This window comes from Rhododendron vialii, chromosome 4a, assembly GCF_030253575.1.
Source record: "Rhododendron vialii isolate Sample 1 chromosome 4a, ASM3025357v1".
NCBI lineage: Eukaryota > Viridiplantae > Streptophyta > Magnoliopsida > Ericales > Ericaceae > Rhododendron > Rhododendron vialii.
Window position 1 is genome coordinate 30,297,239 of NC_080560.1, and position 72,089 is coordinate 30,369,327.

A 72,089-nucleotide genomic window follows, 5' to 3' on the forward strand; every position below is an offset into this window, starting at 1 on the left:
CAATGAGTTCCAGCATCCAAAAAATGAGTTCCAGCATCCAATAGTTGTATGTGTGCCAGTTACGTGGTAAATAAAATGGGTTTAGAAAATGTGGTATCTGTAGCATTATTGTTCATGAAGTATTCGACCTCAGTATAACAAGAAACAAGAAAGATAATTGGTTTTATACCAAGTCTAAGCCATCAACAAGATAAGTAATAGCTGGAAAAGAATATTGGACAGACCATACAAAAGATCAGAAAGCATTTTGCTTATAGGTTTAACAGAAAAGGTACCATCAATCTGACATGGAACCAAGGAATTTGGTAATTCCACGCTGTTAACATCATAAGCAACATCCAAAAATGAAGCCAAATATGACCATTCTTTTGCATTACAGTGACTGAGCAAAACATTTACTTCAGGGCACAAGCTGTATGGGAACCAAGACTGCAACACCATATACACGAGGCATTGTTGCAGAAGTGTACACAAGTCATCTATTGGCTCACGATTTAGTATACAAAGCACAGTGCTGGAAACATCATGAAACAATGGCACTGTTGAATCCCATATTGACTGCTAAAAAAACAAACAAAGCACCTACGGATTACGGCCATTTCCGTGCCATGACTGGACTTTGGGAATACCCACAATCAATTTTTCCACTGAGATCATCTTTGGCCCTGGACAAAACCCTCTAATTCTCTCTGCCCAAACGTCCTTCCAAGAGAAGTCGCATCCTTAGATCTCACAGCAAAGTAAAATATCAGCCAAGCCACCATGAAGTAAACCTCGACTATTGATTGGCACGCCGTTGCAAACAACATCCCAAAATACCGAGCCAATGTCCATCTGGTAAATGACCCACAAAGCATAAACTCCAAACATTTCATAACACCAGCTTGCTTAAACATTGTTGATAACAAATAAAACCCTTCCTTCATAATCTCTCTCCCACTCCTCCTCGAGTCCACAATAGCAACCCAAGAATCCACAGCAAAAAAAAATTCCACAACCATGTCTGATAAAATCCATGCAAACAAAAACCCTGCAGTCTCCTTCTCAAATCCCCTAACCCATTGATTCGTAAGCGAGAAAGGCATCAACTTCAACCTCAGAAAGATCTTGAAAAAGGAATACTGGTCGTCGACTTCACCAAAGAACCATAGACCAAGAAGCTGCGAAAGCGCGTCCCTTACTGCCCATCTCATTAGAACAAACCCAGAAGCCCTCTTGAGACCCAAAATCGAGCCACCCCATACTGTCCCGAACCACGAACGGCGTCTCCCCAAGAAATGATTCACAACCACAACAAAAACGATTCCAAGAACCCAAGAGTAGGTAATGAGAAACCCTAAAAGTACATATCCATATGCAGTAGACAACAAACATATAAGCAAAACCAAAGGCCGTAGCTCCAAACCCTTGGTCAAGAAATGCAAATCCAAAACCCTAGAGTTCTCCACTTTACCCAACCCACCATTCTCACCGTCATCATCAACCGATTGCACCGAACTGTTTACGAGTTTCAAAGAGAAGCCCGACTTGACAATCTCACGAGCCCTAATTCCGTTATCAGAAACCCTTATTTCGTCATCAGAACTCCCAATTCCACTGGCAGCAATCTTAATTTCGTCATCAGAATCCCCAATTCCACTATCAGAAACCCCAATTATGTTATCAGAAACCCTTATTTCATCATCAGAACTCCCGATTATCTCATCACCAGAACCCCGAATTCCACTACCAGAAGCCCTAAGTCCGTTACCAGCACCCCCAATTCCACTATCAGAAACGCTAATTCCACCACGAGGAACATAGTAATTGGATGAAAACCCTAACCTGGACTCGAAATTACCGAGGATAACGAAGGTGCCATTGAGGGCCGGCTTGGCGCGGGGCCCGAACAGGGAGGAGTGCCCCCCGCGCCGGCTCTCCGCGTCCTCGTCGCCCGAGAAGAAGTCGTCGTCGAGCGTCCCCACCCGGGTGAGGTGGAGGAACGGGCGCCGGCGGCGTCGCGGGGTCGGGGCGGAGGAGTGAGGGTTTGTCATCGTCGCGGCGGAGGCGGTGTCGAGGCGGGAGAGGAGGGGGCGGAGGGAGGGGTCGTTGTCGATGAAGGTGGTGAGGAGGTGGGTGCCGGTCTCGACGTTGGAGCGGAAGGTGAGGAGGAGGAGGGAGAGGGTGAAGAATGTGATGGGGTGGGAGAGGAAGACTGAGGCCGCGTGGGTGAGGATTTGTGCGGTGGTTTGGGAGTTGAGGCCGGAGGAGGCCGACGGCGGAGGCGGAGGCGGAGGCGGTTGCGCGTGGTGGTGGTTGTTCATGGTCGTTGTTCAATTGGGACTTTGAGAATTGATGCGATCGATGGATTCGATTTCGTTCCCTCTCTGCTTGCGAGAGCAAAAATCCGGTAGTGGGCATCTGGTGAAATTTTGTAATTTTGGGGGATGTAAAGTGCTTTGGCTTTAACAATTTGGATTTTTTTTTTTTTTTTGAGACGAGCAAATAATTTATGAAAAATTAAAAATTTCAAACAAATTCAAGTAAAGAAAAAAATTTAATCCGAACGAATTGTTAAGCCAAACTACCGCTAATTCGATAAAATAATTTCCCTTTAGCCAGTATTTTCCCTTTTTTATTTTCTTTACTTTATTCATTTTCTCGTATGCTCGAGAATTCTAAATATTATGCTCAACTCAAGGTTCTCAATACTGTGCCGGATAACAGACTTATTTTTCTTATTTTTACAGTGCGTATGGCTACCAACCCACCAATGAAATACGAGATATCATTCTAATTTACCACTATTAGTAGTTTTTTAGGTAAATTAATTTGGGAAGAAAATAATATTTACCCGTTCTGATAAAAACTAAACCTTCAAAATTTATACTCCATAAATAAATGTTCAACCAATTAAACACCAAACGACCAGTTCGCAATCTTCGGATAATTCTCTTTACTTATGCAAATTTTGGATATAAGTATATAACTAGTTAATTACATTAATGTTCCTTGAATTATGAATACATCATTCCCCTCAAAATGTTGTAGGCATTTAAGCATACAACTTACTAAATTACAATGATATCCTCCAACTTTAGCACAGGAAAACAGTTTTTTTTGGTAAACAAAGCACAGGAAATAGTTGAATACAATTAAAAATGATAATCTAATGTGTTTTAACAGATTCGCTTTTCTTTTTTTATTTCTTTTTTTGGGTTTTTATATGCTATCCTTGTTCTCTTTTGTTTTGATAAATAAAGGAAGAAAAATGCCAAAAAAACAATTTCATTGTAGTGTTGAGATTTAAAAAACTTAGATCTATGTGAATACTGTTTGAAAATATAAAATTGTAAAAGTGTTTGAAAACCGTGCATTGGAGTATACAAAAGTGTTTGAAAATATAAAAAAAAATATTGAAGTATGTATTTTTTTTTTTTTTTATCTTAGCTTTAGGTTGTCAATAAGGGTGCTGCTATTCGCAGCCCTCTATTTACTCCCATAGCCCGTTAAAAATTTCCAATTATACTCGACAATTAGTTACCGAAATTGAGATATATTTTCAGCGTCCAATTACCGAAATATAATATTTTTTTCAACAGATGTTTACCGAAAATGCATGTTCGGCAGTTGTTTACCGAAAGTTGAACATATTTTCGACATGTAATTACCGAAATATAATCTTGTTTTCAACAGCAATTTACCGAAATGTTATTTATGATTTTCAACAATCATTTACCGAAATTTAGTGGGCTACGGGAGTAAATAGAGGGCTGCGAATAGCGGCGCCCGTCAATAAAGAGACCCACAGAGGAAAATAAACTTTTGGATATAATTACACTCATGTTTCTTGAATTAGTAAACTTTTGGATATATATACAACTAAAATTACAACGATACCCTTCACCTTGTTTTTCCCAATCCTTCAACTTTATAGTGATTACACTTAAATACCAATCAATAATGCCATACATTGTTAAATGTAAACCAGAAGTGTGACTATTGTATTGGGGCTCACATGGGTTCCATTTAGGTTAAATTGGTCAAAATCAATTTCAGATTTGGGGTTTTTATGTTTTTATCACCAGTAGCGGTTGGAGGATGGGAAACCAAAGAAGACAAGTCCTAACACATGCTTTCGAAAGCTGTTTTATTTTTTTATTTTTGTGGCTTTCTTCTTTTGTAGAGATGCGTCAACCACATCATGTGTAATTGTCTCTTATCCATTCATAACTAATGTTCTATTCAACAAAAGAAAATAAAACGTAAATTTATGGCTCATTTCTATATCTTAATTATCTGCTTGTTTTCTTAAAATAAGTAGTGAGACAAAATACATTTTCCTAAAAAAAAGATGTGTAATAATAATAATAATAAAGTACATTAAGCAAATAAACAAAGATTACTTATATTACTTGTGGCATTCACAATCCTAATTTTCACGCCGAATTACTATCTTCTCATGTGAGAGCGTTAATGTTATACAAATCATTTATCTTGTAAGTCTAAATTATATTTATTACCGATGTAAAACACAAATTCGAATTTGTGTTTCGTATTATGTACTCCAAATATAGTTCTTTCTGTACAACTGCAAGTTCCTCCAAATTTGGGTATCATATTCAAACGACAAGCCGCAAAAAGTCTATAAGCAGTCACCAGAAAATTGTCTAACAGTTAGAGTTTTCCCATTCTATTAGCTCAGCCATCATGATCACCATGCACAACAACACAAGAAATAAGAAACAGAGAGAAAGGACTCAAATCTATTGTTGGAAAAGTGATTGGATTGGGGGGCTTTTGGCTTGCTCAAGCCAATAACTTCCCCATATTCATGGCGGAAGTTTTCTCCTATTCATAGTGGGGGGTGGGGGGTTTTCCCCTATCCATTTGGGAGTTTTTCCCATATTCATTGAGGCTATTCAATCTGCTATCCACTCTACGTATTGAAGGCTAGGCAGCATTACAAGGGTTAAGTTCTGCCAATATAAGCAGCATCTCATTACATAGTTATGCGCCCAATTCACGAAGTTCGCAAGTATACTAATTTAGAGTAAGAGAGAGACATACGTTGAGTTAGTTCGCCAAGACGTTCTTCGGTGGTGTTCCAACATTTGTGGTTCGAGCCGGATCAATCCTGAGTAACCTCAACACCCTTCGGTAGGCGGTGAATCTATTTTAAGGACACTATGTGAAACATGGGTTTCAGTTCACAACAACACTTTTTGTATTTGGTTTGCAGTGTCCCTAACTGTTTTCCATTTCAAGTAATTCTGTTTCTGTTTATGTAATAGAATTCGTATTCTGGATTCCGATTGTAAACATATTGGATAACATCTATCACCATGCATACAATAATCTAAAGTATAGTACTAATTCACTGTGCGACAACTAGTTTCTAATGCAAATTAAATATGCGCAATCCAAAATAGAGGACGGGCGATCAAAATCTCACACTAACAGTCGGGGCAAAGGCTTGAATACCCTAGTCACAACCATCATTGGAAAAACACAATCCCTCATCAAACAATTGGGTTCTGAGGACTATTTCCGCGCATTAATAGTAACCAGCGAGGAGGCTGCAAAAGCAGGAACATGGAAGTAGCAGGGATGGCTTTCTCTACAATCCACTCGTAGAACACAGAGCTTAGCAACTGGGAGAACGACAAAGACAAGCCTAGTGAAAATCAGGCTTGTCTGGGTATGTGCACCCAGACCTTTGGATGACAACATTGGCTGCATAACAACCTGCTCTCACGCAGTCCTCAATGGATTTCTCTTGAACCAACTGAGAAAGAAATCCTCCAACAAATGCATCACCTACAATATAGAATTAAGCATATCTAACTGTGAAATAGCAAATAAAATGACAAGAAAGTGGTTCGTTTGTTTGGTTCGGTTAAAAAAAATACAATACACTGTACACTGTACACAGACAAAATAGTACCTAAGACTAGTGAGAAAATCATGAGATGATACTAAAAGGAATTCAAGCGTTAGTGTGGATGCTACTATATACTGTACACAGACAAAATAGTACCTAAGAGTAGTGAGAAAATCATAAGATGATACTAAAAGGAATTTAATCGTTAGTGTGGATGCTGGATGCTAAGAACTAGTTGTTTAAGCAACAATTAGACGAAAATAGTTACCAGAGTAAAAAAATAAGTGGAAAGGATAATGTCTACGACATTAATTCCTAATTAGAGTTCTAAGCAAAAAGGTGTTCACAGCCAATGTTTTTCTTTTGCTGTATATACACAAAAAGACGGAAGTAATTTGAAATTCTTTTCAAAATTATGTATGTAAAGTTGTAAACTGTATGTTCTACACTCCATAGGACTTCTTTCCATTTATTTGAACCTTCTTGGTGAATTTCACATGTATGTACATGCATGGATAGAATGCTTGTTTCTTATAGGCTTATAGCATTTGACCCCATAAAAACAACCAGAAAGCACATACCTGCTCCATTGGTGTCAACAAGTTTCTCTTTAGGTAACAATATCACAGGGAACAGTTTGATCTTCCCATCATCAGCAACAACAACTGGATCTGCACCCTGAGTAATCACAGTAATTCTCTTGTGTGTTCCAGATGCCTTTGGCCATTGGGAGATTTTTGACGCGATCTCTTCGACATTCTCTGTCTGCCAATAGATGATAACCCTATCAACTAACCTTTTTAATAGTAATTTGTGACACAAGTTGGAGCCTGATCTTTTTCACCCTCCCCAAAAGATGGTGACCAATACCCTCACTCATATTACTCTACGTATCAATGAGATAAGAGTATTGTTCATCCACTTTTGACGATGTCAAAAAAAAATATATATCATTCTCCATATTTTGCCAAAACAAACATTACCTCCCAGCCATGTACTCTAGAGAATGTTCTTGCTTCTGTCTCGTTTCAGAAAACAAAGTCCATATACCTACAATGAGATAAGGCATGGCAAGAATCAATATTTGGCCTTTCCAATTGAATTCAAAAGTAAAGGGTATTAGACTCACGGTAACGCTTCCACTTGCGCATCCTTGAAGAACTCACAAATAAATGGAGCAGAAAGGTTCATCATGAAAACCTGCAGATGGAAGAAATTATTGCCAATGTATCATGCAGAACCAGAACCTATTGCAAATAAATATAACACTAGAATATATAATGTCTGCTTTAGACCTTATTGTTTGCAGCAGCATGTTCAGCAACAAGTTGAATAGATTCTGGGGAAACAGTGAGAAAAAACCCCGCAATGTAATAGTATTTGGCCTTCTCAACTGTCCAATACCATCAAGTTAGCATAAAAGTATATGCAAGCAAAGTTACATTCAACAAATGGTAGAGCAGACGTAATACCCAATGCCCAATTTTCTGGTCTCTTCAAATGTTCAGATTTGTAGCAATTTGCAGCGGACAAGCTAGCAACAAGTGATCTGCATCAATATAAATAAAATGCCTGTTCGAATAGCAATTGGCTACATAAAGATTCAGGAAACCTGTTCCTGAATTTACAAAAGGCCAAGTACATATAGCTCATTGGCCATTTGCAGATGATAACCCTCATGAAGAGAACCAGAAAGTTTACCTTATTGGGCATCATATCCCTAAAATAAACTTGTGAGGTTAAGGTGTAATCCATTATCCTGTTTGACACTACTGTGAATATAGACAATTGAATTCAGCTTATTTTGAGCTTTGTGAGCATGCATGTCCACTTTTTAGCTTGACTCTTTCAATTGTCTATATTCATAGTAGTGTCAAACATTATAAAAGTTCATGTTCAATCAAGTCAGAGCCTCAGACTGCAAAATCTTAGTGATATCAATATGACTGACATTGACAAATCTAGGCACACAAAGCAGCAGCCCTTGTAATAGTAAAGGATGAGCAAGACATAAAGCAGCAGCCCTTGTAATAGTAAAGGATGAGCAAGACATATCAGATTCCCTGAGTGCAGCTACGACGGTAAAAGGTCGTGTAAAAATATCACAAGGTGTTCCAGAATATGGGCAATTCTGATAACCACCCTAGGGCGGTGGATAAGGTGGGCGTAAAGGCAAAAAACTAGAATCCCAATGCACATCTCATGAGCCCTAATCTTATATATTTCTACACACACGTAACCATAACTTGAGACTATTAGCGCCGCATGGGCCATCGATAGAACAATCCCAAAGCATTAAAGGACTAAGGGTGTGTTCCACTAACTAAAATAAGTACTTATTTTGTACTTATTTTTTGAATTAAAGGTGATGTATTCTGAGAGAATGACCTGTCTCGTAAGGCAAGCAATAAGTATTTAAAAAATAAGAACCTTAGCGGAATGGGGGCTAAGTTCATTAGGCAGCCTAGCAAGAGCAGAACTATGTATGGACTCACAACCTAAGGCCGACCCTGAGATTTCGGGGGCCCAAGCAAGATTACAAAATGGGGCCCTGTAGGTTTTCTTTTAAAACATACAAAACATTAAAACTAAATGTAGCCTATATGAGCCTTTGGTTTTGAGTTCAACCCTCACCATAAAAGCTTGATCTGGACTCTTTCTCAGACAAAAAAAATACTCTGACTTAAAAACGAGGGCAGCATGGTTGGAACTCAGGACGCGAGGGTAGAAGCGCACCAACTTTACCGCTGAAGCATGTTGCGAATCCAACAGAAAACCTCATATATGTGGTATTTATGATTGTTGAACAATTTCGGGGGCCTTAAGCCCAGGGACTGCCCTGTTGCAACCCTCAGATATGGTGTGGATATCATGATTGTTCAGACTAACATTAAGGATTGTAAGAACAGAATGACTAAGCAAGGAATTCACATATTTACAGAAAGGTTACTCTGTTAGCAAGTTCATAATTATGGCTCAAATAGTTGAAATAGGATCATGCATTTTTTGAGAAGAAAAACTAACTACACTATCGAGTTTCAAACAGATTCCAATCAACCAACTTTTTCTTCACAATAGTTCATAACCCAGAATTTATTAACTTATCAACCAGTTGAACTTTGAAATTTCAGCACCAGTAAGCGAATAAGTGCAAAGGCAGAAACTGCAACACAATGCACATCAAAGACGTGGTTACATGTAGACCTTATAGGTTAAGGACATCATATGTCTGATCCACGACACAACTCAATAGAACAGGTGAAAGAATCACTATTTTTTACTGGTATACAAAGTAGAAGAGACGCACCAATACTATGGTAGCCAGTAAAAGGAATTTCGGAGCAAGCTAAAAAAGAAAATGTAATACTGACCTTTCCCCACCCACTACGCAGACAGCACAGGTTCCTGTTGGTGCAGACTCATCCTCACAATAGTGAACCTGGGGGACACCACATCACAGGTAAAATACAATATTTCCAAAATGTGGACTCAAGAACTAGAAAGCCAAAAACTAAACAAAAAATGGGAAGAAACTAAGAAAATGGTGAGGATGACGACGATAATAAATTTATAATGAGGGAGGAGGAAGTGAAATAAAAAAGAACTTACATTCACACCAGCAAGTTTTGAGCGTTTCTTCATCTCCTCCCCAAACTTGTCCTTTCCAATGCAACCAATGTAGCTGGTTGCACCAGGAATTTGAAGCATCCACTGCAAATGGAAAGTCAATCGGGCATTCTGTGATACTATATTACTGGATTGTTGTCGCTATTACATAACTCAAACATACCTGAGCAACTCTAATTGAATTTTGAGTCGCACCTGTACATGATAATATTTGCTGCTAAGTAATGATTACAAAAGTCATTGTAGAAGCAACTTTTCAAGAACCTAAGAACCTCATATGGGCAGAAACCACCTTACCTCCAGCAATATACTCCACATTGTATTTGGATGCCATCTCATCATACCTAAGAAAGAACCAGTATACAATTGGCTTAATAATCACTGTGGAAGTATAATGCAAATGAAGGACCAAAGCAGACGGAGAGACTTGAACCCAAGACCATGTTAAGTTACCAATTGTACCAATAATGCATCAGTTTTTCTAACTTTTGTTTTTGGGATGATAAGAACAGCCGATTATTAAGATCTTTGACATGTGAATTTCGAGAATGGTTTTGTACATTCAAGCGATACTAAAAGGTCTAACAGCTTAAAACATTGGTTAAAAGACATTCAATTGCGAAAAATATTTCGATAATAGTTTTGTACATTCTTCTTTTAGCCCTGCATTTACTCCTTTTCGAAACTTGTTGACAGTGGGCTATCAATTAAGAATATCATACTACTCTATACTATGTGCGTTGGAGTTTGTCCACATCGGTTAATTATCTCCTCCAAAAATAGTATATGAGCCTAGGCGGCCTCTCCACTCATTGCCTACTAGTCTTGAGTTGGTGCTTTAACATGGCATCAGAGCTAGGGTTTCGGAGAGTTCGTTCCCCCTTGTTTGTGTCATAAGTGCACCGTTGTTTGTTTTGATCCATGTGTATGGATTGTTTGTTTAACTCTCCACGTGCGAGTTGAGGATCATATGTGCGGGGGAGTGTTGGAGTTTGTCCCACATTGGTTATTATCTCCTCCAAAACTAGTATATAAGCTTGGGCGGCCTCTCCACTCATTGCCAATTCGCATTGAGTTGGATGTGTTAACAATGTGGATTAAGTTAACTACCAGGAGCATGAATGAATTTTAACACAACAAAGACATTCCACTACGAAAACATATAAGTTCATGATATTGCTCGTCTTCACCACTTAACACATACTCCCTCTGTCCCAATTTGTTGTCTCAGTTTTGTCTTTACTATGTCCCAAAATGTTTGTCCATGACTCCATTATAAGTTGACTAGCAAAAGTTTCCTTAATGCCGTTTCACTTTTCACATAATGTATATTGGGCAAAGTGCACTCTCACAAAAAAGTCAAATAAGTGATGTGTATTTTTGGAAACTCAAAAATACGCGTTTTCTTACTAAGTTGAAATTCCTAGATTGGACAAACAAGTTGGGACGAAGGGAATATATTATATTGCAATTGTTAATGCGTGCAAAGCAAAATCAATATCCCTTCCTTGGATCCCCAACAGGCATACCAAGACAAAATTTAAATCGATGGGAAAGATATGAGCCTACAGCTTCATCTGACCAAATCATCGACAGCTAAGATGCTTGTCATGTTTATGGCAGGGTATGTGGGCAGTAAAACATACCTATTAGGTTTACCAAGTATGCGTAATAAGCTTAGCTTGCGCTGAAGATACAACGAAGTTGTTATACTAAACCTAGGCATCAATCTTTGTAGATTCTGTTCAAAAAAATAAAATTTACTTACATAGGTACGTGCTTTTCCTCTGCAAGTATGGCATTATTCAACTTGAGGTCATACCTGTTATGCCAAAACGAAGCAGTTTATGTGAGACTTTCTGGAACACAATGGCAATATATTATGGAACTTCTAATTTCAAAATTTAGAAGTTTGAATTTCACCACTTTAAGCAAGAACTGCACATGACATGAAAGCAGGTGAGGAAGGAAAAGCAAATTGGAAGTAAGATCTTTTACAACATGGATCCAAATCTTTAAAAATTGAAGGGCGGAAAGACAGGTAGGAAATACAAGGAAAACATACATATCAGATGAGAGATATCAACCCCTAATTTCACATGCTAGCCGAAGTCACGCAGATACATAGAACTCTATGGTATTTGTGGAATGCAATCTAGAAGCAATTACACATTTAAACTGTAAAATAGGACTTTAAAAGTAGAAACCAAAATCTACGACAAATACTCAACTGAAGTAGATTTCATTCTGAGGTAGCTCTTATGTCTCTGCCATGAGCTTGTAGTTGAGTTGAGAGATAGATTCACAGTTCCAAGTATGAGAAATGGACAAAAAAAGTAAACCAAAAGCATGGATTCAATTAATCCAAGATCGGCAGATGGAGTCAAATTCCATATGACCGAAAGAATTAAAGTGATTTGTAGTCTTCAACACTCTCTGTTGTGATGTAGATGAAGCCCTACAAAATCGGCGTTACGTACTTGTGTCAGCTGTAAAGTAGCCCCGTCGACGGGTGCCGAGTCCCACGACGGTCAATAGAGTGGTGTGATAGAAAATATGGAGGCATATCGGCGTTCCGTAGTGGTATCAGCCATTACATACGGTGGTAAGGGGCCATTACGGCCATCATCGACAAAAAAACCAAAGAATCAGTTACTGGGCCGGCCCTGAAAATTTAGAAGCTTAAACCAACTTTTAAAATTGAGGCCTTAGATTTTCAATTAAAAAAAAAATCAATCTAGGTGGTTAATATAAGGTGAAAATATTAAACATGGTATTTTGTTTGGTGTAATTTAAAAATATTTTATACTATTAGAAAAAAAAATCAAACGTAACGAAATACCATTCATACACTGCATTTTTCTAACTAATCATGTTATTAACTTTAACCATAAGAATGCAAAAGGTGTAAGAGCTGTATATTATTTATTCCTAAATCTAAAGAAAAAAAAAGGGGGAAAAACATTTGTCAAAAGAAACCTCCCTAGGAGTTAAACCAGGGATCTCCCATCCCAATTTCACGTACCTCACACAGACCACTTGTGCTAGAATTGACATTGTGTTCAGTGGCGTAGCCAGGAATTAACGATAGTGGTGACACTTTTTAAATACACTTCAAAAAAAATCATAATTAGCAACACCAAAATAATAAAAGAATGCTTGTGCTAAAAATAATTTTTAAAAAAAAGCTAACACATTTACTTAGGAAGGTAGTAATTTCATAAACTATCAAAACAAATCAATTGTTTGAATTGTCTCAACGAACCAAGTCTAATAGCAGTTAGATACACAATAACTAAAATGTTAATATTCAGCAATCTTGATCCAATCAGGAAAAATGTGCTTTTCTTTTCAAATTTTATGCTTAAACCTTTAATTTCGTCACGCGTTGTGAGTTCTATCGACAAAGACAAGATTCTTTCAAAATTGTGAATAATTAAGAAGCATAATCCATATAACCCATGGTTTAGCCACTTACAAATTTGGACATTATGTACTGAGGAGTTTCAAATGGTGAGTGGTGACTCTCTTTTTATTCGTTAAACATCTCACTTCGCAAGTGTAGTGGAATTGTTGTAATATTGGAAACAAAAAGTTGAGAATGAAATATATACAAAATGTATTAAAGTGATTAAACAAAGAACAATTTAAGAAGCCAATTACAGGAAAAAATACAAAATCTGGAAAGGAAAAAAAAAAAAAAAAGAGAGTATCCAGTGGTGGCGCGTGCCCCCACTCGTCCTCAAGTGGCTCCGCCACTGATTGTGTTGAAATATGGAACATTTATATAAATATAATATATTTGATTTTTTTTTAAATGAGGCCCTCGTTTTTTCTAAAATTTCAGAGGTCTAAAGCGTTGGCACCTCGAGCTTTAGCCCATGGTCGGCCCTGATCAATTATGTTTGAAGAGAAATAAAAAATAAGGCAACACAAGTCATTTACACGACATAAAAAAACAAAATAGAAAATATATTGGACTAGGTACAGAGATAAAGAGTAGTCACCAAATACCATTTCAAACCCCAACAAATGTGATTGTAAAGCAAAACCATAGAAATCTACCATTTTTCCAAAGTCAGACAAAAATTGCGAAAACTCACATCCCTAATCAACCCTGCAACTACTTTATGACTGTTATGCGCGAGAAATGCGTCATCCCAACTATGGTTACGCCGACGACCACTACCATTTTTCAGAACCTTGGTTCAAAGTAAGAGAAAATGGGTAAGTATAAATGAATAAAGACATTAAAAAAAGGGAGCATACGATAAAAATACAAGTGAGAACAACCAGAAAAATGAGAGGCCAATATTATAACGTGACATGAATAAAGGCAAAAAAAGAGTATGGTTATTGAAAAAAAAAGTGTTAAAATCATCTCAAGTAAGCTATAAAAATAGAGTCACTTAGTATAAGATCAGCAGACATAGCTCAAATGTGTACATGTGACTGAAAGAATTCAAGTGATTTGCAGTTTTCAAAACCCATAGGAGCAGGGCAACGCTAGGTAGATGAGCACATGATCAATTGACTAGTTTCTAAAGCTAACTAGATTTACAAAATTAATACGTTAATTACACTTCTTTTATTAGATTTTTCATGTGACCTCATTTTGCTGAATAATTAAGTACCTTAAAATAGTATATTTAGGTCAATGCAGTCCTCCTGCAAATCTTTTTAGTTTTTGTACTTCTGAGTCAACTTGATAAACAAACAAAACGGCTTGGAAAAACAAACACTTTATCACGTTTGGTTTAATCCAGTTTCTCTACCCAGTGCAGCCCATGTAATAAAAGTCGTCCAAAAGTGTTTTTAATTATCAAAATGTACTTGCAGCTGTAAGAGACATACGTATATAATAGAGTATTTGACAAAGAAAAATATTGTCGAGATAGGTAGCCAAGATGTGCTTACTGCAGTCCAAAACACGGACGGCAGAGTTACCCTGTCCTTAATTTTATCCCTACGTTGATAAGGACCGTTTGGTTTTATTCAAATAACCCGCCGTTCAAAACCCCTGAATGGAGCGACAACTTTTATATCTCTAGTCTAACAATTTCAGCCAGAGAACTTTCGACAAACAAATGATACGTGTATCGACTGGAGATTAGAGGGATCAAATGTACTAACAGATACAATGGATCAGAGATCGAGAAATTATCACACATTATGAAGATGAGAGAGAGAGAGAGAGAGAGAGAGAGAGAGAGAGAGAGAAAGTGAGAACTTGTCCAAGAAGTTGTGGTCGATGACAGAAGAGATGTCCAAGAGTGGATTGCCCATCCCCAATAGAATTCCTTCGTAATCCATTGATGTTTCTGATCGATGAGGTTTGAGATCAGATATAGCTAAAATGCGACGAATGCAGCTGCGTATTATTGATTGAAGTCAGATATAACTAAAATGCGACGAATACAGCTGCGTATTATCTACCTATCTATCTATATATAAATGTACAGAAAATGACCAAAACAGTGAAGTAGTAGTATTTGATTCTGATCTCGAGTGGCGAAATTATCAAGAAATGATTACAGTTTGTACTTTGTGGTGTTGTTATTTGTCTCTGTCCCACCAACCTCAATTTGGAAAAGTGTGATTGTGACCCATTATCCACGGGGGGAATTGCATTTCAATGGCAGGAGGGCCAAAAAAAACCTCATAACTCATGAACCACTTTTTTGAAAATTCATCTAGATATGAATAGGAAAAAAGTAATTTTCAATACATGAAAAGGGCCACGTAAAATTACTATTTCACCCCTCATGGCCACACTTCCTCCGTCGCCGTCCCCTACAGCCCTCCGTCCACCATCTCAGTTGTTTCTCCCCGGAACAAAACTCCCCTACCACCTGAAAACCCAGCCCACACACGCCGCCCTAATCGACAGCCCTACGCTAAAACACCATTGCCGCTCCTAACCCCACTGCCGAAACACCTCCAGCTGAAACAAACTCCTAAATCCACCTCACAACCCCCCGAAAATAACCTCAAAACAAACACCTCAAATAAAAAAAAAAAACCCCAACAACGACCTCAAAATCTAAAACCCCCAACAACCTCCTGAAACACCTCCGACCAAAAAGCCCCTAAGATCGGACTCCCAAACTCTTGCCGCCACAGATTCAACCCTAAACAGTCCGATACTCCGTCGCACACCAAAACATACGCCCCAGACCTGCACTTTTCTTTCGCCGCACCTAATCACCAGCGCCTATGGCTCCCTTTCGTCTAAGTTGCCCCGTGTATGAATCTAAGTTGTCCCCTAAGTTACCCCGTATATGAACCTAAATTGCCCTTTAAGTTCAAAACAAGAGAGGTATTTTTGTTTTCAACACCATGCCTTGAGAATTATTGTTTTCCTTCCTATGAAGGGGCAATTCTGAAAACTTACTCCATGACTTGAGAATAATTTGCCCCAAGGACCACCGAACACCAATTTCCCCTTGTCCACAGGCTGCCTTCTTGTAGTTGTCCTAGTTTAATCTTATTTCAATATTTTTTTTAACTTTTTATAACATTTTGTTTAGTTTTTCGTTCTTCGCGACATGACAAATCAAAAAGGTATAAAATTATAGACTGATGTTAAAAAAAATTCAAATAATAGGGCACTTTAGAAAACAAGATAGTTGTTTTACATTTTTTCGTTTTTAGTGATTATTTTTTGGCTTTCCGTAATAATTTTGTACTTTTTAGACTTCTCTCGTAGAGACGGATGAGTAATCCAAAAAATATGACGCGAATCTAACAAAAATTCAAAAACAAACAAACAAAACGAAAATGAAAAATAAATTTACAAGAATGGGACCTTCAATGCCCGTTGGGACTCAAGGTTGAGTAAAACTTTGGTGTGGGGTCCACTTCCAAGTAAGTAAAACTCACACCAATATGTGGTCTAGATAAGATCTTGCTCAACATTACTCCAAGGGCATTGAATAATTTCTCCCCATTATCGGGCTTTTTTTCAATGGTCATAGATGTCTAGATCAATATACGCGTACTTCGACTATTTTGGTTCCCGGTCCAGTCAAAAGCAAATTATCCATGCCGAGACCCGAGACAAGGAGATTTATAAGAGATTTTTCTCTTGCGACCTGGTCCCAAGAGATTGACAAGTTTCAAACTCAAAATGTTCAGATTTACAACTTATCCCCCCTCTTTGCCCCCCTGCATTAAGTTAATTAACTCGTTCGGCAGTTTCGCTCTAGTTTTCTCTCTTTTATTTACACGTCATACCATGTTTTTGCGTCTCATGAGTATCAAAATGTCATTGACCATTTTATTGTGTAAAGATTACCAGTACGGCTGTTCAAAAAATCCGGTGAACTGTGAAACCAATTTGGACTGAACTAATCCGTACTTTTTGAATTTTGTCCGTGGTGTTAAACTTAATTCTAAGTGTAACATTCTTCTCTTTTAGTGTGGGATATATGCTTGAGCTTTATTTTTGCTAAAATCCTTAGACAAAACCGCAACTGATCCGCAAGTCACGGATTAGATTGGAACCAAACCGTAGGACTTTTGGTCCAAACACGAATTTCATTTTGTAAAAACCGCGACTAACAGTTCGGCCCTTGGATTCCTAGGAATCTGAACCGAACCAGACTGCAAGCAACCCTAATTACCAGTATACTACAAGCTTGTAAAAGATAATAATACTCCACCGTCTCAATTTGTTTATCCAACCTCGAAAATTCAACTTTCTTAGAGAGCACAAGAATTACACCTACAAAAGTACAACTTTTCACATTAACCCTTCAACTTTTAAAAAAAAGTTACTCCCTCCGTCCATTTTTAAGTGTCCTGCTTCGTAACTCCAACTTATTAAAAAGACATCATCATTACACATTTTACATCAACTTTTTCCTCCATTTTCCCTACTTACCCATCATCATTACACTTTTACTCACTAACTTTTCAAAATAAAATCTACTTTTAGGAACAAAATAGACAATACACCAACTTTTACCCCCTTGACTTTACAAAATGGACACTTATTACGGGACAGCCCAAAATGGAATACTGGACACAAAAAAAGGGACGGAGGGAGTACTTTATTCCACTAAAGAATAGGCAAAAGGGAAAAATTGATTCAATCAGAAGTCAAATGGACAAACATTTTAGGACACTTAAAAGTAAAAAATGCTACTCACACAACAATTCAAACACAACTCCAAACACAAGTACAAAACCTCTCACATATGCATGGGCCTCACACACTACTATGTGTGGGTTCCACATGTATGTGAGATGTGTTTAGTGTTGTGTGTGCAATATTGTTGCTTAAAAGTCTAAAAGTGGACAAACAAATCGGAATGGAAGGAGTACAACCATATGCATGCTTCTTTTTCGTAAAGGAAAAGACACATCAATTTCTCTCCCGCGCAATATTTTACTGACCTACAAGTTGACAGAAAGAGAGAACGCATGGATGTGTAAGATCCAACAAATTTAAAAAGTAATTTTGCTAGTACCACATCCACACTCACATGATTGGTTAGTCCCGCATATACTATTGTGAGCGGGACCTACCACTTATGTGAGAGTGGGTGTGATACTAAAATTATTGATTTTAAAGAATAAGATGGTATGGCATCCTCAATCCTCATGAATAAGTAGACCCATATATGCATTGAAGAGATCCTGTATATTTATCGGGAGAGGCGAATTATTGATTTGCGGTATCCAGAATGGCGTGTTGCTGACATATTTAATGTATCGAAATCCACAACAGAAGCACCACAATTAAGAACCCTAGACTCGCACCACATCAGAGAAGTTGCAAGGCATGAGCAAGTGTTGTCCACACGACTTGAACCTGCAACCTCTTGTAACCAAATCCTGTGAGATTGAACCAATTGTCAGCTACCACCCCCGGTGGTAAAGAATGTTGTATTCGGCAAAGATGAAATTTAGGCTCCAATGACTCCATAACTTAATTCCGCAAGCTACAAGCTATAAGATTCCTGGAAATGTTTTTGAACTGCATCTCCATTAAACCCCTTTCCAATGGAGGATGGGCTCTTGAAGCAGAGATATGAAGCCATCCAAGGCATAGAACCAATGCCTTTCTTAGAATGAACTAAAAGCATAAAAGATACACAAAAACAAGAGAGAAAAATGCCTCAAGGTGAAGTTATCTTATTCCCTCGCAATACCAACAGAAATATCTATAACACATTTTCAAAAAGAATATCACCCAGCAAACAATTTGCCGTCGAGCCACAGCTCAAATGTTCAGACGTACTCTTCAGAGATGATCAATGATTGCCTTTGTGAAATCAGTAGTTGATGAAGAGCCTCCAAGGTCAGCAGTTCGATACTTCCCTTCAGCAATTGTGTTAAGGATAGCATTCTGGATCTGATCAGCTTTATCATGCAACTCCAGATGGCGAAGCATTGTGACAGCACTCAACATCAAAGCCGTTGGGTTTGCCAAATTCTGTGTGAGATTAATCCAGGACAAAATTTGCTAATTACCAACACGCAGATTTTTAGGAGATGAAACTTGCAGTAAATGGAATGAAAGTTGAATGATTCAAATGGAAAATACTATGTAACAAGTAGCACAACAAGAAACATGAGCAAGAACTGCAACAGAATAAAATAGTCAAACAAACTCTTTTGGCTCAGCAAACTTCAACGCCGAGAACCAAGATGGCAAGATCAACAATGTCACTTATCTTGAGAACCAAAATGGCATTGCCAAATCTATAATTTACCACGCTGAAGTACCAAAATGCAAAATCTTCGCAATGTGGCTCGAACGTTGTACTACTTTGGCACAACTAAATCAATGGTAAACAATGGGAACATGACAATCTAAACAAAATTTTGGCAAGAAGTAGGGTGAACTCTAGCAAAGAATTGGCAAGGGCAAGTGGTTACCCCTATGAAGCACTTGTACAGATACTAGACATTATGGGTATGTAAACAACGGCAAAACCCAAAAAAGAGTAGAGAAAAGGTACGTGTATGGATGGGATAAGTCTATAGAAATTGTAATTTAATGATTTAAAGGCATTTCTTACGTTTCATAATTGTACATAAATAAAAGAAATATTTAAATGACATGGGTAAGAATCAAGCATAAATCGGAGTTCAACACCAAACTCAACAACAACAACAACAACAACAACAACAGAACTCATGTAGTCCCCAATCAATTGAGATATGAGCGGGCGAGAGGATTGGAGACAGACCTAACCTTTGGAAATATGCACAAAGTGGCAGCTCTCAGAATACCACTGAAACAGGGGCCCCCTATACCGGTTTTGCTGCAGAACCATGCCCCCAAATCAAAGCCAAATGGCATCAAAGAGGGCAAGCCTAGAGACCCAATTCAGTTTATGTGCACATTACCATGCTTCCTTTATTGATAGTCCAAGGCATCAATATGCACAAAAAGGAGTTTAACACCAAACTCAATGGACAATAAATGTCATTACACTAACCTACCGATAGAATGAAATATATTCTAGATGGGGTACAATTTAGGTTTATATTGAGGTGCTTCTGTGAAGCGCTATTAGACTTGTCTCACATCGCTCATCTAAGCCACCCAAGCTTGGTTAATAAATTCTAAAGACTACTCCACCTATTATCAATTGGTTTTAGGTTGGAACCCTCCAAGAAATCTAATATGATATCAGAGCTAGATCTTGGGTGGCCTCACCTCTCGTGGGAAAGTCTATGTCATCTCTGTCGCCCCAGTCAGTCAGTCAGCTCCTAGTCTGTCACCTCCACGTGCATCCGGGTTGCACGTGAGGGGGAGTATTAGACTTGTCCCACATCGCTCATCTAAGCCATTCAAGCTTGGTTAATAAATCCTAGAGGCTACTCCACCTATTGTCAATTGGTTTTAGGTTGGAACCCTCCAAGAAATCTAACAGAAGTGCAACCCCATGGGTACCAAAGTAATATGAAGCACATAAGTGTGAGGGCGACCGCCCTTCAACAAGAAGCTTTTCGAGTTGAGTTCTCCCAAGACCATGTATCATGGTATCAGAGCTAGGTACCCTGGTACCTAGATGGGTAGGGTGCATCTCTCTGAACGCGGCACGTGCTACTGAGTGAGCACGGTGCGCATGAGGGAGGGTGTGAAGCGAAGTCCCACATTGCCTAGGTACCAAAGCAGTATGAAGTATATAAGTGTGAGGACACCCTCACTTCAACAGCTAGCTTTTGGGGTTGAGTCCTACCAAAGATCGTGTAATAGCTTCTGGGTGCAGCAAAACCGAAGACAAAAAAATTCCGTATGTTCTTTGCATACCTAGCATATATAGATTCATAGAAATGTTGTGCAAAGTACTGGTACAGCATAGTTTTAAAAGTTCACATGTTTTATAGACTTCCCCTGAACAACGGAGATGCTCTAAGGCAATATGCACATCTCTTCAAAGTAGGGATGGAAGTTTTAACCGAAAAACCAAGCCAACCAACCAAACCGAACCATTTTTTACTAGTTCAGTCGGTTTTATAGATGTCACGGTTCGGTTCGGTTTTAAAAATATGAAAATTTTGATTATCGGTTCGGTATCGGTCTTCTAGCAAAAAGGAACAAACTCCACCGAACCAAACCAGTTCTGATATGTAGGTTAGATCCCAACCATTTGTCCATTATCCTAGATTCTAATCGCTACCGTCCAATGACTGAACCCTAAAAGCAAAACGCAAATTACCCACTTCGTCTTCTTGTCTCACGTTGTCTGCTCTCCCTCCCTCCTTCCCTTCATCCATGGCGATGGTTGGGGAGTTTCTACAGCAGTCTAATTCACAGAGATCAATCCGCGTCCATCTCAGTCTCTTAGCTCACTCTAAGAAGAAAAATCGCAATTGATTTTAGGTCTCAATAGGTTTGAATTCACCATCTTCTCAAAATCAGGGCTTTCTGAATATGATCCCAATCTTTTTTTCAGAGATTTTTTGTGGTTTGAATCTACTTGGTTTTTGTTTGATTTATGTTAACTACGATTGATATTGGGAAAGAAGAAGAAGCAACGATTTTTTCCTCCTTAATTTGTTACAAAATCGATTTTTAAAAAAAAAACCAATTACACCGACTGAACCGAACCGGTCCAAATGTTAACCGAACCGAACAGTTTCTTCTAACAGTCGGTCGGTGTCGGTTTGTGAGATTCAAAAACCAACTTGATCGGTTTGGTTTGAAAAGTTTGAGAAAAACCAACTGAACCGAACCGATTTCATTCGTACTTCAAAGTATCTCTCTCATCAAAAATGAAAACCTGCGACATGACCTAATCAATATGTTATCCTGTCCTTGGTCCACAATAAAGAAAACACTCATACCTAGTCCATTTTATAATAAAAGAATCTATTCTAATATATAAAGGGAGAGCCCCCTTTGGTGTAACCTAAATACTGAAGCTGTGACACAAAGTCATTTCCTTTATTACCCCAAAACAAAACAAAAAAACGTTTTAACTTCTATTTCTGTTTTTGAAGAAATAACTGTGAGTGCAAGAAAGTAAAATTGCCCATTACCCAACTGCCATACCCCACGTTTTCCCTCTCTTCTCTGTACATGCTGAGATCAGTCACACACAGTTGCTGTCACTCTCCTCCCACCGTGACATCTCTTCCCCCGTCCACCATTAATGGCTTACCCTTTCCACCATAAAACCAACGGTCCTATTCTCTCCTGACTCTCATTTACTCCTCTTTTTGAAGGTACTTTCACTGTTATTTTCTTCTTACTTTGTTTGGTTGAACTTTAGGTAATATAAAAGTTGTTCCCTAATATTTGATTAGTTGATATTTCTTGTTTATTTTTCATCTCGCGTGATAGAAGCATGTTTCAAATTAGGATTTCTTTTGTTTCTAGCTTAATAATGAGTGAGTAGTCGTATAGGTAGGGTCGTGGGGTGATTAGCACATCATGGCTAGATCGGACGCATTCTGCTCATATTTCGAAACAATAATGAAAAAACAATTTTAGGTTAATAAAGTACGTTTGTTAGACGAACCCGGGCATCGTTGGAGCCCATGTGAACGTGAGAATGGGGGTCCAAAACTCATTCCCCACTGCGCATGGGTAAACAGCGACCATAACGGTTTGCATCTTTCGAGGTATCTTCTTCTATCTAAAGTCGAACGTTTTCAAGAACAACGAACGGAGCAGACAAGTCCGGACTGGTTGCGAGTGCTATGAACCCTACGACCGTACCTTCTTTTTTTATTATTTGAAAAACCAAACAATTTCTAGTTTTAGTTAATCTCAGCATCAAGCTACAAGGGGTGGCTACCTAAAAACCTGTTTAAATTTTAACAACCCGAGTTTTTAAGTCAGCACACACCATCATTTCTGTGGATTCGACTCCGGTCTTACCTGATATTGTGCTATGTCGGTCTCCGCCCTACGCTTGGGGCAACCAATTAATTTAGGACTAAGAAATCATTAAGCATTTTTGGCGCCGTTGCCGGGGACGGTAACGTGTGTTAAGAATTCGGGTCGTTATTTTTGTTTTCTTTTTAGTTTTGGTTTTTGTTTTGAGTCATCATAGGTAAAAGTAAGCAATCCTCCATTGTAGGAAAGAAATCACCTCTGAAGTCCAAGTACTACCGGGATAACACCAAGCATCTAGTCCCCATAGATAGAGAGTCGATCCCCGTAGTTGAGGAAGTGTAAGCCAGTATTGAGTCTTTTAATATCGACGATCTTTTTGTCGAATTAGTAATTGAACCGCTAGTCATGGCAGAGCAGAAGTCGATGCGTGAGCACATGCATTCTGAAAAGACCACTCCTCTCAGACCAATCGTTCTACCAACGGAGACGGTGGAGGCACGCAATGCCTTCACCATCAAACCTGGTATCCACAATGCCCTTCCCTTTTCTACGGGAGGGAGAATGAGGATCCATACGACCACGTCTGCTATTTTGAAGGGTTGGTGTGCACCCTTGCCACCACTGCTCAGTGGGAGAATGCTTGCCTCAAGCTTTTCCCATCCTCACTTACAGATAGTGTGGATAAGTGGTTGCGTGTACAGAAGGCGCAGTCTCTCATGACGTGGGTTGCTGTCCGAGATCTCTTTTATAAGAGATATTTCTCAGAGAATAAATCAAAGCACCTGACTCACCAAATATAGTCTTTTAAGTAGAAGGAGGGCGAGTTGTTCTTATGGTGTTGGGAGCGTTTCAAGGACTTGCTGTTGTCCTTGCCGCACCATGGGTTTGCGAGTATCTAGAACTACTTATGCCCGTCATCTCACTGTGACTTCATATTCTTTGCTTGAGATATCATTGAGCTGTCTTATAGGTTTTCGGATTTCATGTGGAAAGGATTCACGGTGTTTTGTGGGTGATCACTGCTGAAACCCTCACGAGACTTCACTCGTCCTATTGGGGCCACGAGACTTCACTCGTCCAATAGGGGCCGCCTGGGGGTTTAAAAGAACTATCGGTTTTAATTTGTTTTTTTAGTTGCATTTTGTTTTCTTTGCTTGGGACTAGCAAAATGTAAGTTGGGGGATATGATAGGCACATAAATGCTCACATAAGCGCCCTTTAATTTATCTTTGTTGAGTCCCATTTATATTATTATTCGGAGCTTAATGCTTAATTTGTGTATTGTAGGTATTTGGAGGATTCGGTACAACAAGCGCGAAATTAAAATATTATACGGTGTTGGAAGCTGATCCATTTAAAGGTCATATGGCGTTTAGCACTGAACTAATTAGTCCACAGGCATTACTGGAAAATGATTTGCAATTTTATTGCGTGGGCCCAATGCTTATTGACTAAAAGGTGGGTCGTAGAGTAAAAGAGTGATTATGGGCTAAAGTGGAGAATTAAAACTTGCCTTGTGGGCCCAAGTTTTACACGGCAATAGTGTAACTATTATAAAGGAGCCGAGGGCTTTACTAGGAAGGAGGAGGACTACGGACGGGGCTGCCGAAAAGCGGAGACCGAGAGCTGCAGAGAAAAAACAAGAGCGGCACATATCGTCAGTACACATTCCGAATATTACTTTGCAGTTTTAAACTTACATAGTTTTCTTGAGAGCTCTTTGTCTTCAAGTTTTGTTCACTTACTCGCACTCCGGTAACTTGTTTTTAATTTTTGGAGTGGATTTCAGAAAGAAAGAGTCCCTTCCTCACTCATAGGTATAGTCAAAGAAGTCTAAACAGAAATTCAGTCTCGGACTAGCTAGGGAAAAGAAGAAACTTAAAATCCTTATTACAAGCACAGTAAGGAAGGAAGGAAAGAACCATTTCGAAAGAAGGAAAGACATTCTATCCTACATGCAACGGGATACATAAAAACTACAACAACAAAGGAAAGATACAGAGACCTCACCTACTCAACACTTGCCTAACCCAGTCTAACCTGTAGGAAATACAAGAAAGATTCGAGGAATTACTAAACAAAAAGTGCAGGTAAAGAAGAAGTTCATGTGCTGTTCAGCTACAATGGAGAAGTCATCCTCCTAATGATCCATTACTCAATGATTTGGAGAAAAAGAGTCTTGTTGAGTATGATACTCTTTGCAAAGGGGAAGAGAGCTTACTAAAACAGAAAGAAAGAGTCCAATGGCTTTCTGAAGGTATCTTTAAATCTGCCAATGCTAGGTTCAACCAGAATAAAATTGTGTCTATTCAGAGAGAGGATGCTACTGAGCTTCGAGATTACAATCTTATCAAGAATGAAATTTTCCACTACTATGAGGGGTTACTTGGCTCTCCATGGCTTACAAGTTACCCGAGGAGAGATGTTCTCTCTTGTTTTATAATACGATATCTGAGGAGCAGGCTCTCACCATGGTTAAGCCAGTTACAGATGAAGAAATTAATAATACCCTTTTCAGCATGAACCCTAACAAGGCACCGGGCCCTGATGGGATCACCTTCAGAAAGCCATTGGACTCTTTCTTTTAGTAAGCTCTCTTCCCCTTTGCAAAGAGTTTCATACTCAACATGACTCTTTTTCTCCAAATCATGGAGTAATGGATCATTAGGATGACTTCTCAATTGTAGCTAAACAGCACATGAACTTATTCCTTACCTACACTTTTTGTTTAGTAATTCCTCAAATCTTTCTTGTATTTCCTACAGGTTAGACTGGGTTAGGCAAGTGTTGAGTAGGTGAGGTCTCTGTATCTTTCCTTTGTTGTTGTAGTTTTTATGTATCCCGTTGCATGTAGGATAGAATGTCTTTCCTTCTTTCGAAATGGTTCTTTCCTTCCTTCCTTACTGTGCTTGTAATAAGGATTTTAAGTTTCTTCTTTTCCCTATCTAGTCTGAGACTGAGTTTTTGTTTAGACTTCTTTGACTATACCTATGAGTGAGGGAGGGACTCTTTAAAGCAAGAAAACGGATAGGCGTTCCGTTCTCCTAGGAGCTCTGAGAAAGGTAGCTATCTCAGTAGAATCTATTGTATGACGAGCGTAGGAGAGTGAGCAAAGAGTAGCTCGTATTCTTTTGACAAACAGCCTTATTAGCATATTCCTTCTGATGCTACGAGGTTCTTGTGTATTCTGAGCCCTAGGATAGAGCAAGACTCCCATATAAGAACAACCGGAAACCAGGCTCGAGGGAACCAAGAAAGAAAGCAAGGGCGAAGCGGGAGAAAGAAGAGAAAGAAAAGATGGTGGGGAGTCGGATGGCTAATCGAGGACGAAGAATGAGCACTCTCCTGAAAGGAACCGAAAGTCCAGGGCACTCTCCTTCCAGAGTAAGGAGAGGGCTCCAAGAGATGGATTAAGGGATGGCTTAGTAGCTGTAGTTGGATCGGATGATCGAGATGGAGAATAGGCCCTAGAATGAGGTTGTTCAAAGCCTGAGGGATTTGATTCAATGAGATGGCCGGAACTCTAGCTTCGAATGATGGGGAATCAACAGCTTCGAAGCAGGGGACTGGATCTTGACCTGGAAGAGATGCTACTAGGTAAACTCGATCAATTGGTGCTGGTTCACTAGCATCATTAACTGAGACTATAATGCGTTCGGATGCAACCAAAGCAATAGCCACTCAAACTGATGGGTAAGCTGTTTACTCGGATAAGGAGTGAATAAACTGGATCCACTTCCAAATCAACCCTGGCTACTCACGATCGACCTGGAAAGAATGCTGCGATTGATACATTGACTGGTTTCAAGATAAACAACAAAATCCGCTACTCTTAGTTAACTGCATCTTGAACTGCCTCTCTAGCTATTAGTGGTGTTGTTATTGTTGGGTGGTTAACTGGTTCTTCAATTGGAGAAAGATAATCTGTATCTGGAACTCCATCTACTACTGGGTCTCGATCAACCCTTGCCTTTGCTGGTGGTTATGGATCCACTGAATCAACGGGTAGAACTTTGACCAGATCAATATCTATTTGACTTGTATAGGTATCTACTAATACTGATAGGTGTATACTTGAGTGACTAAAGTGAAATGATTAGGCATTTGTCAGTAATTTGGCTTATGCTCGTGCTCGGCCTACTGAAGAAGACAGAGTCCGGGGGCCGGCCTGGTGTGGTTTTACCTCCTAACTACGGATGAGTAGCTGCCCTTTGTTCAATTTCACACCCTTGTGTGTGAGATCGATATATATATATATCTTATTGGGATCATGTTCGTAGAGTGAAGGGCTTATACAAAAGATTATGGTAGTCGTTATGAAGCATTAGCAGCAGATTCCCTCTAGAGCAGGTAAATAGCTAGAGTAGGAGCTAACCAATTTCATCATTTCGAAAGATAGTTGCCATATCTAGTACTAGTCAGGGTTGAATAAGCGCTAAGAGCATAGCTAGAGGCGCCCCCATAGTCACATTTCATCCAATTGACCAGGCCCAGCAACGGAGCAAGCATAGGCTAAGGTGGTAGCATCTCACCTGCTAAGCCGTTGAACCATCCGATAGCTATTCTAGCAAGCTACCTCACCTACTAGCTAATGGAACAAATAAAAAACAAATGTGCAAGCAATCTCACCTACCTCTACTTATTGATTCTACTGAACCAAGAAAGGTAATCCATATCCGCTGCCTGAAGTCACTCCTCAAGAGGTTTCTCATCCATAGCAGCAGGAATGGACCTAAAAGTCCAGTCATATGAGTAGGAGGATCTATCGGCACCCATACCACTCCATCGATTGGTTGAGTACACCGCTACCCCGCTCCCAACTCTCAGGACTATAAAGAGAAATCTCTACCAGGAGAGAGCGAAAGACCACTTACTAACAGTTAGGGAAGGAGACCAAGCTACTCAACCAGGGGGGAAGAGCTATTCTTGTACATATGCTCATCTGGATACCGAGCTACTAGACTAGACGAGTAATTGTTGCATTTATTGTTGCCTTTAGTTTAGGCAGGAATAGCGAACTAGTATCTTACACAATTAGTAGGACACGCTACCATTTCCTCACTATGCAAAGTCTCGGAACCCTTTACTTCAAATCATAATGTGACCTATAGCTTCAGGTTCCACACGACCCTTAGGACAAAAAATAGGATCAAGAATAGGATCATAAGACGAAGGCAAGCCAGAGAGAAACCGAGCCACATGCATAGACTTACACTGACGCTGCATAACCAGAACATCGGCACATTCTTGATACACCTAGATCACTTCTTCTCTCTTCATCTGTACCCAGAGTCTTTTGGGGTGAAGCTGTCCTTACAGCAGTTTATCTGCTTCATCTCCTGCCCACTCCTGTGCTCAATTGGGATTCTCCATTTTCTCGGCTGTTTGGTCGTATCCCTTGCTACAATGACCTTTGTGTTTTTGGTTGTGCATGTTATCCTCACTTAGGTGCTTATGTTACTAACAAATTATTGCCAAGAACAATGGAATGTGTGTTTCTAGGGTACAGGTTGCAGCACAAGGGCTATAGGTGTTTGGATCCTGTCACTGGCCGGGTATATGTCTCTCGGCATGTGCGCTTTGATGAGACCACATATCCGTATGCCTTGCGCCATTATGCCTCCAACTCTCCAGCCGATTCAGACATTGCCATTGTGCCAGTTCTGCCACCTGCAGCTACATGTCCACATTCTACAAGACCATGTTCTCGGCAGACCTCATTCACTTTACCTACTGCTTCAGGCTCTATCTCCGAGTACCCATTTACTCTATACTGATCTACTTCCATTTCCACTTTCAGTAAGTGAGCCCGGGATTTTCTCTTTGTTTGTTTGTTTGCTCCTCTTTTCCCGAGTTCCCACAGTATACACCAAAGGGAGGGGACCACACATCTTCTTCAAGGTAATTTCCCTGAACTCTCACATTTTCTTCTTTCTTTTTGTGTTTGCACTTTTTTCATTTCCACAGAATAAGAAAACTTCATAGTGTAAAAAGAAAAAAAAAAAACCCCACATGTTTTTCTTATTTCTTTGTTTTTTTTACACTTACTACCTTCAATTTGTTCAGAAACGTTTTCCATTTCCAACTATTATTGCCTTTAGTAGAGGCCGGGGCACACGATTGCGTGTGCCCCGGCCTCGATCAAGGTACAAAAGGTTAAACTTTGACAACCTAAGGCACTCGCAAAAAGGCAGGGATAGGCACCTTTAGCCCACCTTATTGTGTAGAGACATTCCCACAACTTGAACTCCTTCCCAAGCGCAAGCAAAGATAACACTTGACATCATCCAATTGACAACATGCTCTACTAGAAACTAATCAAAATGCACATTCTAACTCGTGGGCCAAAGGCCCAAAGAGGAGCAATAAATTGTAACCTCTCCCAGAAAAAATCTTGGGCAAGCTTTCTAGTACTTCCCTCAAACTAAACCCCACATACCCACTGTAATTGCCAATGGATAGTTTTAATGCTTGTATGTCCATTATTTTCCCACACAATGTTCTAAAAGGAGGTCAACTAATCCCCGCCTAGTTGGTCGTCCAACGCCTAGATTAGGTCGCCAAATAGTCAGCGCCTAGTCCCCGCCTAGGCACTAGGCGCCCTTTTCCGCTCAACTAGCGCCTAGCGATTTTTAGAACATTGTTCCCACATAACCGACCATATCAATGTCATGGCACGGCAGGATGAACTGCAAATCATAAATGATAGTAAGACCTGAGACAAGGAATATGAGCCAGTCAACTTTAACCTAATCTAAGCCATGCCCACACATGCAATTCTTAACTGCACTTCACATATATCTGACAACAAGGCGGGAGAATGTAATCTTCAGTTAAATGCAGAACCAAGCACTTAAATAACACATATTGGTTGCATAATCAGCTACTGAAAAAGGCAGTGCAATTACATAGCTGTGATCACCAACCTTTCCGGCAATATCAGGTGCTGATCCATGTACAGCCTCGGCAAGAGCAATGCCGCCTTCACCAATATTGCAGCTGTGCACAGGCAAAAGCATAAGAACTTGTGCAAGTTTCAAATTCACTTATATAATGACTTGCAGAGAACAAAGCATATACCTTGGTGTTAAGCCCAAGCCCCCAATCAATCCAGCACAAAGGTCACTGATAATATCACCATAAAGATTGGGCATCACTAGAACATCAAAAAGTGCTGGATTCTTCACAAGCTGTAATATTAAAAGAAAGGCAAGTATTAGTGTAACTCCCTAACTTCTCTGTCAAGTATGAAGATTCCAATCCACAAACATTGGATAGGCATGCTTTTGTTTTGAAAACAAAATTGTTGTATGGCTTCTCAATGGCATTTGATATCACAATGCATTGTGCTTACACAATACTTAATATAGGCCATACAGTAGCTTGATGGAACAGATACCAACACCACTATGGGATATCATAGAATTATTAACAAATAGACATGCTTGCACAATCCCATTCAAAGAGAGAATTGTTTATACCATCATACAACAGTTGTCGATGACAACTTCCTCATATTTTATCTCAGGGTACTTCTCTGCAACCTCACGACAACACTGTAAAACCGAATAAAGTCACTATTGCACCATGAACAAACCAATAAAGTCAATTTTTGAAGTTTAAGCATTTCCAATAGTCAGACCTTCAGAAAAAGACCGTCAGTTTTCTGCATGATGTTGGCTTTGTGTATTGCTGATACTCTATCTCTCCCATGGCTCTTGGCATAATGAAAGGCATATTCAGCCACCCTGAGACTTGCTTGACGAGTAATAATCTTAAGACTTTCAACAACACCCCTCACCACCTGACACCAGATGGTGGAACTCCGTCACACCAACAGGCAATGGAAATATCTTGAATGTAGTACAATAAACTCACCTGATGTTCCAGGCCACTATACTCCCCCTCTGTGTTTTCACGGATGGTAATGAGGTCTACATCATCATAACGAGTCTTGTATCCCGGGAGACTGTAGCAAGGTCTAACGTTAGCATACAAATTGAGTTCTTTCCTTAATGTAAGGTTCAGTGACCTATGACCCTTTCCAATTGGTGTGGCCATTGGCCCTTTCAAGCCAACCTTATTCTTCCGTACAGATTCCAAGCTTTCCCACGTCAGAAAACTCTGGGTTCTGGGATCAATTTCATTCCCCACATAGTGTTCATCCCATTCAATTGGCACTTCAGCAGCTTTGAATACCTGCATTAGTGAAAAAGATAACGCACTTTCAAACAGAAATATCAAAAAAACAAACACTACAACAACCAAAGTGAACCTATTATATCCAAATGTTTATTCATCACAATAGTCTCCCTCTTTACTCATTAGCTCAGAAGTTTCGGAGAGATACATTATCATCTCACAAGAAGAAGTTTGTACAATCACTTCATGACCTAAACATAGGGTAATTAGGGCCTGTTTGATAAAACTGAAAACTGAAACTGAATGCTGAAAAATTAAGTACTGAAAGCTGAATGCTGAATTTTTTAAGCTAAAAAACTGTTTGGTAAACATATTAAGTACTGAATTAAAAAAATGATAAATTAATTTTAGTTTTGATTCTCTCTTAATTTACTAATGGTCACAATGTACTTATAATAATGGTGGAATGGTGATTGTGGTGGTGGTGTGTTGGTGGTGATGGAGTGGCGGCGGCGGTGGTGGTGGTGTTGGAGTGCTGGCGATAGTGGTGTAATGGTGGTGGTGGAGCGATGGTGATGTAACGGTGGCAGTGAGTGGTGGTGGCAGTGGAGTGATTGTGTAATGGTGACAGTGAGTGGTGTCAGTGGAGTGATAGTTGTGCAATGGTAGCATTGTGGTGGTGGCGGCGGCGACGGTGTGGTAGTGGTGGTGGTGGTGGTGGAGGAGTAGTAGTGGTGGTGGTGGAGTGGTGGTGATGGTGGCAAAGTGGTGGTGGTGGTGGTGATGGTGGCGAAGTGGTTGTAGGAGTGGTGGTGGTGGTGGTGGTGGTGGTGGTTATGGTGATTAAATGCAAGTACACAAGAATTCAGTCAGAATTAAGTAGCTCAAAGCTACTTAAATTTTTTCAACTTTTTAACTTACATTTTACGTAGCACTTAATTTGTTAAGCAATGTATAATGTCGTTATCAAACCTACTGAATCACTTATTACTTAATTGATTCAGTTTGAAGTGTTGAATTTAGGTTATCAAACAAGCCTTAAGTGCAGGACTTAATAGAAAATGGGCAATCAACTCAAAATGCTGTCTGGCAGCAAAGTACAATTATAAAGAAATGCTAAATGCCTAAAATTAAATCATAAGCTTCAAGCTTTGCAAGTTTCTACAATCACTTCATAACCTTAAACATAGGCATCATAAACTTCAAGCTTTGCAAGTTTCTACAATCACTTCATAACCTTAAACATAGGTTGATTAGTGCAAGACTGAGTAGAAAATCAGCAATCAACTCAAAATGCTGTCCGGCAGCCAACTACAATAATTATGAAATGCTAAATTTAAATCATAAACTTCAAGACGGGCATAGAAAATGAAAAAGAAAAACTTAAAACTTTTCCAAACTATCCATTTAACTTAAGAGAGCTACAGACAATGGAACATGATAAAAAAATTGACTACACTTTCAATCTAAGATATTTAAAAAATCAACTCGACTATAACAAAAAGCACATCAAACAATACATTCTATTTTCTCTTTCCCCTGTTTTCGTAGCAAGCACACAGTAATTAGTTTGAGGTACAAAAAGTGGCACGCACACCTGATAAGCCCACAAAAGTGTGTTTATTCGGGCTTATCTCGCTCATTTTTTGCCACGCTCACGCGCATAACTCTTTGATTTTGAATGATATTGCGCGAAAGGTGCGTTTTTGGTGTTTACAGGTTTTCTTTGAGAAATAAGGTGTATTCAACACCACGGACTCACTCCAACGTCGATCAATGGAGCAATGACTGAATCCGGGGAAGCATCGTCGAAGCCCCGGAGAGTTTGAACAAGCTCAGAATGAAGCTGCTATGAAAGGCTGCGAGCCCAGGAAGCCTACCGGTGGGGATCAATGCCTACCGGTACAAACCCATACCTACCGGTAGAGAACCTTTCCTACCGGTTCAAATTCATTCCAGTAAGGCCATAATCTGCACCGTTCAAGACCTACAGGTAGGGGTAGGGCTGTCCATCAAACCGACCCACCCAACCACCCGACCCGACTCGACCCGAAAATAGAAAGAACGGACGGGTCCGATCATCCATTCGGGTCGGGGTCGGATTGATTTCGTCGGGTTTCACATTTAGTCGGTCGGGTGTCGGATGCACCAGATAACTTCTCGGATGACCCGACCCGACCGACGATATTTGTATAAAAGCAAAAAAACCCTATTTCCTCACATTTTGTCACCGACCTTTTCTAATTCTTCTCCACCTCCACTGCTTTTTCTTCGGTCTCACTGTACCGGTCCCACCCAGTCACCCACAATCCTCCAACCCCCCTAATCGATCGACGGATTGAGTCATCAGACGATCACCCAAGAAGGCAAGAACCCTAATCTAGGTCTCCGTGACTCGGAACCTCCGCCTATAGTGGTTCGTCTCTCTCTCTCTCTCTCAAGAACTAAATGCTCTTTTTTAGATCGAGATCCGCTCATGGTACCGTCTCTCTCGCTCTCTCTCTCTGTCTTTGTGTGTGTGTGTGTGTCCGAAATAGGAACAAGAAAATGGGGGCAATGGACAATGGTGGCTGTCCCAAATTACAACAACCATGAAGAAAGGGGAGGCGAGAGGTTGCTTTCCGGAAAACAAGGGAGTAGTTGCCTGATTCTTGCTTCTTTTTTTGTTTTTTGTTTTTTTTTTGTATGGCTGCTGTTTGGGTTGGCTGGAAATGTTGATCTGGTGATGGTTGATGATGTTGCAGTTGCAGTTGCACAATTCTTGCTTCTTTCTTTCTCTCTCTCTCTTTCTGTATGGGTGCTGCAGTGTTGCTGATAGTTGAATCTGGATGACTGGATCTTCGGGAGACCAAACCTGGCCGAACCCGACCCGAACTCATCAGCACTCGGTTCAGTTGGAATCCGACCAGTGTTTCGGTCAGGCTCGGGTGGCAATTAACTAATCCGACAAAATTCGGGGTCGGGTCGGACCCGACCCGACCCCGAGCAAATCCGACCGATGGACAGCCCTGGGTAAGGGATCAGTGCCTACTGGCAAGATCTCAGTCTCAAGCAGCATCTTGTTTTGGTTCGAAGTCGTCCTACCGGTAGGGGGTCAGTGCCTACCGGTAGAAGGTTCCCAGATTCTGCAGATTTGTATTTTCTTTTTCTTTTTCTTTTGTAACTAAAAAGGGGTAGTATATAAACTCCCCTTTACACGTTTTTAGGGTTATCTTTTCGTTTTGAGAGTTAGCTCTTTCTCTTTCTACCTCCCTCTCATCTTCAACTCTCAATCTCTCTTAAATAGGGCATTGATTGTTGGGTTTTGGGGTGGTTGGACTTCATTAAAGTTGTAAGTGTCCTCGGGATCTTTAGTAATCTAGCCTTTATTTCTGTTTTCAGTCATGTTTTCATATCTCTCTCTCTTTTCCCTTGTTCATTCCATGCTATCTTCCAATATGTGGGAGTAGTGTAGCAAGGCAAGGTCGTGGGATGATTAGCATCCCGTAGCCATGGATTTTCCTTGTTCCTCTCTCGTAAATCTTCATTTCCTAGCTTAAGCTTGTGTTTGGGGTACTTTTATGTATCAAAACTTAGAGGTGTTAACTTCTTTGATCATATGCAAGCAAGGGTTAGACTACTTGCCACATATGATGCTTGGAGCTATGTCCCTCCAAGTGTTTGTCAAAATGTCTGAAAAAATTCTAACCAGGTTTAGCACTTTAGCTAAGAGGAGAGGATAAGTTATATCTTTGTGTTATGGGTGTTGACTATCCCTTGACCTAGCCTTTAGTTTTAATCTCCATTTAAAAAGCCATAGTTAGGTTAAGTAGCCATTTACCAAATCTCTCAGTTGGCCGTCTCAACGCCGAACTTGGTTAGTGGTCCTAACGTTAAATTCTCTACGCAAGCTAATTTCCAAACGAGTTATGGATGCGCTCCATGTGGATTCGACCCCGGACTTCCGGGTATTACGCTTTCAACCGACCTAGCCCTACGCTTGGGGTATTCTTATTACAATACACCTCAAGGTCGCAAGCAACACCGTTGGTTTTTTTGCTAAGATCCACAACCATTACCATCCAACAACCTCTATTAATGGAACTCCCAACCACCACCCACTTGTTTCTTGACGAGAGAAGGCTATTATGGGCTCCAATGGAGCCTATAAATACTCCTGCAATCTCAGCATCGAGTACAGGGCAAAATCTGCAAGAGTGTAGAGCAGTCTGGGCTCCTCCCGTGAGGCTTCGGCAAGAGATGGAAGGTAGTGTGAGGTGAGGGCAGCAGAGAGAAGGCAGGAGCGAGTGTGTGACAAAGACACACAGTTAAGTTGAGTGATCAAATGGTTGGTACGGTACTCCCACGTAAAATCTTGTATTTTTCATACAGTGAAACACACTCTGATTCCCCCATGGATGTACCCAATTGGGGAACTACCTAAAAATCTTGCTTCTTTGTTTTGCATGTGGTTGATCTTGGGCACAACACGTACCCCACACCCTCGTGTATGGAAAAATTTGCATGTTCATGAAGATAAAGAGAATTCACTACGAAGATAATAATCAAAAGAGCAAAACAAATCAACACATCATCCAAAGATTCTTTTTTTGAAATAACATGTTCAGCCAGTACGCCAGTACCACCCATTGAATGAGCCAAGCTCACTGGGGCGTCCTTTCGGAGTAACCCCTACTCATGTAGGGTAGTCCGCCACCACAGCCCCACCAAGGTGCAAGCTGTACAGATTGTCCCCAATACACAGCATCTGGTTCACGAGGATTGCTACACACAAGCGGGATTCAAACTCGCAACCGTGTGCTTGGGAGGGAATTTCACCCACACCACTTGCCATCTTGGCAACCCCCTCCGGTGGTATACCAGCATTCGCCTCTCCCCAATAAAACGAAACTAAGGAGACACTTGAAACATGTATGCATGTGTCTATAAACGAACGTATCATGAATATGCATCCACATCAAACAGAGCAACAGATATATATTACTCCCTCCGTCCCTAACAGATTGTCCGGTCCGCAAAAGAACCAAAAAATATTGCTCACGAAAAGTTCAAACTTCTTCCGATAACATAAAGGAACTCATTGAGATCTCCTATCTAACGACAAAAAGATAGAATTTTTTCCGACCATGATGCATTATTTTTAAGTTTTCATTTTGCGGATTGGACAATCTTTTTGAGATGGAGGTGGTACATACATCTCTACGTATGGGGAGAGAGAGAGAGAGAGAGAGAGAGAGAGAGAGAGAGAGAGAGACCTGTTTGACGGAATCAGCGATCTCGGGACCGATGCCATCGCCGGGGAAGAGAGTGGCCCGGATCAGATCGGAGCCGGAAGCGGTGGAGAAGAAGCTCCGATCCAAAACCCTAGGTGGAACAAGGGTGGTTGCAGAGAAGAAGTCGTTCGCTCGTCGGCTTCGGAGGACTCGTCTCGCGATATGGGCAGCCATAGTAGAACGATTTTTGCTGACCCTGTAGTGTTTTTTTAATCTTCACGACGCCGACCACAGCGACCAATTTTATACCTTTTGTGGAAAGTTTTCAAACAGAAAGTTCCACGGCGGAGCCAGTAGTTAGAGACGATCACGGCCAATCGAAACGCGCCGCGCGACTGACCAATCAGCAAAATTACATTATTTTTTTTGCCTTTTTTTGCCAATCGAAATCGACCCGAGTTTTAGAACATTTATATTCGCTCGTTAGGGTTTTAACAAACTCAGCTCGAGAGCTCAAGCCCAATAAAAATTTAGCGAGTTGAGCTTCTTTGGGTTTGAGTCAAACTCGAAATTATTCATTAGCTTTAATAAGCTAAAAAAATCATATACTTCCTCCGTCTTGTCATTTACGAAAAATCATGCATTTTAAGAAGTTAAAATTTTTATTCTAAATTTTCAAAATTAACCTTAAAAATCGTGAAGTTAATTATATGTATGAAAATCGTTTATATTTTTCAATATGAATCTCAAAAAATATGTAATATGAATCTTGTTTGATAGATTTCAATTAGTTTTACCATACAAAGTTTTTCAAAATTATGAAAAATATTATAAATTAAATGATATTGTCAATCTAAAAATGACACGAATATAAAAAAAACTGTCAAATCAATGTGTACTTTTTAGGGGGCAAAATTGAAAGTTTGGAATGTTTTGATGGTTATTTTTAGAAAGTTGATACTTATTTTGGGACATCCCAAAATAAAAATATGGACACTTAAAATTGGGACGGAGGGAATATTTATATTTTCATATAAGTCTAGCACTATACAAGAGTATCTACGTCTACATAATAAGGAAGGGAGAACGGTTTTTGAATCTTATCTCTCTATAAATCCCAACCATTGATTTGCTCTATAAATTCTACGGCTCTCAAAGAGAGAACGGTTTTTGAATCTTATCTCTCTATAAATCCCAACTATTGATTTGCTCTATAAATTCTACGGCTCTCCCTCTCCCTCTCTCAAACAAAAGTAATTGCACAATTGCCACTAATTAGATCTCACATTCAAAATTCATCTCTCTCTCTCTCTCTTTCTAGCTCTCTGCTCCCAAAACCGACGCCGAACACCATTTGAGGACGAACACCCCTCTAGATCAATTTTGGTCATGAATCCAATCAATGACTCCTCCTCCTCTCTCTATCATTTCAATCACGAAGTGAATCTCTCTCAGGCGCTCTCTCTCTCTCTCTCTCTCTCTCTCTCTCTCATACACACACACTCCCAATGGCAGTCGATTCAAAACCAGATTGACTCCATTTTTTCTCAGTTTAAATGGCTATTTCAATTGCGAAACTCCCACCCATTGTCCAATCTGTAACAAGATTGTCTACCTTTGGTCGAGGTTTGATTTTGCAATAATTTCCCCCTCCCCCAACCCAAAATAATAATAATAATAATAATAATAATAATAACCAAACATTCCATATTATCTGTGTGTGTGTGTGCTATTTTGAAATTTTGAATGACCTCTCGGTGTTACATGATCAGGTTGATACTTTGTTCACGGTTACAGTGTTGATTTGCATGTGTGTTGATTGTTCGATCCGCGTCTTCGGACACGAGCATGCACTTAAAAAACTCTGTTTGAACCTAAGTTAGAAAATATATTCCTGTATAAATCAATTTCGTTGGCGGGGGGTGGTCAATAGTTTCGTAATTCATTTTAGTTGTGTTCAAAATAAACCCTAATAAACATATACTAACAGAGAAAATATTCTCTCCGGATGAGCCGAACTACCCTAATAAACCCTAGTAAAAATTTTAGTACGAACATTAAAAATTCATCTCTAATGACCTACCCATTTTTTGTACTCATTGTGTGTTTTGCTATTTTCTCACTCAAATGGGAATTGATATTCACACTCCTTTTTTGTTATCCATACTTTTTTTTTGTCTTTTAGCAAAAAAAATACATTTTCAACACTAAAAAATAAAAAAATGGACCGTGGATAACAAAAAAAAGAGTTTGAATATCAATTCCCTATTCAAATTTGGGGAGACCCAAATCCTTTACCTTTTTTCTCAACACTTCTTTCTATTTCTTAATATTTACAAATGTGTCATTTTGATTTAAATTTTGGAAGGGAAGCCCAAAAAATGTTAGATTTGGGTATAAAAAAAAAGGAGGTGTGCATTGGAGAAAACATATACCCAAATAAAGCTTCTGGCTCAATTTTTCACTCAAATTTGAGATAAAAATTGCCTCAAGGCTGGAGATGCTCTTAACAATTTTTGAGCTTATTGCACAGAAAATTTATATTAATTGAAATTTTTTATCCACGGACAACATGAAATATTTTAAGAAATGGACTCTCAAGGGTAAGGATTTGGGTCTCCCCAAATTTGCGTAGGGAATTGTATTCACTCCATTTTTTTCTATCCACACTCCTTGTTTTGTTTTCTAGTATTGAAAGTGTATGTATTTTTTTGCTAAAAGACCAAAAAAAATGTGGATAACAAAAAAGGGAGTGTGAATATCAATTCTCATTTGAGTCAGGAAAATAGGAAAACACACAATGAGTACAAAAATGGGTAGGCCATTAGAGATGAGTTTTTAATGTTCGTACTAAAATTTTTAGATTTGAGTGAAAAAATGGGTAAGAACTAGAGATACTATTAGAGCATAAGCTCAAAAAATGCACCAATGTTTCATCAGTTGTTACAAATGGGCGGTGAGGTAAGTGCTTACTAGTCTTTCTTTTTGTTCAATTAGAATGTGTATTGATTGAGCTGGATTTGAATTAACTACAATTTTCCAAAGAATTGATGACGTGGCATATTTGTATTGGTTTTCCGGACAAAGGGGACAGTTCGGCTCATTCGGAGAGAATATTTTCTCTATATATAAATAAGTTCATAGATAAGTAAAATTATGAAACATATACATCTATAAGATTTTGTTTTAAGAAACGAAACAAATAGTCAATAACCAACATATGAAAGTTTATAGTGCTTATGAAAATTTATAAATGTACAAGCTATAAAATTTTCACTATGCACATATATAAGTTTCCATTATGCGCATGTATAAGTTTAATATACATGTATATAAGGTTACATATATTTTTCAAAATAATTAAAAAAAAAAAAAAAAGGTTACACATATTCAAGTTTGTATATGAAATTTTCATGATATCTATATAATAACCAATCTTAGTTTTTGAATCTTATACATAAATCAAGGGTGCTCATCCTTCAACTACGATTTGAATTATTTTTTTTTGGGTAAGTAGTTTATTTTAGAGTTGTATTCTTAGTCATTCGATAGAAAAAGCTGGTGTGTCATTCCTTTGTCACATTGGGCTTGTTATCAACACAAATTCATAAAAATAAAGACAACCTATATTCTAAGGGAACGAAAACACATCGGTGACTTTTTATTATTTATTTTAACATTTTAGTGTACTTAAAAGGGTAATTGATGAACTTAAATTTGATTCGTTGAGTAATATTTGCTAATTGACATCAATTGAGGCGATATCAGGTCGGCCCTGAATTAAGACAGATGATACGGCGGACTTAAGCCCTTGATTTTTTGTTAAAAACTAGGGCCGCAAATGGATATAGGCAAATATGTATGTGTGTCTATATATATATATATATATAGACACACACACCACGGATCCAATAAGGGATCCCGCACGGTGCTACCGTGCGGGACTCCCCTTTCTCGAGCAAATTTCGATGATCCGAGCCGCTCAAAGTGTGCAGAACGTGATTGTAAGGGTACTAGCGAGAAATCAGAAAAAAAAATGATCGGGAAGGGCTAATTTTTTACTAACCGTTCAATAAAAAATTGTTCAATCAAGCCCTTCCCGATCTTTTTTTTTGCTGATTTCTCACAAGTACACTTAAAATCACGTTCTGATCAGTTTGAGCGGCTCGGATTATCGAAATTTGCTTAGAAAATGGGAGTCCCGCACAGTAGCACCGTGCGGGATCCCTCATGGGATCCAGACTAATAGATATAGTTTAGCACTTATATAACACATGAGTTAGTTAGTCCAATGAAAAAACTTAGTTTTGCTATTCAATAGGTCGTGGTTCAAGTCCTAGGGGTCTCTCTTTTCTTTCCCCGTAAGGGTAATTTTTTTCCTCAAACCCGTACCTTCAGGCATAGGCATTTGCTAGTACATATATAATCTAGGACTATGCACGGCCTAGATTCTTAGGAATCCAAGGGTCGAATCTTGAGTCACAATTTTAAGAAAATGCAATCCGTATCCGGACCAAAAGTTACCGAACCAATCCATACGTAAGTCACGGTTCGATTTTGATTTTTATCCACGAATTACCGAATTACATATATATAAGTTCCACATCCCTAATGGCTAATAGTGCAACAAACTCATTCCTCATTCCTAAAAGTGCAGCAAACAGCAACCAAAAAGCCAAAAACAAAAAAGCAGCAACCAAATTCTTGCATAATGCAGCAACCAAATTCCCAATTCAAAATTTTAACGTCAACCAAATTCAATACGAAATCACTTCGGACATAAACCCTAGGGCTCTCTTTTCTTTCCCCGTAAGAGTAATTTTTTTCCTCAAACCCGTACCTTCAGGCATAGCATAGGTAGGGCTGTAAATGAGCTGAATATTAGAGTGTTCAGATTCGTTCATTAAGTTTTTTAGCGAACTCGAGTTCGAGCCGAACTCAATGAAAATTATGACGAGCCAAACTAGAACTGAGCTTGCCCAGGGTTGGATCGAACTCGAGCTTATTCATGAGCCTTAACGACCCAATAATATCATATTTTTATATTCTCATGCAAGTCTAAAATTGCAAATAAATTTTTTATTATGTACATAATTATGTTCATATACATATAAAATGATAAAAACATATACATAAGTAATTTTTTTTGTAATTGTAAACATTTAGACTTGTAAAAGTCTTAAAATTTTCACTATATGACTATATAAAATTCCCATTATACACAAATATTCCAGGTTCGCGAGCCTAATCGAGCCGAATACTGCTGCGTTCATACTTGGCTCATTTATGAAATGAGCCAAAAATTGAGGTTCAGGTTCGGTTCATTTAGTAGACGAATCGAACTCGAACGAGTCTGTACAGAGTCGAGCCTCAAACACTAACGACTCAGTTCATTTACAGCCCTAGGCATAGGTATATAATCTAGGACTATGCACGGTCTAGATTCTTAGGAATCCAAGGGTCGAGTTCATTTACTACTAAATATTGCATACATATATATTTATATTTGTATCTATTAAATATAAATTAATATCCCACGGTCCAGTTCAGTCAACCCATGATTCCAAAACCAAAATCCGTGGATCGAACCATATCTCATGATTTTCTAATTTTTGAATCCATATCAGGATCATTAATCCACAAATCCAGACCAAAACGTACGGTTCGGTTTGGTTGGGTTTCGCGGTGCAGCCCTAATATACTCCAAATTGGCAAGCCTAAAATTGAGGCTCAGACTCGGTTCATTTAGCAAACAAAGTGAACTCAAATGAGCTCTAACAATTCTAACCTCAAACAATTCACAAAAGACTCGGTTAACTAACACTACTAACCAAAACAAAAAAAAACACTACGCAAAATTCAAGAAGTGTGGTCAATGAGCCTTTCTAAACCTCTAGACATTTTACAAAACGATTAATAATAATGCTATGGTGTCTGGCTTTCCGTCGAGTCACTATCCACTAGGTTCGTGCAATGTTTGTTCTACCCACAAAACTTTCAAATGGATTTTTTACTGGTGAATAATTTATAAAGAGATCACATAATGGAACCCGTACTTTTGAAGGGCTTGTTGAGAAATTTATTTGTAAAACACCAACGATATGATAGTATTTGATATCCACCGATGTCAGTAATGTAGATAATTTTCTAAAATTTGTATATTCTCAACAACTCCAACGATATGACCGGTTAAGATCATCTCATTGAACATCTATACATATTTGAACAAAAAAATTATCCTAAAAATACGGTATTTGATACCCATCGATGTCCGTGATTAAGATAATTTTTAAAAATATGTATCTCATCAACAACACCAAAGATATGACCCGTTAAGATAATCTCATTGTGAGCTTGGTTTGCATATGGCCTGTATATGTAAAATAGCATGATATTTGGAAGAAAATATAAAAGATTATTTTAATAAAAGAAGAGTCGATCAAAAAAATAAAGAAGAGTCAAAATAGAGAGGCTGATGCAGTGTGTGTCTAAGCAAGTAGCTAAAATAGAAAAATGACTTTTGACTAGGCAATTTGGTTCAAATTTTAGAGAGTGTTGCCCTTGCCCTACAAAAAAATATAACCAAAAATCCCAAACCCAACCCATATTAAGCTCAAACCCGGGTCAACCAACTTTTATAAAGCTCGAATCCACAATCTCCCCGTAAAAAAATTAGGGAAGTAAGATTTGGGCTACAAAGGCCTGGGTGATTTTATTTCATTATGTCCTCTTATCTAATTGACAATTTTCGCAACTTATTTTGTAGGAGATATTTAAGAAAATTATAGTTCGAGAAAATTATGTTATGAAAATTTTTGATTTCCATTTTCGGTATTGAAGGATAAAATGTCAAATACAGTGACTGCTTTAATTTGTTTGCAAGATGACGATATAAAAGTAGAAGACTACTATTAGGCCATCCACAGTGATATAATCAAAAAATGATACTCAAAAGTTCACACATCAGCTTTGATTATTCACTTAAGAAGTTGTTAAGCTTAACAATGTTGAGCTTCACAATGGTTACTTCTAGTCTATAACCAAAATAAGGAGTTCACTACAATTTCACTCTCTCTCTCCCCCTCTGTTTCTCGCCTTCCCTCCATTTACATTTTAATTTTGAGAAAAAATCGGTGACTTAATTTCTTCTCTCCTACTATGAATTATTAATTAATTATTATTATTATTATTATTATTTTTTTTTTTTTGTGGGGGGGGGGGGTGGGGGGGGGGGGGGGGAATAGAAACGGGAAAGAAGAGTGAAATACCTTAATCCGGCAACGATGGGTTGAATTGTAAATGATCGAGAGATATGAACTTCACTTTTGTAGGGAAAGAAAGAGAAATAATTTGTGGGTGAAGTGAAGAAGATATAGAGTAGGCGAAGAAGTAAAGAAGAAAATACCTGTTGAAACACGCGTTTATACAAATTTTGGAACTAGTTAACTTATATGGTGTGAGGTTCACGAATTTTGATTATTGAAAAAGGTTACTAGTTTTGATTATTCAAAGCCCAAAATTTAATTATTTCTAAGGATGTTGTTAAATTTGATTATACCATTGTGAGCCATTTTTGCACCAACATTATTAACTTTAAAAATAATTGACTTTTGATTATACTACTGTGGATGGCCTTATATGTCACATACACTTCACCTCTTATGGGATAAATTGTTATTTTGCATACTGTACTATATACTTTATGTAAAAGATATGGTAGATCTTTTAGCTTATGAGACCTGTTAATCGCTCCCTGTGTCAGGGGGCTCTGACATCGGGCCATCCATTTTCCCGTTTTACCCATCCACATGCTCTCTCTCTCTCTCTCTCTATTTTTTTATAAAATTGTAAATGCTAATAACTTTTTTTCCACCTATTTTTTTTAATAAATTTTATATTTTTAAAATCTACTCAACGAAACCTATCAAATGAGCCTAATTGCTTGACCGACCGGGTGTTAATAAATAAAGACTAAAAACGCGTCCCAAGCGTAGGACTCTCGACCAATGTAGCACAATAATTCCGGAAGTACCGGAGTCGAACCACAGAGACGGACGGACGGTGTTGACTCAATTGTGATGAACTTTAGTTTAATCTGGCTCTTAGGTAGCCACCCTTTGTTTGATTGATTGATTTACTACCTAAATCACTGAATTGATTTAATTAACTATAAATTTAAAGGAGAGTACAGCCGTGGGAACCCAGCGTCTGCAACTAGCCTAACCAATATTTACTCGGGACACAATTATTCAATTCACTGATCCCAGAATAAGAAAAAAGGGGTTCCTAATAAATGCCCACCACTTGTCACCAGCTCTCATGCGCATTTAAAATCTGATGATGCCTGGGTTTTGTTTATTAGAAAGGAATTTTCTTTCATATCCCAAAACTGTTGGAAAAACGAATTAATTCGTACCCGAGGTAAAACATTGATTAAACTAGTCACAGGACGCCTTCGTCCCGTGGCTGCACCCTGGGGAACTACTCACGCATGCTTGAAATAACAGAAAATAAAACCCTAGATCGAAACATGATCATCTATTGCAGAAGAGACGGAAAAAACAAATAAAAGAAAGATCCACGTAGAATAGATAATAACGAACAACTTTAATTAACGAAGAAATTCGACAAACGTTACCAGAATCCAAGCGATTGAAAGAAATAGTGCAGAAAACTTAAGAACTGAGAGAAAACAAAACAACGTTAGTGAAAAAGCTGCTACGTAAAAGTCTGGAATGAAAAATCTACCCTAAAACTAACTTAAAACGAGGTATTTATATTAATCCCCGTTAAAAACAATAAAAATCCTAAAATTAATCGGAATTGGAACCGGCTTAACCCAAAACGTCAACGTTTTAGGCCCTTTTTAAGCCCCTCGGTAGCGCTATACAAAAAATGGTATAGCGCTCGCGAACTTGTTTGAGGCGTTGACTGCGTTGACCTAGCTTTGGCCAATGTTCTCTCTTAACCTTTAGGTAGCGCTACACCAAAAAGGGTGTAGCGCTAGCCAACTCTCTGATCACTTTGTATACTTTGCTATCCACTTCTGAGCGCTATACAACTTTCTTGTAGCGCTCGCGAATGACTACGGTGATTTCCTCGTCAATTTCACTCCAACACTTAGTCTCCACAGCCTTTCACGCTCACAAGCTCTATCACGGCCTACCGGGTACTTCTCATTAGCGCCAAAACATCTCAATTTCCTGCAAATCAAGCTCAAACACAAAATCCAACCATGTGCACGTATTAAATGGAAAATGAGAATTAAATGCACATCTAACGCGCTAATTTCCCTACTTAGGCGCTTAAATTCATGAATTCCGCGCGCCTATCACATCCCCCAACTTGAGCGTTGCTAGTCCCTAGTAACGAACGAAAAGAAAAATAACAAAACAAAGACTAACAAGACACGAATGGGAATACAAAGGTTATGTATGTTGTACAAGAAATAGGCGGGTCGAAAAATTTTCGCCTCCTCACTCACCTGCAACTCAAAAGCATGCATGCCTTGGCAAAAAGATGAACAAAATTAGTGCCGAAACACATGCAGAGATAAAATGCCCCCACGAAGGCAACGATGCTACACTCGCTCACCAGAACACTCAAACATTCCATGCAAAAAGCGCTTGGCGAACTACGTGGGACCGAAACAAAGGCCACCACGCGCCAATCAAAGACAACGCTGACAAAGAATAAAAGCACAATATATATACAGTCACGATTCCACAAAATTAGCAACATTAACATAAAACATGCATGAACGAGAGTTTAACAACGTGCACAAGGTCCACTAAGGACTTAATTAGGCTTATAATGACCATGGTTCCGAACGAAAGGGAAACTACAAATTAGGCGGCGGCCTATAGTAGCGCAAGGTCATCTACCCAGACTAGCCGCCACCTTACCCTTAGCTACCAACATGCTTCCATTGGTGCCAACCAAACAAAGTCCAACAAGAGATTTAAACATCTGTAACTAAATTTTTACGGACCCAAATACTAAAAAAACAAATATAATCCACCGACACTGAAAAATATGAAATAAACACATAAAATGACACCACCACCCTAGCTTCATGCATCATGGAAATCCAAAATCAATCCAAACTGCTCTCGGCAAAGTTGTCGCTGACCTCTAAATCTGGAAACTGAGGCGGTTGATACAGAGTCGAGGACTGCCCTATAACATGATCAAACAATCACTTATTCTGATGTGCCAGTAGGTGCTGATTTCTCCCAACTTGCCTTAACTCCACATTTTCTTTTCTTTTCTTTTTCTTTTCTTTTTTCGACTTAGCTTTATGGCCTGAAGGTTGGGTTTGGTTACAAAACATGACACCCATCAAGATTTCTTCACTTTCACTTTCGACGACAACGATGCTCCAAATCCAATGCAATAAGACACCCATGATGCACAATGCTAGACCCCCCAAACTATAGTCCAACCCACACACCGGTTTCCTAGGTTAGACTCAAGAACTGACTCGGACTGGTTTAAGATTGGACAAAGGGACACATATGTGGTCTAATCATGCAAAAATGCCTTGTCTCATCCCCTATGCGCGTTACCAACTCTCACAAATGCATGCAAAACATCTAGCTACTCAATTGTGAAACAAAAGCCTACTATTTTCCGCAAATGCGAGAAAAAGAAAACAAAGAATATGGGAATGTTTATCAGGATGCACTATTAACTACGTGGGGACACTTACTCAACGTAACGACAGCACTAACATGTTCACAAAGGCGCCAAATATATGCATGAACTTGAATTAAAACAGGCACAATAATTCGGCTAATTCTAACATGCTCGCCTAACAATACAATCAAGCATAACAAATGTATCCCCTGGAAAAAAAAGAAAAAAAAAATAATAATAATAAAATAAAAATTTACCCTAAAATTACCCTAGCAACGCAACAAAACATGTACAAGGTACACCCTCCCCCCAACTAGAAACATGCTATGTCCCCAGAGCATGGAGACACATCGAAAGAAAGCACAAGGGAGAAGAAATAGACCTACGGGTGGCAGCCAAACACCATGACCTCGGCCGATGTTCGAGGAATTTCCTGTCACCCGGCCTCAGGGCCATCACCGTACCCTGCAAAAGACATTAGTTCCGCCCGGTTCGTGGTATCCGGGCTCCCAAAACAAAAATAAAAAGAGAAATACTCCACCAAATCTTCACGCGATCAACGTGTCATACTTTTCTCCCCATCCCTCGCCGGTGGGCAAGAAACGGGTGGCTATACAAGACCATGATGCAATTTTTTTTTCGCTTTTCAAATTTTTTTCTTCCTTTTTGAAATGAGAGAAGAAAAACAACTAAATAAAAGACAAAAATAAATAGATTGCCCAAAAACAACAGAACTTAATTAGTAGAATCCAATGTTACCAACACAAAAATGCCCTTACTAACCGGAGCTGGGCACACGATCCTTATTTTAATAGCGGCGTGCGAAAGCTATAAGACCCAAGTCAATGATGGGTACCCCTATTACTAGGGGTCGGGTCCACTTCTCAATGAAGAGAGTGGTACGCAAAAGCTACCCGTCGGAACGTAGCCACAACGGCTACACTATAGGGTCATCCGAATAAACAGGATTGACCAACGCCTCAACCAGTTCACCTACTTCACCCAGGATCGACCAACACCTCCATCAAACTCCCTAATTCTGGAGAATTTAAGAATGACGCCTCCTTGGCTATCTCTAGAAGATCCTTATATAAAATATTATCGACATGCTCCTGCATCAGCGTGTCGATCAAACTCACCTCATCAATCTTGACTCGGCTCTCTGCATTAAACACTTTCACCTCCATTTTCAAGTCCCCAAACGACAATTGGACTTGTCCAGTTTTACAATTCATGACAGCACTGGAAGTGGCTAGAAAAGGACGGCCAAGGATGATAGGAGTCTTCTCAAAGACCTCCGGTATTGGGCAAGTATCTAGGACAATAAAGTCGACAGGAAAAAGAAACTCGCCCACTTGAATTAAAACATCTTCCACCACCCCCTTTGGAACTCTCACACTCCGGTCGGCCAATTGTAACGTGACCGGTGTGGCTCTCAAATCGCCTAGGCCAAGCTTTAAGTATACCGAATAGGGGAGCAAGTTGACACTTGCTCCTAAATCCAACAAAGCCTTATCGAATTTTTGGCCCGCGATAGCTATAGGGATGGTGGGACAACCAGGGTCCTTGCACTTAGTAGGGATCTCAGCCTGGAGAATGGAGCTCACTTGCTCCGTCAGAAGCACTTTATCCTGACTCTTGGTTCTCCGCTTTGACGTGCACAGATCCTTCAAGACCTTAGCAAACTGGGGAATTGCGTCAATGGCTTCCATCAAAGAGATAGGAAATTGAACTTTCTTGAATAATTCAAGCATTTGAAAGTTCACATTGACCTTAGGTTTCGCCACCAAGCGATTTGGGTATGGAGCAACGGGTGGCGTTGGAGTCATGGGGGCCGCAGTTGCAGGCACTACCACCTCAGGTGACTCCTCATCATCCTTTACCTCCTTCCTAGGGACATCAACAATATCAGGAGTTGCTCTTGGTGCATCAACCGGCTCCGGGGGTGGAGCTGGTTTTTGCTTTAGCGGGATGGACTTATCGATCTCCTTCCCGCTCCTGAGAATGGTGACTGACTTAGCCTCCTCCTGATTCTGGTTTTGAACATTAGGACCTGAAGAATTTCCCAAATAATGGGCGCCCGCTGCACTACCCTGGGCTGGAAACTTACCCTTCTCCTGCTGCAGTTGACTGACAACCGCAGTGAGTTGCGACATTTGGGTTGTAAGGGCCCCAATTTGCTGTCTTGATTCCGTCTGAAATGTCATTTGTGACTGCATCAGGGAATTGACAGTATCCTCTAACTTATGATCACGCGCGGTTATTTGCGAATAACCTGGGGGAGGACCACGAGTTGATGGACCTGCCCCCCTACCAGGCTGTTGCTGGAAATGGAATGGAATGACCTGACCCTGAGGAGGCCTGGACGATTGGGCCTGTTGAAACTGTTGTGGCGGAGGTAGCGCAAGGGGTTGAGCTTGGCCTCCACCTACGGGTCTGGAATCTGACCACCCTAAATTGGGGTGATCCCTCCATCCCGCATTATACGTGGTAGAATAAGGATCCCAGGTCCTAACTGCATTGACTTCTTCCTGATTAAACTGACTCGCCCCCTTGGCGGCAATAAACCCAGGACAAACCGTCGCGGTGTGCCCTTTACATTCACACCACACGCATACTTCCTCAATTGATACCTCATGAACTGGACGAACCTGCCTCACCTCTAGCTCCTCTAATCTCTGAGCCATTTTCTCAACCTGAGCCTGAAGTCGCTGGTCACGAATGGTAACCGGGACAACGTTGGACCCAGAAGGTCCGGATCGCTCAAAATCGGATGGTTCTAAAGCCCTCTGCCTATCAGCTAGGTCATCTAAGAAATCCCAAGCCTGGTCCGCTGTTTTGGACAAGAAATCGTCCCCTTTGCAAGAATATTCTATGTGCTGGACTGACTCAGCGTTTAGACCCAGATGAAAGAAACCGACTAACTGAATTCTCTCAAAGCCATGGTGTGGCAGCCTTAGGAGCAATTCCTTGAAACGCTCCCATGCCTTGAGAAATGACTCATCCCTCTCCTGCCTAAAACCTTGGATTTGACGCCTAAAAGTTTTAGTCTTAGCCTCAGAAAAGTACTTCCTATAAAACGCGTCACGCACTTGTGCCCATGTGGTGAAGGATTGAGACTTTTGCATTCGGAACCACAGAAGCGCGCCATCTTTCAACGTCGCCTCAATCAGCTTGAGGCACGCATTCTCATATTGGGTATTAGACGCAAGGTTGCGCACTAATCCCTCGAATGTCCGCACATGCTCGTACGGATCATCGCACTCCTTCCCGTGGAAACTAGGGAGACTATTAAGGACACCAGGTTTGACTGTAAAGGCATTGCGTGCTTCTTGTGTCTCTTGAGGGAATACAATGGGTCCGAGAGGAGTAGTCCTCTCAGGATGTAGGTGCTGCCTCAGAGACGGCTGAACAACTACCTGCCGATCCCCCATCTCTATTGATTCTGATTCTGACTCTATCTCCGACTGGTAAAGCGGATTGCTGACACTAACTGACTCAAAAGGTAACTCTATATGAAGACCACTAATGGGGATAGACTCTGACTGGTAATCAGCTGAGTCTGACTCTAAACTAGAAGAGGAAAAACTAGAAAGCACAGGCTGACTCGACTCCAGTTCTTTTCGAACTAAACGATGTGTCGGGTCGCGATAATAAAGAGGGTCCTGTTTAAAGGACACCTTCCTCTCTCTACCTATGGTGACTCAACTAAAAGACAAAAATTACGAAAACTCACACTCTAGAACACACGTCGCCGTCCCCGGCAACGGCGCCAAAAATGCTTGACCTGTCGGGTGTATTAAAATAAAGACTAAAAACGCGTCCCAAGCGTAGGACTCTCGACCAATGTAGCACAATAATTCCGGAAGTACCGGAGTCGAACCACAGAGACGGACGGACGGTGTTGACTCAATTGTGATGAACTTTAGTTTAATCTGGCTCTTAGGTAGCCACCCTTTGTTTGATTGATTGATTTACTACCTAAATCACTGAATTGATTTAATTAACTATAAATTTAAAGGAGAGTACAGCCGTGGGAACCCAGCGTCTGCAACTAGCCTAACCAATATTTACTCGGGACACAATTATTCAATTCACTGATCCCAGAATAAGAAAAAAGGGGTTCCTAATAAATGCCCACCACTTGTCACCAGCTCTCATGCGCATTTAAAATCTGATGATGCCTGGGTTTTGTTTATTAGAAAGGAATTTTCTTTCATATCCCAAAACTGTTGGAAAAACGAATTAATTCGTACCCGAGGTAAAACATTGATTAAACTAGTCACAGGACGCCTTCGTCCCGTGGCTGCACCCTGGGGAACTACTCACGCATGCTTGAAATAACAGAAAATAAAACCCTAGATCGAAACATGATCATCTATTGCAGAAGAGACGGAAAAAACAAATAAAAGAAAGATCCACGTAGAATAGATAATAACGAACAACTTTAATTAACGAAGAAATTCGACAAACGTTACCAGAATCCAAGCGATTGAAAGAAATAGTGCAGAAAACTTAAGAACTGAGAGAAAACAAAACAACGTTAGTGAAAAAGCTGCTACGTAAAAGTCTGGAATGAAAAATCTACCCTAAAACTAACTTAAAACGAGGTATTTATATTAATCCCCGTTAAAAACAATAAAAATCCTAAAATTAATCGGAATTGGAACCGGCTTAACCCAAAACGTCAACGTTTTAGGCCCTTTTTAAGCCCCTCGGTAGCGCTATACAAAAAATGGTATAGCGCTCGCGAACTTGTTTGAGGCGTTGACTGCGTTGACCTAGCTTTGGCCAATGTTCTCTCTTAACCTTTAGGTAGCGCTACACCAAAAAGGGTGTAGCGCTAGCCAACTCTCTGATCACTTTGTATACTTTGCTATCCACTTCTGAGCGCTATACCACTTTCTTGTAGCGCTCGCGAATGACTACGGTGATTTCCTCGTCAATTTCACTCCAACACTTAGTCTCCACAGCCTTTCACGCTCACAAGCTCTATCACGGCCTACCGGGTACTTCTCATTAGCGCCAAAACATCTCAATTTCCTGCAAATCAAGCTCAAACACAAAATCCAACCATGTGCACGTATTAAATGGAAAATGAGAATTAAATGCACGTCTAACGCGCTAATTTCCCTACTTAGGCGCTTAAATTCATGAATTCCGCGCGCCTATCACTAATATTGATGGTGAAATAGTGTAAAACGAAAAAACTATATTTTTGTGGTAGTTTAAACTGTATAAAGAGGTTGAAAAATTAAGTGTTCCAAATTTCAATCCGTTCAAACTGGTGGAAAGATTTTAGTTTTCTGATCATTTTATCCTAAAATGATCATAATTAAATTTTGACTATAAGGCTCTCATTGATTAACCCTAAGAAAGTCGTATAATCAAATATCTCTTAGGGTTAATCAACGAGAGCCCTAGAGTCAAAATTTAATTATAACCATTTAGGATAAAATGATCAGAAAACTAAAATCTTTCCACTGGTACAAACAGATTGAAATTTGGAATATTTAATTTTTTAACTATATTTTTTAATATATAAACTGTTTGAAGAGGTTGAAATCACGTATTTTTTTAAATAAATTTTATATATTTAAAATCTACTCAACGAAACCTATCAAACAAGTCTAATATTGAATATGAAATAATGTATTTAAATTAAATAATTTTTTTGGGCCCAATATATTATCTCTTTATTTTTATTTTTTTGTCCTTCATTTTTTTAAACTTCTTTATTTGAGTTTTCAAATAAATTATGTATATTAAATCCACTTAAATTTACTTTATATTTCTCTCAACAATCAATAATGCAAACTGAAATCAAATTTCATTTAATTATAATTGAGTATATAGAACCAATACATGAACATAAATAAATACACAAACTTAGTCAATATTTCCGCCAAATTGTGGTCGTCGTCCCGGCGGATCTATCTGCATTATTTCATACCACAATTGGAGGCGTGCTTCATAAGGATGAGCCCATCCGTGTGCTTCATTTGATGCATTTGGCCTCCACCATATGATGATGGGTGGTACAGGGTAATGACGGTACATGAAAACTTGCACGAAATGATTGCCATTAACACGGTGAATAGCTATATGTGTACGCGCTGCGAATGGAACTAGATGGGAGCTCAACGGCAAGTTAGTGAGACAACTTAAAGCAATCATATCGAATGTATGTAGTACAACATTGTACGTTGATGCGATGACAAGTCTCAATGATATAAAATCCATCCAATGATCCTCTGGTGCCGATGGCTCGAAGCAACAAAGTCTTTGTAGCACCTGGGATACATAATTACGTTCTGGATAAAGCTAATCGTACAAGACCTAATTTTGTTCAATCTCTTGGATAAGGTCTTGTCATACTTGAGCCCATTCATCTTCAGAACGGCCTTGGCTACCATGCCCCACTCTGGTTTGGGGGCATTGATGCCCCAGAATTGTACTACCATTTTCTTTACCGTTGGATTGTTAAAAATTAATCTGGACCGTTAGTTGCATGTCCCATTAACCACTCCAGCCGGTAACCTCTATCTTGTCCCCTTCTTTCCATGCCACAGTCATTCCTTCTCTCTCTCTCTCTCTCTCTCTCTCCAATAGCTTCACAAACCCATGTTACCTAACCTCCTGGTTCTGCAGCCAAATTCCTTGCAAAGAATGCAAATGTGCAACTACCATTTTGTAAGATTTTTCGATCCTTCGATCACAAAAAGGTTTCTTGATCCCTTAAATTATTGTCAACTGAGATTTGTAACCAGATAATTCTAATCTTACGACAATTTTAGTTTAGTGATCGGGAAGGCCCTAAACTTTACCAAACATAAGACTTTGAAGAAATTTAAAGATTAGTAAACTTCCTCATAAATAGATTTCTATTAACTGTCATTTTTTCATAATCCAAGTTTTTAAAAAATAGCTCAGGAAGAAAAAGAAAATTTATAACTAAAAATACGGTTTATTTTGGCTTAATAATCATTTGGAATATTTTTTGTCTTTATTCCAAAACAAATTCACCCTTCTTAATACATCAATTTTGTTTGAATTATTAGTTCTTCTTGGCAAGAGGAATAGAAAATGAAAAAAAATTATTGGTTCTTCTTGATGAAATTCTGTATTATAGATGTGCAATGATTTTTTACTAAGCTTTTCATCGAAAAAAAAGAATTTATATGTCGACGGACCTGAAGATTATATATCATTTGACTTAAATTTAGTAACTTTGAGCCACTTCCATAGTGTGTAAAGTTACATTGATAAATAAGTTGAGTTACTTATTGCACCTAAGAAGTTGGCAAAAAACGCCTTAATACATGGTAAGTATTTTCTTTCAAGAAGGTAAAAACTAATAAAAATCGTGGTAAAGTTGTGTCAAAAAGAAATAGTCAACTTACGATGGTATGTAGGATCTTGTTTGTGGTATCTATAGCCTTATTACATGGTAAGTATTGTATTAGTGGTGGATATGTAGGTATGCATTTCTTGTATCATTATTAATGCACCAGCATCAGCAAATTGCATCCATGAAATTAAACGGTCTACTTAATCTGTACTACCTTGACTTCATACTACCAATATTAATGGTACAATGTCGGGTAGGTAAGCAAGACTTCATACTTGTTACATCAAAAACGTTGACAAAAAAGTAAAAATATGTAGTAAGTGTATCCTTTTCAAAAGGTAAGTAGTAGCATAAATAGTGGTATGTACATATCATGAAGTAACAACCGAATATTATGGTGGCAACAATGATCAGGTTGTGTGCTATGCATAGACTTATTGTGTGGTAAGTATAGCATTAATAACGGGTAGGTATGGATTTATGTAACGTAACTAATGCACTATAATGAGGGTAGTTAATTAGGTAACTACCACAATAAATTTAATCACCTAGTTCTACTTAATTAGGAATCAAGAGTTAATGGTTGCTCTTACATTAGCCAATTGTATCAATCACTCATTGATCGTTGTCAACCAACACTATTGTTAACTATTACATCTACAAACGACATTTATCACTATCAACCTACATTAACCAATTCATTTTAGCTAATTGTATTAATATTCAATCATCACTATAACATTAATACAATTGGCTAATGACTCTGTGTACTATAGTCGATCATCACTTAATATTGAATATGATCAATCAATCATCACTATAGCATTAATACTCAATCATCACTTATTGAATATAATCAACCAATTAAGCTCTTAGTCAAATGACTCTGGCTACTATAGTTGATTATAGCAATTAATCGTCACTCTAGCACTAATTGAATAGTCTAATGTCAATTATAGTTATTAATTGTTACAATATTACGTCAATCGATTGAAGAAATTAATTTAAATACTTGCTTAGTATCTAAATCCAATTGAATATTCTAATTGTATTAAACACGTTATCTTATTTCAATGGAAGGCCCTATTATTTAATATTTATTTACCATTTTCATTCAATATTATTATTATTATTATAGTTATATTGTAGTGTGTGTGTGTGTTTATAGTAGAAATATAAATTACTATTGTAAGTTATCAAAACTAATAAATGAAAATTAGTAGCGTATATTTTTGATAAGTATTAAGTAATTTTTGTAAGTTATTCAAAACAATAAATGAATAATTTTTTCACAATAATATTTATAAATTACTTTTTACTTACAAAATAATTCAATGGAATATATTAAAAATATTATTTTAAAATTAAGGTAATTTTTTGCCTTATATATTTAGTTTCAAAAAAAATTACAAAAAATTTGGTTTACAAATTAAATATTAAATATTTATATTTCCACCCAACATTTGGTTGTTTAGACAAATAATTAGCAAAAGGACAAAAAATAGGGTGAATAGGACTTAAAATGTTGTGAATTTATAAATTTCCAATAATTAAAAAATTCCTCCAAAAAAGGTACATTTTCCCGCAAAAAAAAAATTTTCCTGCCAAACTGGCTACCTAGAGAACAAGTTAGAGAGAGAAAGGGCAAAAACGTTGAAGTGTAGCCTTTTGTTGCGGTAAGTATACTATATTTTTGTGGTAAGTGTCAGCATAAACTATGGTAAGTAGAACCAGTGTTCATGGTAAGTATAATGACATTTTTTCTGAAAAAAAAGGCAAAACCACCATACTTTTTGGGAGTAGTTTTGATCCAATGGCTGAGATTCATCCAAAACATGATCTAAAGGCCCATATTAAATGGGGGCATCATGCCCCAATACCACATTGGGGCATCATAGAAAAATTGCTTCAGAACCATAGAGTTGCGCAGCTATCGCATTGAAGCCACAATGGCCGTCGGCTCAAACGTCAACACAATGGGAAATATAACGTTGATACTGCTGAGGAAATTTCTGAACGAGGTGATCCCTCCCATTACTCCTTCGCGATGTTGGAATACGTGAGGCCTGAGATTCTGAAGTGGATACTGTGAAGGAAGGTATACGACCTCTATTCTGCTCATCTCTGCTTGTAGGTCGACCCATGTGTTCTGTGTTGTATGCTGGGGGTCAAACTGTGCAATGAGATGGATCCGTCATATTGAGAAACCTGTCCATCATAGACTCTCGACTGTCGGAATCCATTTCATTTAATCTTTCAATAAGCTGAGCTGCCCTGTCGGATCGTGCTCCCTCATCAGTATGCCTTTGGGCGTGCATGGACAACGTACTCCAGTGAGGATGGATAGAGCTTAGTAGAATTGGTCTGTCCACAGAACAATAAAATGCAATATCGTGAAAGCATAGCAATCCGTGTGTCCTTTTGATCTTACAAAAGCAAAGGCCGACTTCATTATAAGTGCGTTGTGCCTGATATGGATCAAGTTCATTACCGTAATGAAATGCGACCTCAGATTTCACTAGAAATGCCTTCATGTAGATGTATGTGTCGTGGAATGTTGAGAGATTTCTGGAATGACCCCTGAATATCCCCCAACTGACTGATCAACATTTTTTCTATTTTCTGAAAAGATGTTTGAAGCGAGGACATGGTATCTCCCAAGTATTGTTTGAGTCTTGCATGTGCAGACTCCGCCCTGCAATTTAGTAATACACTATGTTAAATAGGAAAGTTACATAAAGTATTGTTTAGTGCAGGACAGTAAATATACAATGACTATAGAAAAGTTACCTTTTGGCTTGAATTGCTCCCGAGGTGTATAAATTGATTTATATATGCTGCAACAAATCGCTCTTTGTAAAGACCTAACCATGTATCCCAAAGGTATTGTATGGCATTGGAGTATTGCTCAAACTCTCCGCACATGGCATTCCACCTCTGTTGCAAAGACATTGGTGTCGATGAATGAATAAGCAACTGCCATGCATCGGAAAACTCGTCCCACCTCATACCAAGCATAGGGCTGCACTTCTTCATTACACACTGGTTTATGTGCCAAATACAAAGGATGTGCTATACGAAGGGAAAACATAATCCAATGGCACCAAGAAGTGCCAGATCCCTATCTGAAACAACCACCGATGGCAACGCTGCCCCTTTTTCAACCATCCATCATTTTAAAGTATCCAATGCCCATATCAGTCGCTCTTTCGTCTCATTATTCAAATATGCAAATATAAGAGAGTAAGTTTTCATTGTGGATGTGATACCCACAACTTTCAAGAGTGGTATCCAATACTCATTACTCTTGTACGTCGCATCAATAATCAACACGGACGGAAAATTGACAGATAGCTCTAGTCTTCTAGGATGAACCCAAAGAATATCTGTGATTCGTTGGTGTGTTCATTTATAAGATAGTCATATATGTATTTTTTTTCGTTTAATTCTTTCAAGTTGTACCCAATAGGAGATAGACACCCTAATTGCTCTATCTTATACAGTGCCTTCATATTGTAAATACAATTGATTCCTGTACTAATTGATGAGTCTTGTTGTCTCATGAGACTAGGAATTTCTCGAGGCGTGGTATGGCTAGACATGTCATGAACTAATTGCCGCCAGATTGGAGTCAGCCTTGACAAGTACTCATGTCCCTCAAAACTTTCAGCTGGTTCATGGTTATGAAAACCTTTAACAACCTTCAAACTCCACATGACACCGTCTGAAGGATGTGGTACACCTCGCAGCTTAAACGGGCCATCACATTTTTTAGTTTCAGTATTCCTTTGCATTGAATGCCCTTCCAGTGGCGGTTTGTACAATCTTCCTCTTTCACAAATTTGAATACACTTCGGCATCTTGTTGCCCTTTAAACTAGCAGATTTACTTATGACAATCACAAAACCATTTTCCTTACCAACTGTCTGCACCCAATCTAACATGGCATCTCTAGTTTCAAATATCTATAACAAAAAAAATGAATACGTATAAGCACAACATTGGACAGAAACAGTTACTGTAATTGTTCATATAAACAAATAATTTGTCTTAACAATCTTAAGACAAATTATTCCTTCTCTGTTTGGAAAATAGTTTGCATTAAATGGTACTGTTCTATTAGAACAGATTGCTCATTTCCGAGGAAAAGAAAACAAAATTTAAGTTGGATCAGTTTGCTCATAGAAATCGGAAAGCATAGGCTTTGCTACAACCAAACTCAACCTTATACTATGTTGTACGTTTGTAAGTTGGGAGGGAAAAAACGAACGGATAAATGGAACTTTTGTTTTATTAGAGTAAATGCTACTGTTGGTAGTTTGAATGAATAACCTTTGGAACCCTCAGTAAAAACAACTCAAATTTTTTGTTGTTTTTTCCGGATCAATAGAGCATTTATTCTAGAAGTAAATGTCCGGACCGCAAACTTATGTCTCTAAAAAAATGCATTTGACTCGCTGTCAAATTTTTTTACAAATCAATAGATATTACTGAGTTTTTTCAATTTGTGCAAAAAAGTTTGAATTTTTTAACGGAAAAATTGCATGTTTTTAAAGGTCTAGGTTTGTGAGCCAGAACATTTATTTAGGGACGGAAGGGTATCATTGTCTTATTATATAGTTTTATATAAATATTTTTCAATCAACATGCACCACAAAACATTTAATAACAATTAAAAAAATTCATTGGATTTTTTATTTTCTTTTTCCATTTCTGTGAACTTCACATGGTACATAGGGAAGATAGAATGAAGTGAAAGAATTAAATTTTCTACGTTTTTGGTTGTGCTACAAAAAGAGTACAATATTAACAAAAATAATTAACAAATATGTATAATAACAACAGTAATAACTAACCTGGTCAGTTGTAAATTCGGCTGTGTAATCACGCCCAACGTGGGAGCTGCTCTCCCTACAAGAAACATCATTTGCAACATCGTTCCTAATTGACCAACTATACGAAAATAAAAAATTGTACTGATCCATAATGTTCTTTTATGAATTACGAAAATGAAATAAAAGTTGAGAAAAATTGTGAGGATGTGATTACTCAAAAATTGCTATCAATCTCAATGTATGCAAGAGTACATCATCAAATTATATAGCCAAGCAAAGACGGAACTAGGATTGTACCCTAGCAGTGGCGAAATGTATACTAAAAAAATTGTATTTCAATATTAATAGTCATCAGCTCCAGAAAAAATTAAAAGAACATAACAAAAACTAAACTAAATGACGTTTGTCATTTACACATGGAGTACAAAAGAAGACTAATTTTAATTTTGGGTATCGATAATGGCATAATAATTAAATTTCTTTAATTTTTTTAGGTTAAGTTGTTTTAGTGTTAGAGTGTGGAATATTTTTTTCTTAATTACACATCATCATTTATATTATTTCACTTTGGCCCATTGAATTTATTTTTGGAATACTTTTTTGGATCTCCTTTCATGAAAAAAAAAAAAGATTTTTGACTAGTATATATAAAAAATAAGGAAAAAAACCTAGCAGTGACGAGACTACAAAGTTGGGGATAAAAAAAAATTGTCACATATAATAATTGTATTTTTTAAAATTCTTGTCATGGTGGTCGCCGCCATTAGACCTCCTTTGTTCCATCCTTAGTTAGCATGTCAGCTGGCGCAAGTCATTATAGGTCATACATTATAATGATGCAATATTATAGTGTATGGCCATTTATTATAAATTCTCTCACCAAAAGTGCAATAAAAAACTCTTAACCAAAACTCTCTCTTAGATCAAGTCTCGCAAAATACTAATTTCCACAAAAAAAAAAAAAAACTTTTACTGGCTTCTCCAATCCAAATGGACGAATCTTCAATCAATCAAACAAACAAACAAACAAATTAATGAAGTGCGGAGTCTTCCAATATTGGATTTGAGCAAAAAAATTCCACACACAATCCTTCTCAAATACGAGAATGACTATATGTGGGGATAAGCTCATTCAATGTGCATTTGAGACATTTCGTTTGTTTATTTTAGCAGACTTTCAGTAAAGACTCCTGCAGTCAGCTTCAATAACAACGTATGCGACCCTTGTTTGCCACCAGCTGATAAAGTGGGGACCTATTAATTCAGTGGGAAATGAATTTCATTCAGTCCTTTTCGATTCCCTCGTTCAACAATAAGTTGATAATATTCTCTCATTAGACACCAAACCATCATTCTCAATTAAATGAAACCAAAAAGAGAGACCAAGACTATTTGAATAGTACACATACGTACTTGTCAGCAAGATAATTCCCAGGTCAAGAAATCCTCCCATAGTAACTTCTGATCTGGTTCTTAATTCTCGATCTTATGAATGTTATAGTTGGAATGGTCTCGAAAGACAATTTCAGGAATCTATCTCCAACTAATTAATTAAAAGTGGCACGAGACACTGAGATATACGTGATTATAAAAAGTAAGGAATACAGCTGTCTCCAAATAATGTTTTCTAACGAACCTGGCTATATTTGAATCAGATTGATCACTCTTAATCTTGGTTAGCTCATTAGTTTTGGTTGCATAGTCATAGTCGTAGATTTGATTGGGTTCAAGCAAAAGTAAACTAAATTAAGAATACAAGAATATCCACGTGGTTGTGTTCCCGAAGCACTGGAAAATCTCTGTGTGTGTGTGTGTGTGTGTGTGTGTGTATATATATATATATCTCCTCGTACTCATTAATTTCCTTATGCTGGCTTGAAGACTCATATTTCTGCATGACTCGATATCCAACCTAATAGAACGACTAATTTGGAGATAGATCTCATCCACTGTTTATTAGTAGGGATTCAATTAAAGTCGAGATAAAGTTCGTAAAGACTGATCCTCAATACAAAAATGCATTGCACTATTAATAGTTATCGGCTCCAGAAAAAATAAAATAACATAACAAAAACTAAACTAAATGATGTTTGTCATTTACACATGGAGTATGAAAAATGACTTATTTTAATTTTGGGCATCGATAATGGCATAATAATTAAATTTCCTTAATTTTTTAGGTTCAGTTGTTTAGGGTTAGAGTGTGAAATTTTTTTTCTTAATTACACATCATCATTTATATTATTTCACTTTGGCCCATTGAATTTAGTTTTAGAATACTTTTTTGGGTCTCCTTTCTTGAAAAAAAAAAAGAATTTATGACTAGAATGTAATAAAAAAATAAGAAAAAAAACCTAGCAGTGGCGCAGTGGCGAGACTATATAAGTTGAGGATAAAAAAAAAATTGTCACATATAATAATTGCATTTTCTAAAATTCTTGACGTGGCGGCCGCCGCCTCTAGACCCCCCCTGGTTCCATCCTTGTAGCCAAGGGAAATGTTCAACTATAGACAAGTTGCTTTGCTCTGCTCTGCTCTGCAGCTGCTCTATAAGTTGATAAAGTGCTCAACCATAGGCAAGTTGATAAGGTGCTCATCTCTATTTTTTTTTTCTCTGCAGGATAACTGATTACTCTTACTTTCTGCCACACTGTAATGTTCCAATGTTTAGTTTATTATATACCAAGTGATGCTTAGTCATCAAGCCCCAATTCACCTATGTGCTCCACATCCAAAACTCTTTAAGGCTCACACGCACACAAAAGCACCACGTGCACTACAAGGCACTGATTGCCTCTCTTTTTCCTTCTTTTTTTTTTTTTCCGATTCAACCGACGAAAAGATTTTAGTTTTTTGATCATTTTATCATAAATGGTCATAACTAAAATAATCAGAAAACTTTTTCTCTTTCCACCGGTTCAAACGAATTGAAATTTGAAACACATTTTTCAACCTCGTTAGATAGTTTAAACTACGAAAAAAATATAATTTTTCCGTTTTACATTATTTCACCATCAATATTAGGCTCGTTTGATAGGTTTCGTTGAGTAGATTTCAAAACTATAAAATTTATTAAAAGAAATATCTGAAAAAAGTTATTAACTTAACATTTAAAATTTTATAAAAAAAAATCAAATAAGAGAGAGAGACTGCTGGGAGAGAGAGAGAGAGAGCACGTGGGAGGTAAAAGGGGAAAGTCTCGGCCGTTGGGGGGGGGGGGGGGGGGGGGGGGGGCGATTAGTAGTTTGCTTAGCTTATACATAGCGTGTGTGTGTGAAGATTGATGTAGACATGAGAAAGTTGGGAAATTGACCGCCCGCCGCCAGTAGATATCATTTTCTTTACAAGTGTTTTTGAAAGTGTTTATGAGAATATCAACCCAACATGGCTAAGTTTGAGGCTCAAAACAGTCTGTAATCTTTGAAAAGAACACCTTGACAATATTTGAGTTGCAAGTTAGTAGGTTAATTTGTGCACTCTGGTACTGTAAGAGTGAATTGGCATACAGTGTTCTAGTTCAAGCATTTTGTTCCTTGATGGTCCATTATCCAATGGATGGCGATTTTGGGCGGCCTATCCACTCAAGACAGATTGCTTCCTTGCGGAGTAGGTGAGCTGGTTTGGGACTCGTAGAGGTGGGACTACCTTTCAACATATTCTGAGGAAGGTTTGTTTTGCAGCTATACGTTATTTATCGTATATGGGGTGAGAGGAATGCGCGGATATTTCGGAATAGGAGTGCCAGCCCGGCCAGAGCAGCTTGTTTTCAGGATTGAGAGGGATGTGAGGGCTTATGTTAGCACTTGTAGGAACGTTAGGAAGTCAGATGTTAACAGGCTTATTTGTGCTACTCGGTCTACTAGTTGTAGAGTTTCTGAGAATCAGTCATAGTCCAGTCTTGGTTGTTTTCTGGCTAGCTGGAGCCATGGCCTCTTTGGATGTCTCTTTACTCTTTTAGGACTTGTTTTTCCTAGTTGCTTGTATTCCTTTGTTCCGGGTAATGCCCATTTGCTCCTGTAATTGGTTTGGTTCAATATAATCTTAATTACCAAAAAAAAAAGGTTGCTAGGCTTGCAGGCCACAAATTTGGTGTCATAAAATGTCCAAAGATCCTGATCAATCTCTCACCTACTCAATTTGAATGTTCATACCAATAGTCCAGTCATTTGGTATAGTCAAGTCAAGTGCGTGCAAGCTGACCTGGACATCCGGTTATCAAAAGAAAAAAGTCAAGTGCCATATTTCAGGTTTGATGTTTGGCCTTAAATGTGGGACTAACTAGAATTCACAAGTGATATTCTAAATTGATGGAGTAACTAGTAAATGACCAAACATGCGCTCAAGTCTTTTGTCTGTCCCAAAGAACAACTGAAGAACGGCTAGATTAAAAAATGCAAGGCCTTTCACATTACTTCTTCCAACTTACTTCATCAATATTACATCATTAGAAAGCAATGAAATACAAGAAACAAACACAACTATTAATTTTTTTGCCAATCGAAATCGAGCCGAGTTTTAGAACATTTATGTTCGCTCGTTAGGGTTTTAGTTAGGGTTTTAACTAACTCAACTCGAGAGCTCGAGCCCAATAAAAATTTAGCGAGCTGAGCTTCTTTGGGTTTGAGTCAAACTCGAAATTATTCATTAGCTTTAATGAACTAAAAAAATCATATACTCCATCCGTTCTAATTTAAGTGTTCTCTAAGGAAAATCGTGCATTTTAAGAAGTTAAAATTTTTATTCTAAATTTTTAAAATTAACCTTAAAAACCATGAAGTTAATTATATGTGTGAAAATCACTTATATCTTTCAATATAGATCTCAAAAAATATGTAATATGGATCTTGTTTGATAGATTAATTTCAATTAGTTTTACTATACAAAGTTCTCAAAATTATGAAAAATATTATAAATTAAAAGACATTGTTAATTTAAAAATGTCACGAATATAAAAAAGCTATCAAATCAAAGTGTACTTTTTAGGGGTAAAATTGGAAATTTGGCATGTTTTGATGATTATTTTTAGAAGGGAAAATTTTCGTAGTCATCCCTATAGTTTTACGGTTGTCTCACTTTCGTCCCTCTAGTTTCAAAGTGCTCCAATTTCGTCCATGTAGTTTGTCTTACGTTCCAAATTGGTAAAATCGTCAACACCGTTAACGAAACTAACATGAAAAAAAAAAGTGTTCCAATTTTCAATCTGTTTGAACCGGTGCAAATATCTTATTTTTCTGATCATTTTATCTTAAATGGTCATAATGGATTTTTGGCTCTAAGGCCTTTCAATGAGCACCCTAAGAGAGCCCTGAAACTAAATAAGGAGTCTTCGAGTGCTCGTTGAAAGGCCTTAGAGCCAAAAATTCATTACGACCATTTAGGATAAAATGATCAAAAAAATAAGATCTTCGCACCGGTTCAAACGGATTGAAAATTGGAACACTTATTTTTTTTCCGTTAGTTTCGTTAACGGTGTTAACGATTTTACCAATTTGGAACGTAAAACAAACTACAGGGATGAAATTAGAGTACTTTGAAACTAGAGGGACGAAAGTGAGACAACCGTAAAACTACAGGGACGACTACGAGAATTTACCCTTTTTAGAAAGTAGACACTTATTTTGGGACATCCCAAAATAGAAACATATATAGACATTTAAATTGGGACGGAGGGAATATTTATATTCTCATATAAGTCTAGCACTATACAAGAGTACCGAACGTATCATTGATTTGCTCTATAAATTCTACGGCTCTCAAAGGGAGAACGGTTTTTGAATCTTATCTCTTTATAAATCCCAATCATTGATTTGCTCTATAAATCCTACGGCTCTCCATTTCCCTCTCTCAAACAATAGTAATTGCACAATTGCCACTAATTATATCTTACGTTCAAAATTCATATCTTTCTCTCTCCTCCTCCTCCTCCTCCTCCTCTCTCTCTCTCTCTCTCTCTCTCTCTCTCTCTCTCTCTCTCTCTCTCTCACACACACACACACACACATCTTCTTCTAGCTCTTCGATCCCAAAGCTGACGCCGAACAACATTTGAGGACGAACACCCCTCTAGATCAGTTTTGGTCACAAATCCAATCAATGACTCCTCATTCTCTCTCTGTCGTTTCAATCATGAAGCAAGTCTATTTCAGACGCTCTCTCTCTCTTAAATACACATACTCCCAATGGCAGCCGATTCGAAACCAGATTGACTCAATTTTTTTCTTAGTTTAAATGGCTATTTCGATTGCGAAGTTCCCACCATTGTCTAATCTGTAAGAGGATTGTCTATCTTTGGTCGAGGTTTGATTTTGCAATACTTCTCCCCCCCCCACCACAAAAAAAAAACCCTAAATAAATAAATACTAATAATAATAACCAAATGTTCCATATTATCTCTGTGTGTATGCTATTTTGAAATTTTGAACAACCCCCAGGTGTTACATGAACAGGTTGATGCTTTGTTCACGGTTTCATGTTGATTTGCATGTGTGTTAATTGTTCGATCTGCGTCTTCGGGCACGAACATGCACTAAAAGAACTCTGTTTTGACCTAATTTAAAAAAAATATTCCTATATAAATCAGTTTCGTTGGCGGTGATGGTCAATAGTTTCGTAATTCATTTTAGTTGTGATCAAAATGCGTTGTGCCGTACCTTCAAGCATGGGCAAACCCTAGCAAACATATATCAAAGAAAATATTCTCTCCGGATTAAGGGTTAGCCCAAAGGCCCGCGACCCATCCGATGCCTGCCTGGCCCATCGGGCTTTTATCTGGCCCAGCCTGTAGTTTATAATGGGCGGGCTTGGGCCTATAAATTTTTATTCAGCCCGCCCGTAGGCCCGGCCCACAAGCCCACCTGTGATACCTGCCCGTTAGCACGAAAATCCCACAAAAGTTTTTCCCTTGGTTTACGTTTCTGGATTTGCCGACAAGCTCGTTGTAATTTACAACAGCTGTTCAATAGAGATCAAAGGCTCATATCTAACCAGCACATAGATGACCTTGGGCTGCAACCATACATGATCAAATCCTTTCTCCAACCCTAGAAATAAATACTCTTTTTCTGCTGAGATCAAATCCAAAACCCATCTGCTCCCTCTCACCTCTCAATCTCTCCACAGTCCTCCCCTCTTCCTCTCATTCTCTCACATGCAAACAACAAACAGTGATCATCTCTCTGATCTCAACTAGACAACCACAGTCCGATCTGAACCACAGTCCGATGAGCTCAACGAGACGAGAGCAACCATCTCTTCGATCTCGCTGATCTCTCCCCCCACCACTCCCCGCCTCCACCACCACCACCAGTTTGACGACCTCCTCCGCCTCTCCGCCGCCCTGTCCGACGATCTCCTCCGCCTCTTCAAAAAAGTGAAGTGTCCATAGATTTTATTCAATTCAGTTGGGTTCAACTCTCACGTAGTTGGATTCGAGAATAGCAATAGATTAGTTGGGTTCTTTTTGTTTATGTTTTGTAAAGTCTGTAATGATTTCTTCGGGGAAAAAACTACTATAATGAGAATCTCATTATGAGATCAAAATTCTAGCCCAACTCCTGTAATTGTAATGAGATAAAAGTCCAACTACTGAAATGACATTAGCCAGTCTGGCAGCTTGCCCACAAGCCCACCCGTGTTTTTGCCTGCTAGCCCGTCGATTGGGCTAACCCGTGGGCGGGTTTGGGCTTCAATTTAAAGTATGTAGCCTGGCCCGCCAAAAAGAATAAGTCCGATCGACTCAGCCTGTAGGCAGACTTTGGTAGTGAGTTGACGGGTTAGGCCCGCCCGACCCGGCTTGATGATGACCCTTACTCTAGATGAGCCGAACTACCCCTCTGTCCAGAAAACCAATACAAATATGCCACGTCATCATTTTTTTGGAAAGTTGTCGGCTTTGTGTAGATACAGAAAATGTTCTCTTGTTGCTTTGTCCCACATGACCCTAGCGTAGTTAATTCAGATGCTGGTCAATCAATACATATCTAATTGAACAAAAAGAAATAGGGTTATTTGCAAGGACACCCTTTTAACTATCACGTTTTGTCAACATGATCTCCTCATGTTTAAAACTCATCAACCTCACTCCTTCATCTATCAAAACTCATCAACTACACCCCTTTCGTCCAATTTTAGACAGAAAAGAAGTAACTTGGACAGAAAAAACAAATTTAACCCTAAATTGCCCTAGGCCATCTCCCATCTCCTCTCCTCCCCCACTCATCTCTTATCCCTTCCAAACCTAAATTTCTCCAAACTCCAAACCCAAATTTCAATCCAGATTTTTCAAATAAAATCATCCAATTTCTTCAAAAATTTAGTATTCTAATAACAGTAAAATGACAATCAATCTTGGGTGTAGATCAATCAACAAAATGCACAATAATCCAAACAACACAAATCACACCCAACCCAGGAAAAACTAAAAACTGCACTACATCCAATCTTCTCTCTACTGTGGCCGAAAAATAGGAAAAACCCTGTTTTTCTATCCCAAAATCTCCACCTCCCTTATGGTTGAACTCCCCAGATCTCCCCTCATCCCCCGCTTCCTCTGCCCATAGCCGCCATCACTGCCCTTTTTTTCACTCCCAAACCCACAATTGGAGAAAGAACCCTAAATCAAGAAATTGAAAACCTAACTCTAAAGAATCTGGAAATCTAAGTAAGCCAACAAATTTGTAGAACAAACTAATCTAGAAAAAAGGTGAATACGAAAAAGATTTTTAAAACTTCAGATGCATATGATACAATTATGCATGTGTGTATATATACAAGCAGAGGAAAATGATGAGGGTGGATTGGGTGTGACTTATCTATGGGGTTTTTTGTGTGATGGACAGATGTCGTTTTTCCAGCATTGGGACAGAGATTACCCCAAAATCAAAGCCCTCTCTACCTCCAACTGTTGTATCTCCGCCGCCGCCCCCATTACCGACCACTACCAACTATCACATTTGTTTACCGACCACCTCCGCCACCATCAGATGTAGGAGTTTGCGTGTTTCGAATATGAAGATGGAAATATGGAAATTGGGTTTCGGATGAATCTGAAGTTGGTTTCAAATCCGAAGTTGGGATTTGGTACGCCGACATCCTCGTTGCCCTTCCTCGCGACCCCGATGTCCTCAGCGCTGCTTGCTCCCTGGTAGACGCCGACCTTGGCGCCTCGCCACGGCGGTGGGGTTATTATCCAATTCGGTGTGACATAGAGGGAGAGAGCAGAGGAGATTGGGTTGCATTTTTTTTCAAGTTCAAAAACTAATTTTAACTTAAAAAGGGTAACTTAGTCTTTTTCTTTGTTTCCGTCCAAAATTTTAACGGGAGTGAGCGGCGGGGGTGGAGTTGATGGAAAATGAAAATTGAGCGGGTGAGATTGATGAGTTTTAAACGTGAGGGGGTCAGTTGACAAAACGTGATAGTTGAAGAGGTGTTCTTGGAAATAATCCAAAGAAATAAGCACTTAGGTAATCCATAATGGTATAATCAAAAACTAATTGTTTTTAAATTTAATAATATTGGTACAAAAGATGGCTTACAATGGTATAATCAAACTTAGCAACAACCTTAGAAATTATCAAATTTTGAGTTTTGGATAACCAAAACTAACAACCTTTTTCAATAATCAAAATTTGTGGACCCCACACCACATAAGTTAATTGTTCCAAAATTTATGTACACGCATATTTCAACTGGTATTTTCTTCTTCTCTTCTTCACCTACTCTATATCTTCTTCACTTCACTTCACCCACCAACTATCTCTTTCTTTCCCTCCAAAAGTGAAGCTCATATCTCTCGATCATCTACAATTCAACCCATTGTCGTTGGATTAAGATATTTCACTCTTCTTTCCCGTTTCTATTTTTTCCCCACAAAAAATTTCATAACAGGAGGGACGGAAGTCACCGATTTTTTCTCTAAAATTAAAGAAGGGAATCGATATATTTTTGTCCAAAAATAACTTAATATTTTTGCCCAAAAAAAACTTAAATAGAGGGAAGTGAATGGCAGAAAACAGAGGGGGGATAAGGAGAGAGTGAAATTGTAGTGGACCCCTTATTTTGGTTATGATTTAGAAGTGACCATTGTAAACATCAATATTGTTAAGCTTAGCAACCTTTTAAATGAATAATCAAAAACTGATGTGTCAACTTTTGATTATACCATTGTGGATGGCCTTACCTCACTGCCCATTTGTAACAACTGATGAAAAATCGATGCATTTTTTGAGCTTATGCTCTAATAGCATCTCTAGTTCTTACTCATTTTTTCACTCAAACCTAAAATTTTAAGTTCAAACATTAAAAATTCAAAAAGCGGAGGCATGTTGTGCACAATATGCGTGTTGTGCACGATCTGAGCCATCGAATGCACGATCCGCCGGTCGAGATTGTGCACAACACCTACACCTACACTGTGCACTTGTGCACAACAGGGCCCCTGGGCAGAGGCAGCTCCATAGCCATGTATGCATGGTCACTTGAACACCCTAAGAAAAAAAAAAATTTGTTAGAATACATGTAGTAACTTTGGTTTAGTTATTTTTTGAACACTCAATTGTAATAGTCTTGAACACCTAGGCCCAAAATAATTGAACACTCAACACAAAAATAATTGAACACTGATCCACAACCCAATAATCCAAGCAATTCGTATTTGAACACCTAATGCAATATTACAACAAATAAAGCTCACAATCATAGTAAAAAAAAATTGAAAAAAAGAAAGAGAAAAGGAAGAATACATTGGTGTAACTATCATACTCAATCTGCGTTCTCTCTCCATGTCTAATATATTGCGGATAGTCTAAATGTGTTAATTTATTGTTCATGACATTAACTACTTTTTTTTCCTGTTTGGTTAGCTTATAAAATTAATTAAGTTGAACAATATTCTTTCAAATTCAGGACTATGATAGAAAATCACATCATATCATCCTAAAAATATCATACTTTTCAAGAGGTCGGCCCCAACTATTATCCACAATTTCTTTCAAAAGGACATTAATGGATTAAGACGTCGGTTTAATGTTTGCACAAATATTATAACTCTTCTAGAACAGAATTATTAAAATCTTACTCCCTCCATTCTCAAAACACTATCCAATATGTAATACAGGAGCTTTAGAAAAAAATAATTTTTTTTACAAATACATATATGTATATATAAGTTTTCATTTTGTGTAGTAGTCTAGTAGATAATTTTCTAAGAATAGAGGTTATGTATTTTTTACCGCACTATTCATACTAATGTATGGAATTTGTACATATATTGTTTGATTATAGATCAGCTAGTAGAGTTAATGTAATTTTTTGAACATCCTACTAAAAATTTCAGGAGCCGCCACTGCCCCTGGGTTCAAAAATTCATCTCTAATGACCTACCCATTTTTTGTACTCATTGTGTGTTTTGCTATTTTCCTCACTCAAATGGGAATTGACATTCACACTCCTTTTTTGTTATCCATACTTTTAGAGTCTTTTAGCTAAAAAAATACATTTTCAACACTAAAAAATAAAAAAATAGACCGTGGATAACAAAAAAGAGAATGTGAATATCAATTCCCTATTCAAATTTGGGGAGACCTAAATCCTTAACCTTTTTTCTCAACACTTCTTTCTATTTCTTAACATTTACAAATGTGTCATTTTGATTTAAATTTTGGTTGGGAAGCCCAAAAAACGTTAGATTGGGTATTAAGAAAAGGGAGTGTACATTGGAGAAAACATATACCCAAATAAAGCTTCTGGCCCGATTTTTCACTCAAATTTAAGATAAAAATTGCCTCAAGACTGGAGATGCTCTTAACAATTTTTGAGCTTATTGCACAGAAAATTTATTTTAATTGAAATTTTTTATCCACAGACAACACGAAATATTTTAAGAAATGGACTCTCAAAGGTAATATAACGCCCCTAATTTTGGGTACGTTAAATAGACAATTTTATTGGAACTTCAAAATAGAGTCTGGCTCATTATTACATCACGACCTCCATAAGAGTACTTACATTACAAAAGGGAGGGAAACTAGGGTTCCTAACTACAGCTCCGCCTACTCTTCCATCGTAGCCAGCTCTTCCGCTCCAAAGGCTTCCAAGGTGTACAGCTCACCTTGATCATCTACAAAGTCTGACACATTATACCAGTGTCGCCACCAGTATAATATGTCAGGGTCACCAAAAGTAACACCATGAGCTACGATAGCTCAATAGAATAATCCATACCCACTAACTCTTAAATTACAAACATTAGTTCATAATATTAACGATTTTCACATAGTACATGCATATCTAACAAAACAGTTAACAATGACACATCCACATTTGTGGGCACACGCCCCAAAATTTCATTTTTGGTTTAAAGATCGGGTGCGCCCTTTTTGGAAAGCGTGGCGAAACGCTACGATTCAGAGTCGCCACTCGGGTTTTGCGGTGTGCACCCAAGGAATCGAACTTGAAACGCTTGCCACGTTGTTTGATTTTGAAAAGGCGTAGACTGGTCCGTCGTCACCTTAGATATCTGAGATTCGAGAGCCAAGTTACGAGAGGGGAAGGGTTTTATGGCACCCCTCTCGCCCAATCTGAAAATCGGTCTCTACTCGGACATTTTATAAAACGTTTGCATTTTTCTCTCATTAATCATTTTTTTAGCCAATTAGGACAGGGGAACAGTTAAAGGGGGATTAAAACTGTAACAAGTTGTATTTATGTGACAAAATGTGATGGATGCTTATTGAAATAGTATATATTGAAAACAGACTTCTGTGAGCGTTTTAAACAGACTGGATAACACTGATTCGGAATGACGTGCGCAAGAAGAAGTCTGCATGCACTGGCCAAACCACTGCATGCAGGTTTCACCTGCGCATGCCACACAAAGATTGGCGTACTCCAGTAAGCCTAAACCCACAGCTCTTATTTTCAACCCTCTGGGCTCTAGAAAGGACCAGTGCACACCTAGGACAAACCACGCAGTTCATATAATAGGATATGTACAGATACAGACAGCAGACATAGACTTAAAGGTATAAAATAAACAGAGCACCCCATAAACAATGTGGGGAAAATAAACAGATGCCAAGACCTAGCTGCCATGCAAGGGCCAGCCACTGGACCCATT

At 38.6% G+C, this 72,089-nt stretch overlaps 2 protein-coding genes, 2 long non-coding RNA genes, 2 other non-coding genes and 1 pseudogene across 6 annotated transcripts; 3 read left to right on the forward strand and 4 right to left on the reverse strand.

The window, feature by feature from the left end:
- Positions 1–233: 233 nt before the first annotated feature.
- On the reverse strand, positions 234–2,412 carry LOC131324734 (uncharacterized). The gene has a single exon (XM_058356829.1). The coding sequence runs from the start codon at positions 2,301–2,303 to the stop codon at positions 654–656; it is 1,650 nt and encodes a 549-aa protein (XP_058212812.1). The 5' UTR covers positions 2,304–2,412; the 3' UTR covers positions 234–653.
- A 2,849-nt stretch (positions 2,413–5,261) lies between these two features.
- On the reverse strand, positions 5,262–14,871 carry LOC131324735 (adenosine kinase 2-like; annotated as a pseudogene).
- A 3,247-nt stretch (positions 14,872–18,118) lies between these two features.
- LOC131324736 (3-isopropylmalate dehydrogenase, chloroplastic-like) lies at positions 18,119–36,592 on the reverse strand. Its single transcript, XM_058356830.1, has 7 exons — positions 36,194–36,592; positions 30,675–30,995; positions 30,439–30,600; positions 30,278–30,352; positions 29,877–29,986; positions 29,723–29,795; positions 18,119–18,932 (listed from the first exon to the last, which is right to left on the reverse strand). The coding sequence occupies exons 1-7, from the start codon at positions 36,383–36,385 to the stop codon at positions 18,741–18,743; spliced, it is 1,125 nt and encodes a 374-aa protein (XP_058212813.1). The 5' UTR covers positions 36,386–36,592; the 3' UTR covers positions 18,119–18,740.
- Positions 19,761–19,868, reverse strand: LOC131324924 (small nucleolar RNA snoR100). The gene has a single exon (XR_009199509.1). It is a non-coding gene; the product is annotated as a small nucleolar RNA snoR100 (small nucleolar RNA).
- Positions 31,005–35,085, forward strand: LOC131324737 (uncharacterized). The gene is made up of 3 exons (XR_009199424.1): positions 31,005–31,213; positions 31,987–32,522; positions 34,949–35,085. It is a non-coding gene; the product is annotated as an uncharacterized LOC131324737 (long non-coding RNA).
- On the forward strand, positions 32,728–33,894 carry LOC131324738 (uncharacterized). Its single transcript, XR_009199425.1, has 2 exons — positions 32,728–33,354; positions 33,476–33,894. It is a non-coding gene; the product is annotated as an uncharacterized LOC131324738 (long non-coding RNA).
- A 13,134-nt stretch (positions 36,593–49,726) lies between the features above and the next one.
- Positions 49,727–49,835, forward strand: LOC131325020 (small nucleolar RNA R71). The gene has a single exon (XR_009199587.1). It is a non-coding gene; the product is annotated as a small nucleolar RNA R71 (small nucleolar RNA).
- Positions 49,836–72,089: the final 22,254 nt, after the last annotated feature.

Excerpts from the sequence above, each read along its gene's own strand:
- LOC131324734 (XM_058356829.1), bottom strand. The coding sequence starts at position 2,303 with ATGAACAACCACCACCACGCGCAACCGCCTCCGCCTCCGCCTCCGCCG.
- LOC131324736 (XM_058356830.1), bottom strand. The coding sequence starts at position 36,385 with ATGGCTGCCCATATCGCGAGACGAGTCCTCCGAAGCCGACGAGCGAAC. Across the intron at positions 30,996-36,193 it reads TCGCTGATTCCGTCAAACAG|GTATTCAAAGCTGCTGAAGT; the intron begins GTCTCTCTCTCT and ends TCACTAATGCAG. Across the intron at positions 29,796-29,876 it reads GGCTTGGGCTTAACACCAAG|CTGCAATATTGGTGAAGGCG; the intron begins GTATATGCTTTG and ends GCCTGTGCACAG.